The 72,089-nt window shown below is 30.0% G+C and overlaps 2 protein-coding genes across 2 annotated transcripts in view; both read left to right on the top strand.

Moving 5' to 3' along the window:
- LOC123302990 (hyaluronidase-like) overlaps positions 1–26,555 on the top strand; it is a 26,571-nt gene extending 16 nt beyond the window's left edge. Inside the window, exons 1-8 of the mRNA XM_044886085.1 lie at positions 1–163; positions 16,325–16,345; positions 16,538–16,701; positions 21,293–21,439; positions 21,508–21,647; positions 24,192–24,364; positions 24,422–24,626; positions 26,353–26,555. The exon at positions 1–163 is cut by the window's left edge and continues 16 nt beyond it. Coding sequence (XP_044742020.1) covers positions 1–163; positions 16,325–16,345; positions 16,538–16,701; positions 21,293–21,439; positions 21,508–21,647; positions 24,192–24,364; positions 24,422–24,626; positions 26,353–26,517 — 1,178 coding nt within the window. The 3' untranslated portion in view covers positions 26,518–26,555. The remainder of the gene's footprint in view (positions 164–16,324; positions 16,346–16,537; positions 16,702–21,292; positions 21,440–21,507; positions 21,648–24,191; positions 24,365–24,421; positions 24,627–26,352) is intronic.
- A 2,451-nt stretch (positions 26,556–29,006) lies between these two features.
- On the top strand, positions 29,007–69,826 carry LOC123302573 (SUMO-activating enzyme subunit 2). Its single transcript, XM_044885548.1, has 9 exons — positions 29,007–29,059; positions 49,906–50,292; positions 51,402–51,556; positions 52,411–52,698; positions 53,440–53,531; positions 63,110–63,229; positions 64,593–64,988; positions 65,941–66,321; positions 68,578–69,826. Exons 1-9 carry the CDS (start codon positions 29,054–29,056, stop codon positions 69,297–69,299), a joined length of 2,547 nt encoding a protein of 848 aa, XP_044741483.1. The 5' UTR covers positions 29,007–29,053; the 3' UTR covers positions 69,300–69,826.
- Positions 69,827–72,089: the final 2,263 nt, after the last annotated feature.

The following is a 72,089-nucleotide window of genomic DNA, read 5'->3' as shown; positions in this document are numbered from 1 at the left end:
TACCCGATGATGTAGATAATACTTCATTTACCTGTGAAGAGAATATTAAATATGAAAAAAATTTAAATTCAGAATTAGTACTAATTAAAGAAGGAATATTTGAAGAAAATGATTCAAAGGAGCATGAAATGATTCATATAATTGAACAGACTTACGCGAACAAGTGATATGTCGTATTCATCGCAGATATCGCTCACGATTTTGAAAATTTTCCTGAATCTCCAGCATTTCTTCGTTTAGTTCGATAGCTTTGCCAAGATGCTGGTTTTCTGTTTGAAGTACTCGATTCAAAGATTAAGTCAAAGAATGTACCGAGCTCAAAATATGCATGGATATCTGACTAGTCAATGAAAATGCGTTTCATAAATGACTGCATTTACACGACTATATTGTTCATTCACAGGACCTCGCACAAATTATATGTATTCTGCATTTCGGTCATACTTTTTCAAATTTTGGGTAATGATAGTTTAAGTCATTCTGAATAAAAGTTCCCGTGGTTACAAGTCATGAAAATGAGAGGATTTCAAGTTATCGCTAAATTAAAATTGGAAAATGTACTCATTTATATAAAAAAAATTATTGTAATTCAATTGTCAAAAATAATGTACGTATATATGTAGTTGAAAATATTGATCTTAACAATTTATATTATTGATCCACTGATCATTTAACACTGCTTCTTCTTTCAATTTCGTAACATATTCTTCAAAGAAACAAGAATTAAAAAACAACACCCTTACATTAAAAAATACACGTATGCATGTAGTCATACATGTCTGTATATGTATTTGCCTATATACACATAAGCATACATTATACAAATAAGTACATTTTCCAAGTTTAATTTAGCTATAACATGAAATTCTGCCATTTTTATAACTTGTGACCATGGGAACTTTAATTTAGAATGATTTAAGCTATCATTTGCCAAAATTTGAAAAAGTTTGACCGAAATGCAGATTTATGTGAGGTACTTTGTGAGGAGAAATTCTCAATAAGAGAGGTTTCTCCAAACCCCTCCCATATGCATGGGCCTGCTAATTTGCCTGGACTATTAATTATTACCTGCAGTTTAATAAATGTAGGTAATCTAGTGTATGGTACTCGAGGTAAATAAAATGTTTATAGATGGCATTGGCAAAATTCCAAAATAATTTTTCTGTGTGATTAAAAAATAACTGACTGATAAATTGTTGTAAAAATTAATCGTACACGAATTAAGGCCATTACTAATAAATAACATATGATTAAAAATGATAAAAATTTATTAATATGTGTTGAAAAGAAACGAGAAGCGAGACACCTTTATTATTATGTTTAACAACTTCCTTATGGTTGGTATTAACTTGATAGAAAGTTCGCGATTTTACTCCAAAAATTGAAATTCAAAATTTTATGATATCTTTACGTTTTAAGATATCCACAATGCTAACACTGTAAATGGTTTCACCATTCTACGACAGCTTTCATACTCGTTTTGCCTTCATTTTCTTAGAAAAATATATTTTTTTTATCTTAGCTGAAAGTTTGGGGACAAAATTTTAGCTTTTAAGGAAGTACGAGCGCCAGGACAATTTTGGATAAAAAGCTTGATTATTTTTTATGAAATTGGACTTATTTTAAATGAATTCTGAAAATTTTAGGAAAAGGGGCCTTTTTTTCAAAACTAGCCGGTGGAAATTAAAAAAAAAACTATTTAAATTAAAGTTAAACCTTAATAACTTATAGAAAACAAAACAACCCGTTGTGTCCGACTAAGTAAGTGATAAATGAGCACGGTAGTTGGGACAAAAATTTAAAAAAATTAATATATTTTCAATTAAGATAGTGAGTTATGTTATCTTGACAATATGAGACGAAAAGTAAGAATAAACTTTTTTGCGAATTCGGGGGTCTCACGCTAAGGAGCGTAAAATATCTTGCATGCCTTGAACGCTAAGCACTTAGGCTATGCTTCACTTCCACTTAAAAATCCAAAACTCGATTTCGTCAGGTTAAATCGTAAAAATAAGTAGGTATTTTACGAACTTTTTAATGTTAATTTCTAATGTTTAATTATAGTCGATATATTTAGACGAGCATCTATACCACATTTCTACACTTCTAGCGGCTAGATTTTAATTTTTCTATATAGGTATACATTTATTTTGCGAGTTTACGTAGCCGAGATTGTACTCTTTTAATCGATTTTAATATGATATCGATAATAAGTATTTCGAGTATACAGGCGAACTATTTAAATTTTATTAACTCAGTCATGATCCAATCTACTGTAGTTGTTTGATTTATTTTAAAATATATATGTGGCTACTGTTATTGAAAGCAAGAAACAGGAGCTTCTGGAACAGTAATTTTATAAACTTTTATTAAATAATTCGTTAGAATCGTGTTTTAAAAACTTAGAAATTGTCTTGCGCATTAACTTGTCTCTCATGAACTGCAGTGGCGAACGTTTTTTTTCAATATTAAAACGTATTAAAAATGAATAAAGGAACACGATGGGCCAAAAACGTCTTAATAATCTCAATTTGTTGAATATAGAGCATGATTTGCATAAAGAAGTCGATATTGAAAGTGTTATCTTTAAATTTGATCATATTAAATCCAGAAAAGTTTATTTGTAACAGTTTTGTTTTATTTAATACCCTAAACTTGAGAACCTAAAGCAAACCAAGGGCCCCTTGACAAAATTTGTTGCAGGCCTCGCGTTGGCTTAGTCCGGCACTGATTGTTTGTAAATAGGTACATTCTAAATTTTAAAATATAAAGTTTCACATATTTTGGTTAATATAAGTAAAATTAAAATAATTATTATAAAATAAGTTGTATAAAATCAGTTTTACTATAATTTATCACTAAATTACTAAATACAATAAATTATTTAATCAGAAAGTTATTGAATTGTTCTTAAAGGCCAAATCCATCACGGCTTATTTTAACCAAATATATCAAAAAGTGGTTATATGAGTATTTTTGCAAATTTTAACACGTTTTTATTATAATTTAGTATATTTTTGTCAAATTTCTGGGTCATCTTAAATTTTTATTTTTGTGTACTTTCAATAATATGAACTAATTTAAAAGTAATTATAAAGGAATGCAAAAATTGTATTATAGTTTAATTACTTTCAAATATACATGCTCATAAAAAAATCACGTTTTGCAGAAAAATTCAAATATTTGTGAAATTCAAAAGGCTGTAAAAGGAATATAAGTTATCTTATCATTTTCTAAGAACTGTGAAAACTATACGGGGTGCAAAAAAAAAAACGTATTCGAAGATGTATACACGTTTCTATAGAATTTGTTTTCACGCATTCTCGTACGAGCTTTTTTGACCAAATTACGCATTGCTCAATTATTGACACACGAATTTAATTCGAATTTAACCTATTTTTAAAGCATTTTAATAAAAGTTTATTGTTTTCTTTAAAATAACCTACAGTTGCCACAGTTCAGAATGCGCTTTTATGGGTGGATTCTGTCGGCCCCGGATCTAGTGGAGATGAGGTCAAATCAGGGCACTTGTCCTGAAAATCATAACATGGGGGTCGCTAGGGGGGCTCAGGTAGGGACAACTGCCCGTCCCTACAGATTCCCAAAATTGGTTCAAGGCATCCATATCTTTAAAAAAAAATTAAAATTCTACCAAAGTTTAGTATGAAATTAGAAAAAAAGCTACCCACAATTTTCCAACTCAATCTCTTTTTTATATATTTGAGAAAAAAGAACTAATTTTTAATCAAAAGAGGACTAATTTGCTCTAATCATCACGGGAATACAAATATTACGAAAAAATGTTTTCAACAAAATGTATAAGAATATAATATATTCATATATATTTTTTTTATAGTGTAAATAAAAGATTATTATTGCATAAAGATTGTTAGATTTTTACAATTTGCTAATATTTCTTTCAAGTGAAATGAAAAATTTTATAATGAATGATAAAATTGCCATCGATCGAATTCACATGTGGCCATCGAAAAGGTTAAATTAAAATATTAGTGTCCTACAGAAGAGGTAACATCAGGTCGTATGACAAAATAGATACTTTATAAGAGTATTACATACAACTTGGAAACCATATCGTCAGCCATTTATAATATTACAAGTAAGAAGAGTTTTTATGGACGTTCTTATGTATAAAACAAAGAGGGGATGTGTACTGTGTGTGATGCACGTGTAAAAATATCATTTGATCTGTAGTTGTTTTGTATCTCATCACTTGTATATCACTTGAAGTTGAACATATATGATACAGCGTGCATCACACAGAGTACACATCCCCTCTTTGTTTTATACATAAGAAAGCCCATAAAAACTGTTCTTACTTCATATACATATTACAAATAGCTAACGAGATGGTTTCCAAGTGGCATAATTAATTATACAGGGAATAAAAACAAAAATATTGTTTTTTAATTTTATTAATTTATTTAATTTGATAAAAATACTATTTAATTAAAATATGTTTTTGATTTCAATTTGTCATTATTTGTCACTTTAACTACACGGTCTTACATGTAAAAAAATATTTTAAAATTTAAATTCATTTTTAAATGTTTATAATAATTTCATTAATTCAACCAGTGGCGGTTAAGATTTTCGACCAAAGTTTTAGCCATGCATTGTAAAAAGCTTGAAAATCAATTTAGTTTTTCAAAGTGCGTAATAAGCTGAAGTGATGTCCAAACGTATTTGCTACTGTTAGTAAACACTGGCATTGCTGGGAGTGAATACTATACTTTTATAGTCCAAAAACGCGATAAAATTCCATAAATACAACAATACTAAGGAATATGCAACTAATCTACCACATAAATTTATAGTCAAGTCAACAAATTCAAATTGGTGAAATATAGAAATACTGGTCTTAAAAATACGTGTGATATAGCGTTGGATTCGGAATAATGTCTAGAAAAATATATAAAAAGAGCTCCACAAAGCCAAAATATTTTAAGCAAATTATTTAAATATTTCTGGCACATTTTCTAGACATTATTCCGAATCCAACGATATATCACACGTATTTTTAAAGATCAGTATTTCTATATCTTACCAATTTGAACTTGTTGACTTGACTATAAATTTATCTGGTATGGCGTATGCCTATAGTATTGTTGTATTTATTAAATTTTATCACCCTTTAGACTATAAATACTGAAATATAGAGTGACTGGAACACTCTCTGGCCTGCTGGCAGCGAGGAGACAGAGAAACAAAATGACGGGTATACATGTCTTTCTCGTACAACAATCTTGTTTGCAATTGACTGACTATAAAGTTGTATGATTGTTTGGATATGTGACAGACGAGCATAAGCAGAAGAGTTAGAAAGAAACACGTATTCCCGCCCGAATCATGCTGCATCGTCCTCGCTTACCTCTCGTTGGGTGCTATAAGCAGTGAGCGTTCCAGTCTTTCTATATTTCAGTGACTATAAAAGTAGGGTACTCCTAGCAATGCCATTGTTTACTAACAGTACCAAACACGTTTGGGTAACACTTCAGCTTATATCGTACTTATGCTTTTTTTATTAATGTTAGGTTCATTTTTTCTAAACGTTTAGTGCACTATTTAGGACACTATTACAAAATATTATTTCCGGACCTATTTTTTCGATATATTTTTTCCTAAATCCGTTTTCAAAACGGAACTGTTATTGTGTACAGAACTTGTAGTCACACTCAGTGCAAGTAATTTAAAAGTCTTATAATAGTATAATAGCCATAGGCATATAAGAATAGATTGAAGAAGTGGGCGAGATCTGTCCAGACTCGATAAAAAGAGTACATTGCTCTGACGTACGTTTTGTTTCTTTTTAGTTGCGTTTGCGCATTAACAGCCTTGGACAAGTGCTAATTGTAAGTGTACAAACAGAAAGTGACGCACAAAAAGGAGACAAAACGTTTGTCAGAGAATCGTACTCTTTTTACCGAGTTTGGAATCCCACTTATACGATCGTCCGTTACTAGCGTGGTCTATATTTATATATCTATGGTAATATCAAAATCTTTTTCTAGTTATGAAAACTGGAAAACTTTACATAATGGAAATTTGTGCTGAAAATTGATTAAAAAAGGAAAATTCACCTAATTTTATGCGAAGCAATGTCAACCAGTAACTTATTAGATTTGATACATGGTCATAAGAGACGCCACTGGAAGTATGCTAATTTGTACAAGGTAACTAGTACTTTTTTTTTGTTTTATACTTGTAAACATCTGCTAATATAATAATAATTTTCATGTATACTGATAATAAATATATAACAAATAAAAATGTATCAATTATTAAAATATAAAATTAATTAACACAAAATTATATACAAAAAAATTTTTTTAAAGGAAGCTTCCGATTATACTTGTTTTAATAATTGTACTTTTAAAATAATATTGTTAAAGTTGACCATAAATAGAAAGATTACTCTTGCAAATTAATTATTTTTTCTAATGCCATTATAGCTGGTGTCACCTCGTGTGGGGGACACTTACACTTTAATTTAACTTTTACGGTGTGTACAATAGTATTATAATACGTTTTACACTTTTGCATTTTGTTTAATTATAACATTTATTATCAAATTTTTGATTTCAACTCAAAAAAATATTAACAAATAGTAAAAACTGTATACAACTCGTTATAGAATTATTATACCATGCATACATGAAATATATCAAAGTTTACTAAGTTTAGTCCCAAGTTTGTAACGCTTAAAAATATTGATGCTACGAAAAAAAATTTGGTATAGGTGTTCATAGAATCACCTAATTAGTTCATTTCCGGTTGACTGCCCGTCTGTCTGTCAACACGATAACTCAAAAATGAAAAGAGATATCAAGATGAAATTTTGATAGCGTACTCAGAACGTAAAAAGTGAGGTCGAGTTCGTAAATGAGCAATATAGGTCAATTGGGTCTTGGATCCGTAGGACCCATCTTGTGGGACTAAACTTAATATACTATGTATATTTCAAATATACATGGTATAAAAATATGAGTAAAGTATATATTAGTGAAATTTGGGGTATTTTGCAATTTATGATACAAAAAAAATGATGATTTTCAAAAACATTCGCAAAAGATTCGTATCGATTTTTGCGAATGCAAATGCGAATACTCGTCCCTTCACTAATATGTACGTATGCATGTATGTGTGTATGTGTGTAAGTTTATGTGTCTGTAAACTCTCTAACAGTCAAAATTACATCATCAGTACAAAATCAATAACGCCATTTCCTTCGGTAATTCGCTAATAATTACATATCCCATTGTACATCCTTAATTATGGCTAAAATCAAATCAAGTTCAATTACAAAATGAATTTATTAAATCGACAGTTTACTATGAATAATTACGAACCATTTTAAACTTTACCTATATATATTACATCGTCTAATAAATAAAATACATCGAAATAGTATAAAAATTGAATACTTCGTTAGAATTAATGAAAAAATCTCTAGATATTATAAATGCGAAAGAAAGCATGTTTGTTTGTTTGTTACGCTTTCACGCTAAAACTAGCCAATGGTTTTTAATGAAATTGTATAGCAATATACCTAGCTTATACTCCAGAATAACACATGGGATATAATTTATACAGATATATTAATTTAAAAAAAATTCAAAAATTTGAATTTAATTTGACATTATCATAAATTACAGATTTCTGTAAAAGTAGTCATTTGACATCACCATAAATTACAGATTTCTGTAAAAATAGTCAATATAAAATATTTCACGGGGGCCTTTTCTGATTTACTCAATGAATAATTACGACTATTATACATTTTAAAAAATAGAAAACCATTCATATATTTTACCTGTGTAAAACAATCCTTACCATTATTTCGAGTGTTATAGAAAGGGGATAAGCGAGAGCAATATTTACTTTTAAACTCAGCGAAGCGGGTGGGTATCACTCTAGTCTTATATAAAAAAACATTGAAATCGAAAAACAAATTAATGCGTTTATGTTTATATATATATTATTTAATAAAGGTTAATTCACACCAGAAATATAAGGTACAATTAAAACCTTGAGGTAATAATAATTGAAAAGTATAGGTATGGATTGAAAGTAAGTAATTCATTTTATTCTCATTTTTAATTAATTTATTAGATAACCGCTATTGTCAAAATGTAAAACAAAGAAGTTTCTTTTTCTATACATTTTTTTTTACATAATGAATATTATTGTTGGAAGCTGTTAAAATTATATGTTGCATACTTATTACCTGCGGTAAAATCGTTGAATGTACAATATATGTAAGTACATAAGTTACTGAATGTATGAGAATAATTATGCTAAAATTGCAGGAATTGTTAGTTGTTACAGATTGGATCCCAGTACCCATAATAGGGTCCCTGGGGAAAGTGAAAATGCCGCCCATTATTTAAATTTCCTATAAAATGAAGTTTCGATGTACAATTTTTAAATAAATAGAATGAATCAATCATAAAAGAAAATTTATTGTAAATAATCTAATTACATAAAAAAATTTGTTTGCAAGGATTATGATTAGGTAGGGGAGACCGGGTACGTAAGTAAAACTTTGTACTTTCACCTTGGTTGCTGGTTAGGTCTTAGTATTTTAATGAAATTATTATATCCATATGTAAATTCCGTGCATGCTCTTTACATTAGTATCTTCATTTTCCTTATAATTGTATATTTTTTATGATGAATCACATAGACTTAAAAAAAATTGGTAAGTTGTTACTTTTGACCACGTCAGCGGGTCGAAAGTAACATGAAAGTAACAGGGCAAAGGGGTTTGAAATAAGTATGTAGAAAAGTTTATATGAACAAATAGACCTTTTTCATGAAAAACAGAAATGCTTTTTGATAATTTTTTATAAAAATATAGGTCGAGTAGAGCCTGTAACTCAAAAATTACGCATTTTTAACAATAAAAACATAATGAAAAAAATTGTAAAAAATTCACAATATTTGAAATAATTTAAAACGATTTTTTTTGGCTCCACCGTACACGTGATCTGTGACGTCAAGTCGACAAGCAATGACAATAAAATGGTGTCAACAGCCGTATTAATATATCATTATTATCAAGTTTAAATGACGTCAAACCAACCTTCGTGTAACATCGTGTGTTTCCGGATCGTTTTCGCCAATTTGAATTTTAATGATTTTCATTGTCTGTTTTCTCGGTCATATGGCTCCAAAAAAATCGGAGAAAAAAATTAGCCCATTTATCAAGACATTTACTTTCATTAAAAAAAAAAAAAAAAAAGAAAAAAAAATGTGAAAAAGGTCTATTATTTTGCATTCAAAAATTATATATTTTATGAAAAAAAGTAATCTTAGTTTAAGTAATGAAATCTATTAATATATGATAATCATATAGAAAAACAGAACTAAATTTTAGACTCTCTCGGGAAAACAAAGTCATTTACGAAAAAATATTTCAGACAAAAGTTGTCTACTTTTTTATAAGAATCAGTTTTACATTTAAACTTTTGTTATTCCTCTTGTGGTTTACAAGACACAATGTTGTCAATTTACGAACTCAAACTCACTTTTTGGGTCTGATCACGATATAAAAAAATTCAAAATCACCCTATTCTCTTTTTCTAAAAATACAGCTTGGCAATAATAATGGCTTCTTTTTTTAACATCGTTAATTTATCCCTATTTTGATTTTTGAGTGAAGTAATATAAGTACTTAGCACAAATTTTTTGAATTGTCCATCTGTCTTACCCTATGTAATGCATGTCAAATTAACATAGGAAAAATAAGCAATTGGAATATGAAACAATAAAGTTTGAGAACCACTGAACTAAAGAACTCGCGCTCTTGGCGTAATAAACGAATATTGAACTTCCCAGCCCAACATGTTGTGTCGAAAAATCATTAATTTTCGTGGTTTTTTCACGTTCCCATAGCCTGTTCAAATTAAGTTGGAGGACTGGAAATCTCTATGTTAGCTAAACTAGTGTCATGAACCGATTTTAATTTTTTTTTTTTTTTTGCTTGAAAATAGTTTGTTCCAGAGTGTTCTTATTTATGCTTCCAGAAAATCTGTTCAGCCGTTTGATCATCACCTCTTTTCCGCGTGAAAGAACTAGAAAACAAAGGGTGATCTTCAAACGTCTGAGCAGATTTTCTTGAAGCATAGCTAGGGACACTATCGATCAAAATAAATTTTCAAATAAACAAAAACCAATTAAAATCGGCTCAGCGGCTTAGAAGCTACGATGCCACAAGCAGGCACATAGACTCGTTAAACTATTAATAATACCCCCCCCCCTCTTTATTGGTTGGGGGTTTAAAAATAAAAATGTACTGAGCAAAAAATTTTGTGTTCCTAAAATGAAAATATCTCGGTATATATTCATAGAAAGTAAAAATTAGTATTAATCGATCCAACATTAGTAAAACATGTCATCCAAATAGAGCTATTCTAGGAAACTTTTGGTGAAATTTTGAACTATCGATAATAAAAAATTAACATGGCGTTTGAAACATTCCTTGGACATTTAGACGTTTCGATTTTCCTGATTTCCATATTATGAAACAATTTAGGATAAAAATAGAAAATAATAAAATATTTAAATATGTACGAGCGCCAAGGCAATTTTAGAGTTAGGGTTGAAATTATTTGTACCTTATTTTCAACTTTGATGATGAATTTTGTTAACTTTTGTTAACATTAACTTCATTAATGTAGAAGAAAAATAAGAATAAAAATTTTCTATGTCTGCCTTGGTTTTCGAAATACCGAAAATATCTGGAGTAGCTATTTTTCAAAATAGCTACTCCAGATATCGAAAAATTGTATTCTTACTTTTCGTCTTATATTGTCAAGTTATAACATAATTTACCATCAAAATTGAAAATGTTTATATTATTTTTAATTTGTTTCCCCACTACCGTGCTCATACATCCTTAATTAGTGGCGCACAGCGGATTTTTTTTGTTTTCAAAAATTTAATAATGTTTTAACTTTATTTTAAATAGTTAATTGTTTTTAAAATTTTTCAAATGTCAAACTGTCAAAAAATTACAAAAAAATAAATAATAAAAACAGTTTTGTCATAAAAATTATGTGCGTAAAAATTTTGTCATAAAAACATATGCGATCTTTTCATTTTGTAAAAAAAAATTTTATTCAACAACTCAATTTTATTTTTTGATAAATCAAAGGTGTTTGCAACCTTGTACCAGTGTTGGAAGGTTTGATGTAGGTATACGAACATCAGGCGCATCATTGTAGCAAAAAAATTGTCTTTAAGTTGTGAAACGATAAATACTAAAAAGATTCGAGAAACAAAATTTTTTGTTTTCCAAACGGTTTTCTCTCTTTTACCAGGAAACTAGTAGAAAATTAAAGTTTTTCACACATATTTGTAGAAAATTTGAACTTATTTTTCCTTTACGCTTTTTCAGACAATTTTCAACATTGTCTATGATTTATCAATGATGTATATTGTATTTATTTGGGTTTCCCGTAAATTTGTACAATTCGGAAATAACTTATTTACTGCATAATGTGAAATTTTAAATATTCGTTAACATCATAAAAAACGTCTTAAAATATCTAACACCACAAAAACAAATAGCATACACATTCAAATGAATCATGTTCTTTCTACAAATTAAATGGATACAAAACAAGTGAAAACAAACAATTGACTGAGTTAATTGTTGAAATACCATGAATATACAGTGTTGATAACTCTGTCACATTTCACATACATACATATCTGACATATTTAACTGATATTCTCATATAATGCGCAAGTATTGATGCGCAATCGTTTGTTTTTTTGACGTCACGTAAATAACAAAAGATATTCACTTTGATATTCCTATATTAATACATACTATAAAATTTGCACCTAATTAACGCCCTCGTGGGTAAACAGTGATGTTTACAAAAAAATGTTACAAACAAAAGTTTTTTATTTTTTTTAAGCAACATTTTTTACATTTAAACTTTTGTTCTATCTCTAACGGTTTAGAAGATGGTTCCTACGGACCCAAGACCCAATTGACCTATGATGCTGATTTACGAACTTGACCTGACTTTTTACGTCCTGAGTACGCTGTAAAAATTTCAGATCGATATCTTTTTTCGTTTTTGAGTTATCGTGTCCACAGACGGACGGACGGACGGACGGAAAATTTTGTTCGTAGCATCAATATTTTTAAGCGTTACAAACTTGGGACGAAATTTAATATACTATGTATATTTCATATATACATGGTATAAAAATATAGAGCCTTTGCAATTACTAACTTTAGGAACTCTCAAGATATTATCGAAAACCATCACTTTGCAAGCTGCTGGTCAATTTTTTAAATATGATTTAAGTAAAACTCTTCAATGCATAGGTACTACATTTTTTTGAGATTAGTCTTTTCTGGCCAATTACCACAGCAACGGCTGAAAGGTCATTTTCCTCACTCAGACGTCTGAAAATCTATCTAAGGAGTAAAATGGTATATAATAGGCTAACAGGATTGGCTTTGATGGCCATTGAAAAACAAAAGACAACTGTGATGATGTAAGATGTTGGACTCGATATGTTGGTCGAAAGATTTGCTGTGCGTGTTACAAGAATTGGTATACATTAAGATAGACAGATTTTTAAAGAAAATACTGTTTTTTTTATAATTTTTGTTACAATTTTAAGAAGAGGTTGATGTTTTTATATTTTTATTAATTATTATGATTTTTAAGGATGGCAGATTTTTAAAAAAAAGTTTTATTATTGTTATTTTTATTATAATTTTAAAAAAACGGCTTTTTTTTTATTGTTGTCGTTAAACTTTTTTTGTTTGATATCCATAGATAAATACTTAAAATTTAAAACGTGTTTATTTAACTACAACTTGTTTTTCACTTAACTATCCATTTTTTCTACTATTGGTGTCCCCGAATAATTTGATCCTGCGGACGCCTATGGCCCTTATAAGTTTGGGGAATTCCAAAAAATACTTAATTATACATACATACATGTTTTATTAACTTCGACTTAAATTGTCTGTTTTTTGAAATTCAAGTCATTGAGTACAAATATACACTATAAATACTTCTTAAGGAAGTGCTGGCGAATCTTTATGAATCAACAACGTGCCATTTTTTATAAAAAAAAAAAGTTAAATGAGGCCATAGACGTGCTTGTTTTTTTTTTTTTTTGGTTACGCACCCTACTGTACGGACCTAGTCATAAAAATTTATATTAGCCCTTCTGTTTTTTACTCTTCGTAAATCGATTTTATGCTTTGTAATATTGCGACAATAAAATTACTAAATACCATCAACTCAGAACTCGTTCATAATATTATACTTCATAGCGACACTATTGTATCTTTTTATTATTGAATTAAACCCCAGATAGGAAATCCAACTTCTCAAGATTGTTTCAGTAGATACTAATGGCCTCATGCCATAAGGGAGTATCTGATAAATCGTAAATTTTGAATACATCCGATTAAAGTTTTAATTATTGCATTAATACGCACCGCTTATTTCGACGCCTCCTTACATTCCTTTTGCTACGAAAAATTTATTTCGTATTACTAATATGCCGCAAAATTAACATTCTATATCTTAGTAAATATTTTAGCTACACTCATATCAAGTCAATCGACAAAATTTTCAAAACCTACGTCAAAACAGGAAATCCTTGTAGCTATAATTTATATAATTACAAGCTTTTATTTATTTTCGTCTATTTCAGTGGCTGTAATAAAATCTAAATTTGACCCAAAGTTAAATTTGACCCACTTCTCAGTTTCCGATTAAAATGAAATTTTGCAAACAAATTATCCTTGATATTTTAATTTAGCTCCTCCAGCTTTAACAAATGATCGTGTATGATATTTTTTTTATATTTTAACTAATACAAGCCAGTAAGCATGAGCTCTGGTGGTGCATAAAACCTCAAAAATTGCAAAAAACATTTTGTTTCGATTTTAAAAGTTAGTCTATCCCAATTTGGAGGGATTGTAGAGATGAGCCTTGCCTTAAAATGACGAAAAATACGGTTAATGCCTAGAAATATTTTCAAATTGAAAAGACTTTCTTGATACAGAAAACTTTCCATCAAGTTAAGGATACTCTTGATCAAGTTACCTTTAAAAATTATTAATCAATCAAAATCGGTTCATCCGCTTAAGAGCTACGATACCGCAGACATGCATGTACTTACAAAATTAATTTAAAATCGGTTCATCCGGTTAGAAGTTACGAAGACACACACAGACACATTGATGCACAGATACACACGTTGAACTTTTACTCTTTTTGCGTCGGGGAATAAAAATGGCACAATTTAGTCCTTAGTCAATGAAATGCACTGGTAAAAATCTCAAGTGTCCCGCTCACATTTTGATCGAGGTCATATTTGCTCATATTGCTCATTTTGTAGATCTTCTCTCAATGGGTACGATAATCAAACGTTTCTGTTATGAGCATTCTCTATGCGATCTTCTCTAATCTATGCGCAAAGGTGTATTTTCATGCTTGACGCTGAGTTTGAGCGTCAAATTAAGTCATGTGTTCATTTAGGCCCTGCTGCCATCTGAAAAAAAAAACTAAAAAAGCTAAATTTAGCTTTTTATTCTCAGTATTGAATTTGATAGTACTGACAAATTTATATTCAACTCTTGAATAGGTATAACAATTTAAAATATTGCATTTTTGGCACTGATAAACCCACAATTGATTAATTATCATATTTATCAGTCATTATGGGTATAGTTGTTTATTTACCATTACCATGTGTTTCATTAAAAATGAAGGAGATATCGACTTTCGATTTTAATAAACTTTTTTGTCGCTCATTTTTATAATTTGATGAAGACACTGCGCTTGAGCTAGGTGGACCTTAATTTGACGCTCAAAGCCAGATTCAAGCGTCATCATGAGGTTACATCTTAAAAGTACAGTGGATTCTGATTAAGTGAGACATCAAGAGACCTGCAAATTAGTTTCACTTATAGAGGTATTCCACTAACTCAGTGTCTCAGATATTCAGGTATAAATAAAAATCTGTCTCATTTACAGAGGGTTCCATTAATAGAGGTCAGGAAACAGGTAATTTCAGTTATAGAGGTGAAATTATTAAATAAAATAACGTTTTATCAATATATCATTGGGCTACAAAAATTATGAATACCGAGCCTTCGCGCAAAATCTTGTGTCTTTTTTTTTTATTATCATTCAACTTACCGAAACGTTTTTGTTACGAAGTTGCTTAACCCATGTTAGCATTGTGATTGAATTTTTTCTTTATTCTGAATTATTTTACAAAGAGTAGATTTTTTACTGATAACGATTTGAGCCGTCGTTTCGGCATTTTTCAAATAAACATCTGTATGATAGTAAAGCAAAACTAAAACTGAAGGTAATTTAGACTCAAAATTAGCGAAATTTGCGGGTAGAATAAGAATAAGTAAGTAAACAAACAAAACGATGATATCTCAGTTCTCAATTACAGAGGTTCACTCGCTGTCTCAGTTATAGAGGTCACTATGACGATAAAATCGAAAGAACGAATCCCAGATATACAGGTTTGCTTCGTCTCACTAACAGAGGTAATTCAGTACCTACCAAAGTATTAGGACCTCAGCATGAGTTCCAGTTATGGAAATTTCTCACTTATCCAGGTTCCACTTAGCCAAGTTCCACTTTATATCAAAAAAAAAAAAAATTGTTAACATTTCATCATCAAGTCAGGAATGTTTTCAAGTGAATCATCATGCCATTGACACTTTTGATCAAGATGCTCAGATCTACCAAATCTCCCAGCATGAGTAAAGACCCAGACAGAGTGGGTCTCATAAGATTAGTGCTAGGCTCTTCCCATAAGATTTATGCTATGCTCTTCAGAAATACACCCTTCAGATTGCTCGAAATTTTTGACTAGCTGAATACTAAATATTGTTAAAAACTAAGTCACAATCTATGATTCCTGAAAATTGGGAATTGTTGTTCGGAGACATTCTGTATATTGATATTAATTACACGAGGTGAGTCTTTTTTTTTTAAATTCTGTTTAGAAAAAAATAAATAAATAAAATTAAAGCATATAAACATAAATATATTAAATGGAAAGCGGAATTTTAGTTATATTTTATGACAACCAGTGAAACTGTTCTGTGTAAATTATACAATTTGTAGTTATATGTATATATATGTTGACAAATTTATTTTTTTTATTTAGTCTCGGTCGACTGATTGTTCTGAGTTAATTAAATTAAATTTTTTAAAAACAAAATTAATTCATTAAAATAAAACATGTCACTTTTGAATTATTATTTTATTTATATTTTAATTTTCAGTTTTTATTCACATATTCTATGGTATGTAATAAATTCAAAAATCAAATAATATAACGAAATTTCGCGCCTTTTTTCGAAATGTGAGTAGAGATCTTTCAAATAATATTTTGGGATTGTTTTACTATAGAAAAAACGCACGATCAAATTTTTTCTTAAAAACTTTTCATTAATTTAATATATTAATAATTTTTTTTTGTTTTTTTATTTTTTTAGTATTGGTAAAATTGTCGAAACAAAATTTTATGCATATTGGAATGCTCCAACAATGCAATGTCGATCACATAAAATTAATTTTCCACTATCGGAAAATTATAAGATTATACAAAATACCAATGATAATTTTCGTGGGGATCGAATATCAATATTATATGATCCAGGTTTGTTCAAAAATTAGGGAAGAAAATAAAAGTTAAAAGTAGTTATTTATTAAGGGATTTTTTGGCGGGTTATTTTTAGTGCCATGCCGGCTGTAGTGAATAATATATTTAAAAGAAATCGATTAGTGTGTTGATTTTTAAGTTGGCTACCGTGAAATATTGGGTTATTCGAATTTCTGGGCAATTGTTTATTGCAGATATTTAAAAAAAAATTTTTAATAAAAGTGATTTAAATTTTGATCAATGTTTGTGCAAATGTGGCGAAGTGGGTGAAAGTTTTAGCACATTACACCGAAATTTGTTTTACTCACCCTAAATGTTTTATTTTTGTCTCAGTGTGATTAGAAAAGGATAGTGGTATTACAGTGCTGTAAGGTTATCTTTTTCTACTTACACTCATTGTAAATAGTGTGATACAAAACTAACTTGATTAATTTCAATTTTGAAAATATTTATTACAAAGCATCGTAGTAAGTTTCAATATTTAAAATAGCATTGTTGGATTAGAATTCAAGTGATGATAATTACATAATTACAAATTTATCTTAAGGTAGTACGTGCGTCAAGGCAAGTTTAGACTTGTGGTTGAAATTATTTCTACCTTATTTTCAGTTTTCATCATGAATTTTGTTATAACTTCATGAATGTAGACGAAAAATTAGAATAAAATTTTTCGATATCTGCTTTGGTTTTCGAATTTTCGATATTTTGAAAATTACTCCAGATATCGAAAAATTATATTCTTACTTTTCGTTTTATATTTTCAAGTTATAACATAATTCACTATCAAAATTAAAAGTTTTCTTAAATTTGTGTCCCCACTACCTTGCTCATACATCCTTAATTAGTCGGGCACAACGGTTTTTTTTCTTGCCAATAGGTAATTTTTACCTTATTTTAAATAGTTTTTTTTTTTAATTTCCACCGGCTGGTTTTGGAGAAATCTATGAAAACATATCATCCATCTACCGTTTTCCCATAAGACCAATATTAAGTATGAATATCTTTGAAGGCATTTTTTTATTTAAATAATCGGGCAACCCCCCTTTAAATTACCAGCATGATTAACACTTAGTTCAACTTCATATAAAAACAAAATCAAGTCTTTTATTCAAAATTGCTCTGGGGCTCGTACATCCTTAAAACTAGCAAATTTATCAACACAAAGAAAATCGTAATTTGTTTTGAGTCTGTGCTCGCATCTAAAAAAAAAAAATTGAAGATATAGAGATGCATTAAAAAAAAATGAAATTTGCTTTGAAAACAAAAATGAATCAATTGAAAATAAACAATTGGATGAGTTAATTGTTGAAGCACCTTATGTAGACAGTGTTGTTAAAAAACAAAAAAGGTTTAAAATAGCGGTCATTTTTTACCTCGAAAAGATTTTTTTTCGTTTTTTGCAATCTACATGTATTGAAACGAGAACTCATTTGGACTTTCACGGGAAGACAAAGATATTTAAGAAAAAATATTTCGTTTCAAAGATAAGTTGTTTAGTTTTAGACAAGAAACATTTTTTGTATTTAAATTTAAGTTCTATCTCCAACGGTTTACAAGATGAGTCTCACGTACTCAAGACCCAATTCACCAATGTTGCTCATCTAAGAAATCACACTAACTTTTTACGTCTAGAGCACGCTATAAAAATTTTACCTCGATGTCTCTTTTCGTTTTTGAGTTATCGTGCTCTAGAAGAAACGAACAGACGGGTGGACATACGAAAATGAACTAATTAGGTGATTTTATATGAAAATCTAGACCAAAATTTTGTTTGTAGCATCAATATTTCTAAACGTTACAAACTTGATGTTTCATTTATACAGGGTTTAAAAAGGAATAATTAATACAATTTTTTGTTAGTATTATAAAAAAATTTATCAACAAACAATTTGAAAATAATAATTTTTACTATAATTCATCGCCTTGATGTTTTACGATTTTAACATGCATGTATTAATTTCAATGCGATTTTTTATACAACTGAATTTTAATTATTTGTAAGAGTTTAACGATCAACATAATCGTTATTTAATGGTATAGTATGGTCACAGGAAATTACTCTTATCAGAAAAAGTGAAAATGAATATATTTATCATTTCTGAAACAAAGTATGCAATATACACAACATATATGTAAACTTTGTATATAAGTCTCTGTTGTTGCTTTGAGAATGAGATAAAGTTTTATTCCCTGCATATAATTTATGTCATCATTTATATACAGCGGAACTTGGTCAAGTGAACCTGGATAAGTGAGAAACCTCCATAACTGGAACTCATGTTGAGGGGTCCCCACTTTGGCACTGAATTACCTCTGTTAGTGGGACGAAGCAAACCTCTATATCTGGGATTCGTTCTTTCGATTTTATCGTCATAGTTACCTCAACGTGTGAATTTTATATGCATTAACCTCTGTAGCTGAGAACTGAGATAACATCGTTTTGTTTTTTTCTTACTTATTCTTATTTTACCCGCAAATCCCACACTTAACTAATTTTGAGTCTCAATGACCTTCAGTTTTAGTTTTGTTTTACTATCATACGGATGTTTATTTGAAAAATGCCGAAATAAAGGCTCAAATCGTTATCAATACGTGAAAAACTGAAGTTAATATCCGTTTATGAAAGTGGGAAGACACGCAACGAAATATGTGTCGAATTTACTGTGCCAAAGTCTAATCTTTGTAGAATAATTCAGAATAAAAATGAAATTATATCGCAATGTTCTGAACGACAAGGATAACTAAAACGTGTACGTTTATCAGAATATCCTGAACTTGAACAGTGTTTGCTAACATGGATCAAGCAACTTTGTAACAAAAACGTCGCTGTAAGTGGACCGAAAATTAAAGAAAAGGCGCGAAGGCTCAGTATTCATAATTTTTGTATGATTCTCATATTTAATTTGATAATCGTTATTTAATTTATTAATCGCGTCTCTATAACTGAAATAACCTGTATCCTGACCTCTATTAATGGAACCCTCTGTAAATGAGACAGATTTTTATTTATACCTGGATATCTGAGACACTGCGTTAGTCACTGAGTCCCTTCATGTCTCACTTAGCGAGTTTTCACTGTATAAACAATATTTTATTCCTTAGTTACCAAATATATAATTAGCTACCGAAAAGTATTGTAACAAATTAAAGTAATTTGTGTTAGTTTTCGTCGGTTGGTTGGTTTATTTTTTGATCTATTGACTTTTAATAATATTATAACACATTTTCATAGGCGTAGAATAAATTTTAAGGTCAGTTTTTATGACGATATTCAAATATATCGTTACAGGTAAAATGATCCCCTTCATTTAAGTTAAAATGATCCCTATTTTGTGTAAAATTATAATAGGTAAAATATTCCCCCATCATGAGACGGGTCTTGAATGTGTTGATTTAGATGATTACACCAAAGATTTTTGCTTTCGTAATAATTGTTGATGCAATGTAAAAGAGCAATTAATATTTTATGTAAACAGTTTGGTAAAAAATGCAATAGGATCATTTTACCCACCTTATTCTTACAAGGTCAGTAAAACGAAGTCTTTCAGATCAAAAGATCAAGTCAACAGGTCAAAAGAAATTGGTATGCCAATATTGCAACACTTGAATAAAGAAACCAAAAATATTTCGACGTTGTACATATCTCGAATAGTTTAGCTATAAATTTCAATTTAACGTAGGTGGATCATTATGGGGCACTTTCCCCTATATCTAATTCTGATTTTGTATCTTTCAGGTTACTCCCATCTAGATCATTTGCAAGCGATGCCACTGGTCGTTTTCCAAAAAATTATTTTTCTTCTACAACCCTGTAAAATTTTACACTATTATAGACCCGAGGAGGAATTAAAATACATTTTTCTTAACGCCCCTATAATAATAATAATTGTTGCAAATAGTCTCAAAATATAACTAATTAAGGATGTATAAGCACGGTAGTGGGGGTAAAAAAAATTAAAAAATATATATTTTCAATTTTGATGATAAATTATATTATAACTTAACGATATAAGACGAAAAGTAAGAATAAAATTTTTCGATATCTGGCCTAATTTTCAAAATATCGAAAATTGAAAATTTTGTTTAATTATTCAGCTTTCGATATTTCGAAAACCAAAGCTGATCGAAAAATTGTATTCTTATTTTTTGTCTACATTAATGAAGTTAAAACAAAATTCATCATCAAAGTCGAAAATAAGATAAAAATAATTTAAATCCTAAATTTAACCTGCTCTTACTTCCCCTATATGGACGGAGACATTTGGTTTTTTCTTTTCTATGCCATTGCTTGTATGTTTACTTTTGTTTGCATTTGTTTTCATTCTATCCAAGTGAAAATTATCAAAAACTTCATCAAAAATATATTGTTTTTTGGTGATTCATGCATAAGAATCGATGTATTTTTTATCGATTTTCAATGACTTTTTTCTTAAAAATATGCACGAATACCTACGCAGAAATTTTAACCACATAACTTTTAAGTAAAAATTTGCCAGTAAAAAAATTTTTAGCCTTTAAATCAAGCATTGTTGTCATGTTCACACATCCTTAAAATATTGGAACTGATGCAAGAAATTTTTTTTTTTAGGATTTTTTCCAGCACTCTTAAAAAATGGTTCAAATAAAAATTTTTACTACCGAAACGGTGGTATTCCACAGAATGGAAATTTAAGCGAACATTTATCAATTTTCTATGATCAACTTCAAGAGTTAATCCCAGATGAAGAATATAACGGTTGCTATTCACGAAATATTAATTTTGACTAGATTCAAATTGTTTTACTTCTTTAATATTTTTTTTAGGTTTGGCTATTATTGATTTCGAAAGTTGGCGGCCCATATATCGACAAAATTTCGGAACCTTACAACCATATCGTGACATATCATTTGAGGCAGAACGTCGTCGACATCCATTTTGGGCAAACGATTCAGTATTGGCACTGGTATGTCTTACACGATATTTCTTATAGTGTAGGGTTCAGGATAGATGCTTTTATTTTTATATGGTGCTTTTGAAAATTGACTGTGATCACTTGATTTTTGTGGATTCGATATCGTAAAGTTTGAATTTTTGCACGATATCATCATTATTTTGAAATATAATTTGTTAACTTTTCTTTAGGTTCTAAAAAAAGGTTTTATATTTTTATATATATAAAATATACATAGTATATTAAGTTTAGTCCCAAGTTTGTATTATACCATGTATATATAAAATATACATAGTATATTAAGTTTAGTCCCAAGTTTGAAACGCTTAAAAATATTCATGCTACGAACAAAATTTTGGTATAGGTGTTTATAGAATCTAATTAGTCCATTTTTGATTGTTCGTCCGTCCGCCTGTCAACACGATGACTCAAAAACGAAAAAATAAATCAAGTTGAATTTTTACAGCGCACTCAGGGCGTAAAAAGTGAGGTCGATTTCGTAAATGAGCAACATAGGTCTATTGGGTCTTGGGTCCGTAGGACCCATCTTGTAAACCGTTAGAGATAAAACGAAAGTTACTGAGGTAATTGTTGAAATACCATGTATAGCCATTGTTGATTACTCTATCACATTACACATATATAACTGATATTCCCATATAATACATACTAGACAATTGGCGCCCAAACAGGTAAACAGTGACTTTAACGAAAAAATGTTTCAAACAAAAGTTTTTTATTTTTTATAAGGAACATTTATTACATTTAAATTTTCTCTAACGGTTTACAAGACCCAATTGACCTATATTGCTCATTTACGAACTCGCCCTCACTTTTTACGTCCTAAGTACGGTCTAAAAATTTCAGCTTGATATCTTTTTTCGTTTTTGAGTTATCGAGTTGACAGACGGGCGGACGGACGGACGGATGGACGGACGGACGGATGGACGGACGGACAACCGAAAATGGACCAATTAGAAGACTCTGCGAACACCTATCTCAAAATTTTGTTCGTAGCATCAATATTTTTAGGCGTTACAAACTTGGGACTAAACTTAATAAAAAAAAAAAAAACTTTTGTTTGAAACATTTTTTTGTAAACATCACTGTTTACTCACGAGGGCACACATTAGATGCAAATTTTAGTATGTAATTATATGGGATTATCAGTTATGTACGTGTGACATGTATGTGTAATGTGATAAAGTAATCAACACTGTCTATACATGGTATTTCAACAATTAACTCAGTCAATTGTTTGTTTTCACTTGTTTTATATTCATTTGGTATATAGGCCGATCAATTAAGAATTTTTCACGGTAACTTTGGGGGGGGGAGGTAATATGAAAACTAAAAAAGGAAGGTTTCGGTATCTAGCTTAAAACCGTAATAAGGCGTATGCTCAGGATGAGTGGAGGGAGCGAGTTATAATGGTATGTTTATACATGAAAAATAGGTTTTTGGCCGATATTTCGAAAACTGTTATATTTAGAGAAAAATGTTTCAAATAAAAGTTGTAGGAAATTTTTTTCTTAGAGAAAGCAAGAGAGCATAATTTCCTGAGGTTTTTGTAGGAAAAAAGATTTTTTTGAAACTTTTATTTGAAATATTCTTCCGTAAATACAACAGTTTTCGAGATATCGGCCAAAAACATATTTTTAGTGTATATATATATCATTATAACTCGCTTCTTCCTCCTCTTCCTGAGCATGTGCTTTGTTACGATTTTAAGCTAGATTCGGAAACCCTCCTATTTTTGGTTCTTAGCCTTTTAGGACACTTATAGGTCAACTCGTTTTCTCTACTCGTGAGAGATATAAGATTACTTTAAATTAAAAATATTTTTTTTTATAAAAAAAAAAAACTAATATTTTTTGTTTGAAACATTTTTTTTTTAATTTAAATAATTTCGGAAAAAATTGAATTTAAAAATCAAATTTTGAAACTCTGTTTAATAATGAGATAAATTTTTTAAATTTTTGCAATCAATTTCTATCTAACGTAGGTATTCATATTTCAGAAAAATGTTTCAAATTAAAAATATTCGTGTTTTACAAGGAAAAACTTTCCAATTTAAAGTGGTCTTCTGTCTCTGAGTTGATCTGAACTATAAAAATAACTGACCATGATGGTCAATGTCTAATCCATGGTATCAATGAAAGGCTTCCTTTTAACATAAAAAACTTTTGTTAGAATTATTTTTCTGTATCCAAGGGCGTACCGAGGGGAAGAGCAGCTTTCCCTCTGGACGTGCATTTACCACAGATTTTGTTGATTAAGTATGTGTTTATGCCAAAATACTGTTGGATTTATGAAGTTTTTAATCCAAAAGTTTCTTGGTTGCCTCCCTCTAAACTAGATAATCCTGTTTGTTCCCTCCTTGTTATTTTGTTAATAAAACCGATAAATTCCAAATTTTATGTTTCTTCTTGAAAATAGATTAGCTCGAGATAAATTTTTTGGGTTTTCGGCGCTGTAACATCTAATTGTGTACCTTCTAATTTCTTGCGTACAAAATTTCCCATAAAATTATTATGTTATTTTTCCAATTTTTAGGCTCAATTTCAATTTGAACGCTCTGCACGAGCATTTATGGACAGTACAATTAATTTAGCAAAAAAAATGCGACCAAAAGCGTCATGGGGATATTATGCTTATCCGTATTGTTTTAATATGAACGGAAAGTTAGAGGAAAATTGCCCAAATCCGGTTCCAAAAGAAAATGATAAGTAAGATATTGTTGATATTTTCTCAAATATTTGTAATGAAAAAATACTTATTTTCAGGACAATCTGGTTATTCGAGAGTTCAGATACATTTTATCCTTCGTTATATTTCAACGAAAAAAAATTAACTCCCAATGGACGTCAGCAACTAATTAGAGGTCGTATAACTGAGGCCCAAAGAATTGCTGATAATATTGCAACACCAAAATTTATTATTCCATATTTTTGGTACAAATATCAGGATACTGGTGCATTTCTTACTCAAGTATGTTCTTTATTACAAACTCTTAATGGTTACAGGATTGTATTTTTTCCCGATTCAAATTTTACCCTCGTGTAAAACCATACATAAACCTGAAACTTCTACTTTGAATAGAGTATTAAAATAAAATTTTTTTAACACAAAATTGTACTGTATGAATTTCAGACAGCTGTATCTCTGCGAAAAATCATCGAATTTGGAACAAGTACAGCTCGTTTGAAAACTTGTACTTTCTAATTTTGGCATCTATTACTCAAAAATTTTTATCAAGCCTTGCCACTTTTTACGGAAGGTGAAAAGGATGAGAAATATCAACAATTTATTTAGACCACTCGAAAGTTAGTTTATTTTTCTTGAAAAGGAACTATAAAAAGTTCCCGTTAAAGCTTTTTGGACCAAGATATTCGCAGTCCAAGCAAATTTTATAGCAATAAGTTTTTATTGAAAATTTTAATCAACTTTATCAATTGTAGAATTGTGTTTACTTACTTACTTAAAATATAAAAAAATTCTGTTTTTTTAGTGCGATGATTATTTCAGGATTTTAAATCCAGAAGTGTCAATTTTGCTTGTAAAGCGAATATCTTGATCCAAAAACATCGTACGGGAACTTTTTTCAGCTCATTTTCAAGGAAAATAAACAAGCTTTCAAGTGGCCTTTTTAAAAAAATTTGTTGTAAAATAATTTTTAAAATTTTGGCACGCTGTACGCTTTTAAACTTTATATAAAATGTAGTGATAATATTTCCCAGCCTTTCCACCCTCTGTGCAAAGCGGCAAGAGTTGATATAAATTTTTGATCAATAGATTCCAATGCTAGAAAATACAAGTTTTCAAACGAGCTTTAATTTTTCCAAATTCGATGATTTTCCGTAAAGATACAGCTGTTTGAAATTTTGGTAAAATTTTGTGTTAAAAAATTTTCCATTAATAATTTGGTTCAGTATATTTCCAATTTTTAACAGAGGTCATTCGATTTCTACTCCGTCGACTTTTCCAGACCAGTTAGAAAGTTGATCAATATGTCAGAGGGCCTTTTTTTAATGCTGAGAATCAATAGCAGATGATTTATAATGTCTCTTCCTTATTTTCTGGCTGTTTTCTATGAACACTTCTGTAGTTATTAGTGATCTATCCAAAAAGTCTCCTTTGATTTTCACCTTTTTCGAGTTATTAACAGTTTAATGCCTTTTTGAAGTTTTAAGAACATTAAACTGTTAATAATTCGAATACGGTGAGCTTTACGCAAAAATCACGAAAGATCTTTCGGTGACCCTAAAAATCTCATATAACTGTATCTGGTTAAAAAAAATGACATTTGCCAGGTGTCAAAATCATTTAAAGAAAATGGGATCAGATTTTCAACTGACAAACTGCTCCCGCTCATTCCATGAGAAGATTAACTTACTTGGCTCAGCCATTTTTTAACAAACACTTTAATTTGAAGTCCGCTGACGTCAAAACACTCTTGCTGTTCTTAAATAACTCCAAATGGTTCATAGTAAAATGAGGTAGCCACTGCGAATGAGCCAGCTTTATTTATTAGGTATCACAATGGAACTTATGGTCTAAGTGTGTCTCAATCTAATAAAACCACTATAACCTAACCTAACCTAACCTAACCTAGATCAGATAAACAAATGCCCACTTATAAAGATCAGCAACTTTTGAGATTGTGAAATTTCTTTCTCAATTTGAAATTGATTAACTCTTTATGGAATTATTTTAGGAAGACATTTATTTGTCACTGACACAACTAAAGAAGTCTGGTGTAAATGGAGTAATATTTTGGGGTTCTTCCAATGATGTAAACACAAAAGCAAAATGTCAGGAATTACATGATTATGTGGAACAAACTTTAGGACCAATTATAAACGAAATTATGGATTCATAACTTAAAAATTGATACTTAATTTTTATTTATTTATGTGTTAAAATTGTACAAAAAAACTTATTTAATAAATATAACTTATAGCAAAAAATTTGAATCTTACTTATATTATACTAGCAGTAACCCTCATTCTAAAATTTTTGGTTTGTAAACGTAGAAACATTAGTTGTGGAAAACTGCCAGCCCAGATGGTAAAATTTTATATTTAAATTTAATGGTTAATTTTTGTTAACATAGAATTAATTTTTTTATGTTTCATAGGATGTTATTAATAACGAAAATTTTATCGCGGAAGACTTGGAGGAAACCGCCACATCGAATAAAAAACTTTTCTTAAAAATTCAAAATGAAATTTGAGTGTTAAAGGATCGCATAATTATTATGTCGTTTTTCAGAGAAATAAATTCCTGTGAGCAACTTTTATTTGAACTTTTAATTTTTTTTTTATAAAAACAAGTTTTAAAAAAAGATTCAGAATATTGCTGAGAAAAAATTGGGACATTCAAAAAATTTAATTTTTTAGCATTGCTTTTTCGTTTTGAAAATGGTGTTTCTGGAGTTTTACAAACCAAGAACATATAAGGACGTAAAACAAGAATGGAGAGGGGGGCAGGTAAAAAGGCGCAAATATGGACAGGGTCAAAACAATTGGCATTGTTTTCAATCACTTTCAATTGATTGAAAATAAAAGACAGCCAAATACGCAGTTCAAAGTACGCAAAGACCGAAAACTAGACCCACCCAGATAGGGGCCTTAAGCTCAGCCACGGGCGCTTATATCTCGGAATAGGATATTTTTGGAGTTTTTCCAAACATTAAACTGTTAATATCTCGAAAACGAAGAAGTTTACGAAAAAATCACAAAGAGCCTTTTTGACGTTAAATATCCATAGAATCAAGAGTAACTTTTACAATTGATTCAAAAAAATGTCATTTAACTGTTTCTTTAGAAGAGGGTATAGAAAAATTGGACCAATAGGGTTTCTGGCAAGATTCACAATATTAATCTATAAGCTTTTCTGATCAAGAATCAATTGACAAAATGCGGTACTCATATTTTGCACACTCAACCCCATCCAGAGCCTATTCTAATACAGACGTGGTAGTTTTCGGTTTATTGTATAGTACTAAAATATTGTAATTTTTGTTAAATTTTCAAGACTTATTTTCTCCGTGTATGTTAGAATGTTTTGTTTTTTATTTCTGTAAGACAAAAAAAAAACTTTTTCAGGTCAAAGCCGCCATAGGCTCCAGCCTACTCAGCCTGCTGGTAAATCCACCACTGCGATGCTGAACGTATTAACTACAATTAGAATATGTAGAGCATTTTTTGAGTACATATTTGAGGCACATTGAAAATATTAAAGTTGATAACTTGCGCATGTGTGGATGGTGAAATCGACAACCTGACTGGGAGGATGGGGGGCGTTAGTGACCTATGAAATTTTTAGTTTGCAATTTTTCCTATGTAAAAAATGTTCTTGAGGCATTTTGAAACTTACACCATTTTAAAGTCTTATATTTAATTAGACCAGTTATCATCGCCTGGCATGATTTGGTGGGTCTAAAATAGCCTGGCAGATAATTTAAATAGTGCTGATGATTTAAATAGTGCATTTAAATCACCTGCTAGGCTATTTTAGCCTCCAAAAAATCATGCCAGGTGATAATATTTCGTATGATTGAATATTAGACTTTAAAATCGTGTAGGTTTCAAAAAAAATTAAGAACATTTTTAGCATAGGAAAAATTGCAAATTAAAAATTTCATAGGTCACTAACGCCCCCATCCTCCCAGCCAGGTTGTCGATTTCTCCATCCACACATTCGCAAGTTATCGCAGCTTTAATATTTTCAATGTGCCTCAAATATGTACTCAAAAAAGCCACTCAGCTCTCCAGCTATAAGTAAACATTCAATTATTACCTGGAATCCTAAATTTTTTGCTGTATTATTAAATCTTATTTAGCATTCGATTTGCTATCAAAATTAGTACTTATCTTGTAGATAAAGGTGTTTGATAAATGAATAAATTAATTATGAATATAGTTTATTGTAACGATTGTCAATGTCAATATATAGGATCCTTAAAACTTACTTTATGTTTTTCTTTTTCTATTTATTTTTTCCCGTTTTTCTTTGGAATATTTATGAGAAGGTAGTGATATTATTCGAAAATTCCAATTTTGAAATGATATGTGTGAAATCGCGTTATATGAGTGAATTGTGCAGTGTATTTCAGAGTGATTTTAGCATATATGTACCTAATACTCCTATATAGTCAGTTTCTATAAGTGAAGGTGTCCCGACAAAGTGAGACAGATAGTTCACGAGCTTTCTATCCTCCAAGTGACTAAACCTGTTCTGCGAATATGCTACTGTTATTTAAGAGAATTGTCAAGTTGACAAGCATGCGCATCGTTATCAAAGTCTCTTGGAAAATAGACAGAATAATATTATATTGTTAACATCGTAATGTTGGAACATTCTGTCCCATGCCAACTGGCCATATAGGAATGTTATATATATAGATATAAGCTATGTTGGTATGTCTGAAAAGTTATATTTTTTAATAATTGAAAGTTATGTAGTAGGGGTCTTTTTGATTTATGTAGATTATAAATTTGCATTATCTTTTATTACTTTACCGTGGACGTACCGAGGAGTGAAAAGGTGAGGAACGGCCCACCTTGAATGAGTGAAAATTTGAAATTTTAAGGTGAAAATTAACAATTTTTTTTTTGTCAAATATTTGCCATTCCCCCTTTGGGTTAAGAGTTGGGTACGCTCATATATCTTACTTTTTTTGCTACTGTCTCATTTACTAAAATTAAATGAATAAGAGTGCGATGGAAAGGTTAATTTTTTATGGAAAAGGACGTGGTTTCTTAAATTTTGAGGAATATAATGAACCTAGCTTACAGCTTTATAAAATACTACAAAAACTCCCCCAAACAAAAAGTAATGAGCTTTGATGTCAAACCATGGAGCTTAACCTGAAAATTTTCGGTTTTTTTTTATAAAAAAACTTTCATATTCTGGATTTATTCAAGTCATTTATTTATAATTTTTATAACTTTTTTGTGTCTTGTGGAATAATTTTAAAAGTTCGTTGTTATAAAATATTGAAAAATTAACTATTTTAATCAGTTTTCAGAAATACGGACACCTGAAATAAAAACGATATTCTCAAAGGTCCACTCTACCTGTCTATGTGTCTATTGGATCCGATTTTCTCTGACTTTATTGAATGAAAATTTTAATTTGCCACATATACAGAATTAAGTAACTAACCCAATCACGAACGTTTAGCGTAAATTCTGATTTTGGAGGGAAGCTAAAAATTAACATAAATATACTCCAGCGTTCAGAGCAAATTTTTGTTCTATCTCTTACGATTTACAAGATCGGTCCTTCTGACCCAAGATCCAATTGACGGACAGACGAACAATCGGAAATAGACTAACGAAGTGATATTATAAACAAATATACGAAAATTTTGTATATAGCATCAATTTTTCTAACGTTACTTGGAACTTATCTTGATATATATTTCATAAGAAGAAGTTGACACCCCGACAAGGTATTTCTTTAACACACTAACTCACATACAGATTGGCTCAATTTGAAAAGAGAGTGGGGATGTGCAAAGCTTATAAAAACGCGAAAATCCACGATATTACGACATAAAAAGATAAAGGAGGACTTAGAATTAGAATTCTCCCTAAAATCCATTTTCTTAATTCTAACCCAATTTTTATTTCGATTTCCAACCCTCTAGCTCGGTTTCTTCCCTGAAATACCCTCCAAATTTGGTATTTTAAAACTTTATTAGCAAAAAGGACTTAGTAATAGTGATATTCAATTTTGTGCATCCATACTATTTAAACAAATAAACTTGTTTAATTGTATTATTTTTTTGTATAGACAACTTATTGAACAGCTTGTAATGCAAATGGCCTATATTGCAATATACTATTACAATTAGTTTGAAATCTTTCGAAGTTTTATTATAGTTAAGTACATGAAGGTTATAGAACAGGAGAAAGATCGCTATGTACTAAAGCATTAGCGTATCTGTCCCTAAAAATTTGTAGAATTTATAGTTAATTTTTAAGCCACCAGCCGCGCTGTCATCAAGAAGTAGTATCTGTGAAATTAGCTGTTGTTGTTAGCATAATGTACAAATTGATATATCATTTGAAATTAGCGCACAACAGCCCGCTTTTATTGATACTACGTATTGATCGCAGCGCCTCACTTATTTTATCCATATTTCGGGGACAATATTTTCTATAGCGATCGTTCTCCTGCCTATATGCTTCATGGTTAAGTAAATCTTCACATATCTTTTATGAATTCTTTTGATTTTGAATATAGAAAGCATAGTATAATTGAGTTTTAAAAAATTTATTCGATTTTTATAGGATTGTCAACTCTCCGATTTTCGAAGCGTTTCCCTGGTCTCCTATTTTCGAAGCATAATTTCCAATTTTGACAATTTTTATAATAAAAAAATACCTAATAAAAATTTGCTTTATTTTATATACAAAAAAATTAATATTTATAATCACCATCACGATAGCGTAGATTTGGTCGGAAGAATCTCCAGTTTTGATCGGGAGACTTCTGAAACCGTATAGTCCCTCCCGACTCCCGATATCAACATAAATTCTCCAAAGTTCAGTAAAAATAGACATTTTTCATTATTTGTTTCATATTCAGACAAATTCTACAATTCTGAGCAGCTTTCATTTTAAAATTCTTGAAGAATATATCCTATCTTCTCTGATGTTCAACTATATTTTATCTATGAGTATGTTTTTAAAATTTTTGTACTTTATTGTACATTGAACTCTTTAATTTGAATAACCTTGAATTTTTGCTTTGATGAGTTTGTCTAGCCTAGACTAATTAGACAAGACAAACTATGGAGTGTAGAGTAAAAGGAGAATCAGCTCTTATGGTTGTTTGACCAAAAAAGTGTCCACAAAAGCTGTTAGATTATAGTTCCAAAACCAACTAAAAAGGCGCTGATGACCACTGATGACTGATGGTTCATATTCATATATATATATATATACATATATATATATATATATTCATTCAAATGCCGTCATCAGCTTACGGCAGCGCCACCACAATTTCACATGACTATGGACATTTTTTATATACAGAGATGATTCTCCTTTTACTCTACACTCCATAAGACCATAAGACAAACACAAGATTTCACAGACTTGATAAAATAAACATATAGACCAGTAAAATATATAGCTCTATACATGTAAGTAACATCGTTCGCCATTTTTAACTTTTGTGAAATAGGCCATTAAGGTTATAAGAAGGAGAACGATCGCTATAGAAAATATTGTCCCCGAAATATGGATAAAATAAGTGAGGCGCTGCGACCGCTAAGTAGTATCAACAAAAGCGGGCTGTTGTGCGCTTATTTGAAATGATATATCAATTTGTACATTATGCAACTAACTTCATCTACTTGAACTCATAAACAGCTAACTTCGCAGATACTACTTCTTGATGACAGCGCGACTTGTGGCTGAAAATTGGACTATAAATTCTACAAATTTTCAAATTTTCGTTTCCTGACAGACGCGCTAATGCTTTAACACGTAGCGATCGTTCTCCTTCTTTATAACCTTCATGAAATGGACCAACAATGTTCTCAAATATTATTTTTAAGTAAAGGTAAGTTATTTAACTAAGGGGTTTTTTCAGTTTTTTTAGGCAACTCTATTATTATTTATGGCAAAATAAAATATTACAAAATATCATGCAAGTATTAAAGGGTTGTATATAATTTGTGCCTAATTTGCGCTCTAACGGGTAAACACGATTTACAAGATGGGTCCTAGGACTCAGGACCCAAGTGACCTATGTTGCTCATATACGAATTCGAACTCATTTTTGTATGTCCTGAGCACGCTCTGAAAATTTCAGCTTGATATCTTTGTTCGTTTTTGAGTAATCGTGTTGACAGACAGACGGGCAGACGGACAGACAACCGAAAACGGACTAATTAGGTAATTTTATGAACACCTATACGTTACAAACTTGGGACTAAACTTCGTATACCTTGATATATTTTATATATACATGGTATAATAATTTAAGAAATTTTGCAGCGATATTTTTGCGAAGTAAGAAAAAATGCCAAAGAACTGCTTTTTTACTGTATCTATCGGTTCATGAACGAAAGAAGAATTTTATAGATAAAATTGATGCAGAATATACACTACATTCAGAATCATTCAGAATTCAACTCTAGAGACTCTGTATTTTTTATAATTTTCCAGGCCTATACCAAAATTCCCTATCATTTTTAAGTATTACAGGTCGGTCGCTAATTCATCACCCTGATTAACCACTTATTATTGGTTGCGTTTAAAACAAAAATTTTTTTCTACCCTAACCTAACCTAAAACTCAAATGCTTTTAAAATTTATAAAACTTTTAGATTCACAATTAGCAATTCGGTAATCATGACTGCCAATTTACAGATTAACACCATAACATTATATTTATTAAAATTTTCTAAATTACATTTATTTTTATCATTTTTATGAATAAAAATTTGGATTAGGATCCTAATTGTTAAACTTATTTGGGGTTAGCAGCTGTAACTAGCTATTTGAAATTTTGAATTGAGATCGAATTAGAGCGTCTCACGACAGGATCTATGTGATCTTAGGCTGTCGACTATGACACTTAATATATTATGTATGTTATATTATCGCTATTAGCTATTAGCTATTTGATTTGTTATTTAAGGGATTACTCAGTTCGGACCCAGCAGAAGTTTCAAAATTTTTTTAAATAATATATTTTTATTTTAAATTTATTATCATATATAACTCTTGTTATAATTACGAGTTGATGAGTATATAGAATCGATTATAGAATAGTTGGTCACTTAAAAAAAACGGAAATATTCACCCGACATTTTCTTATTGCAAAGATATTATATATATTGTCAATTGAGTAATGTGCGGTAAAATTATATAATATTAAATTTAAATCTAGTTTAAACATTTGATAATATCACAGTTGGTATCGGCAGTATAAAGCCTAATTCATCTGGTAGCCAGACACTCGTGATCGAATTGGTAAACATCTATTTAAGCCTCTAAGATAAACGTATGCACTATGTTGAGCTAGTTTATTCTATTGCTTAATTTCTCGTTTTTTAATGTTGCCTCTCTATACTTTCTATCGATAGTTCACTTTTACTTGTGGCTGATTTTGAATGAAATTTCTATCTATTAAGATAAAAACCCTTCGTCAAAATATTTGTTTTTTTTTTTAAATCTAACTTAATCTACGAAAAACGATTTATAAAAATAATAGTTTTTGGTTTTTTTTTATCTATCGAAGGTTTAGCGAGATTATTTAACATATATGTTTTCACCTAAGCTTTACTATAGATTACTTTTTAAATTAAGGGTGTGCTCCGTAATATTCACCAGTATACTGGCCAGTTCTCATGACGTCAGAAATTGACACCATATTGTACTGGTAAAAAGGCATGACAGTAAACATGTGTTCACCGGGTGTTTGTGCAAGAAATTTATTTATTTATTGTTCATTAAGAAGGAATAATGGCGTCTAAAAAAAAGATTTCCTCGTAATTGAAGAATACAATAAGAATACATATTTAAGAACATGCACTGGTTAGTATATTTTGGAACGATTCACCAGTATGGAGTCGGTTTATGACGTAATCAGCGCTGGCCAGTATACTGGTGAATATTACGGAACACACCCTAAGATGCGCTTTTTAATAATTAATTACACAAAAAACCTTCGTCAGATTTTCTTCAAAACATTTTTTTATACGTATGATTTAGCAATTATAACATATCAAAAATTCAGTTTTTTATTCATACATTCCCGTTCGATTAACCTTAAATATGTCAAATAAATTTTGATATTTTGCAATGAGGAGGAAATTATGAGCTCCGTATAGTTAGCAGGTAAAATTGTTATTTTTCACTCAAACTATTTCCATTCATTTGGGAATCGTTTGGGAGGATTTGGGAATATAATTTTAGAATTTGGGAATTATTAGTTTTCCTGTAATTAATGATTCTTTTTTCAGCGTATAGTTAGCAGGTAGGAAATTAAATCCACTTAATTTTTATGTTATTCGAAAGGAAATCATTTGGGAATTACGATAAACACGGTTTCAGAGTTTGGGAATGTATAATTAATTAATTACACCTATTTTTTAGTTAATTGATAGGTTATGTTAATTAACCGTACATTAATTGTTATATAGCAGTATGGCGCCAATATTCAAATATTACTGAATAATTTATTTTATAATTTATGTAAATGTTAAGTTTTATTTTGCCTTAAAACTGTTCTTATTCAATTGGAAATCATTTGGGAAGATTTAGGAATATAATTTTATTATTTAGGACTGATTAGTTTTCATTAAATTAATTAGTTCTTCAAAGCGTATACTTAGAAGGTAAAAAAATAAATTTTCACCATTTTTACGTTATTTGATAATAATTTACATGGAGACTAATCTAATTAATTTGGGAATCATATTAATCACGGTTTCATCATTTGGGAAAGTATAATTAATTTATTAATTACATTTATTTTTTAGTTGATTTTTTGTGGTTATATTAATGGCGGCAATATTCAAATGTTACTTCATTGACAATAATTTTGTTTTTTTAATTTATGTAAATGTTAAGTTGTATTTTTCATTAAAACTATTCTTATTCAATTGGGAATCGTTTGGGAAGATTTAGGAATATAATTTTATTATTTAGGACTGATTAGTTTTCATGTAATTAATTAGTTTTTCAAAGCGTATACTTAGAAGGTAAAAAAATAAATTTTCACCATTTTTACGTTATTTGATAATAATTTACATGGAGACTAATCTAATTAATTTGGGAATCATATTAATCACGGTTTCATCATTTGGGAAAGTATAATTAATTTATTAATTACATTTATTTTTTAGTTGATTTTTTGTGGTTATATTAATGGCGGCAATATTCAAATGTTACTTCATTGACAATAATTTTGTTTTTTTAATTTATGTAAATGTTAAGTTGTATTTTTCATTAAAACTATTCTTATTCAATTGGGAATCGTTTGGGAAGATTTAGGAATATAATTTTATTATTTAGGACTGATTAGTTTTCATGTAATTAATTAGTTTTTCAAAGCGTATACTTAGAAGGTAAAAAAATAAATTTTCACCATTTTTACGTTATTTGATAATAATTTACATGGAGACTAATCTAATTAATTTGGGAATCATATTAATCACGGTTTCATCATTTGGGAAAGTATAATTAATTTATTAATTACATTTATTTTTTAGTTGATTTTTTGTGGTTATATTAATGGCGGCAATATTCAAATGTTACTTCATTGACAATAATTTTGTTTTTTTAATTTATGTAAATGTTAAGTTGTATTTTTCATTAAAACTATTCTTATTCAATTGGGAATCGTTTGGGAAGATTTAGGAATATAATTTTATTATTTAGGACTGATTAGTTTTCATGTAATTAATTAGTTTTTCAAAGCGTATACTTAGAAGGTAAAAAAATAAATTTTCACCATTTTTACGTTATTTGATAATAATTTACATGGAGACTAATCTAATTAATTTGGGAATCATATTAATCACGGTTTCATCATTTGGGAAAGTATAATTAATTTATTAATTACATTTATTTTTTAGTTGATTTTTTGTGGTTATATTAATGGCGGCAATATTCAAATGTTACTTCATTGACAATAATTTTGTTTTTTTAATTTATGTAAATGTTAAGTTGTATTTTTCATTAAAACTATTCTTATTCAATTGGGAATCGTTTGGGAAGATTTAGGAATATAATTTTATTATTTAGGACTGATTAGTTTTCATGTAATTAATTAGTTTTTCAAAGCGTATACTTAGAAGGTAAAAAAATAAATTTTCACCATTTTTACGTTATTTGATAATAATTTACATGGAGACTAATCTAATTAATTTGGGAATCATATTAATCACGGTTTCATCATTTGGGAAAGTATAATTAATTTATTAATTACATTTATTTTTTAGTTGATTTTTTATGGTTATATGAATGGCGGCAATATTCAAATGTTACTTCATTGACAATAATTTTGTTTTTTTTAATTTATGTAAATGTTTATTATTTGACATTAAAACTATTTTTATTTAATCGGGAAATTTTCGAAGATCAGAAATCGTTTGTGAAGGTTTGTTTGAAGTGTTTTGGGAGTGATTAATGTCGCGTGAATTTTATTATTTGGGACATGTCAAAATATTCAATTTGTATCATTTTTTATGTAGGTGCAGATTAATGCTTTATGCGAAACTACTTTCAAATTTTTCTATTGAAATAAATTCTTATTTTCATTTTCAAGATTAATAATTCGTTCAATAAAATAAGCGTTAATTAGGAAGTGTGCAGTGTGGATAGGAAGGAAAATTATTGATAGTCTAACTGTTTATTCTAATAAAGATAAATAAATTGATCATGAAATAAAAACTGCATTTGTATTGATAAAATTGTAAATAAAATATTTATTCTCTTATAGTAAGTACAGGTACAAGCTAGCGTAGGAGGTATTTGAAATGTATTTAATTTGGTTTTCTTTTTGTACTATATAATATCACAAATTTGGTTGAGTTGGTTTGAGCATTTTACAGAGTTTTTAACTTGATATATACGTAAAACTCGAAAAATTCAGTCTGATCCATAACTTGCAAACATTAGCCGATCACTTTTTTTTTTTTTGTAAATAACCGAATAGTTAAGACAGAGTTTTAATTTTTTTGCGTGTTTCTTCATTCCAATTTAAACAAAAAATGGTTTTTATGGAAAAATAAACCACTTTCATTGGATTTATTGGAAAATATTTTTCGAAGAGTGTCTTGATGCCGTAGAAACAATTATAATTATTTTGGATTATAATTATTTTGGGTAAAGCTTTTCAGTCCGTTTTTTCGTTAATTATACTGTTTTCGGCAAATGTTTCGAACAAAAATGTTACATTTTTAACCATAAAAACTTTCTAATTGAAAGTGTTTCTCGATCTGTTACCAATTACGGAGTAGATTGAGCTTTTCATTGAACTTGAAATCTTCGGTCAAATTTATAAATATCCGCGTAAGATGTGCGCATATTCACCCAAAATGTTTTGTTTGAAGCTTTTTTATCGATAAAAGTTATTTATCGAGTTTCAAGTATATGCTATAAACTCTTTATATGAAGCAGGGATCAGGCGTACTTGAGTTTGCGAAATTATATCAATTAAAAACGGGAATGCATTAAACACCATATATTATCTAAGCCAATATAATGATAAAAAATTTAGAGATCCTGTATTTTTCAGTACCCCATTAAGAGATCATCCATATGCGAAATTAAATAACTAACGATAAATTGAATACTGTACACACATATTTCTCGGAATTCAAAGAAATGCATTTGAAATGTTATGATAAGTTAGGTAATAAGAAAAAAATGCATAATAAAAAAGGCTGTGCTAAGAGAAAATAATTTTTTTTTTGCCAAACTGGATTCAGTCTTCAGTTTTTAAGTGTGACGGGGTAAATAGCATGTGCATATTGACAGTATTATTCATATTTTGTAAAATGCAACCATAGATAATTATAATTATATTTATCGAAGATTGAGGAATCAGGAAATCAAATGTTTCAATTTCTTGAGCACTTTATTCAAATAGTAGCAACTAATTCCCTGCTACTGCAGAAATGTTGAGAGAATTGTATTCGCTTACATCATTTGAAACAGGAAAACATTAGCACCATATCGGTTAGACGGCATGGATGAGTGACAAGCGTGTGGGAAAATCGATCGGACTACGTGGAATTCGAATGTGTTAATGCAGTAAAATAACTTGTAAAAAAAGAAAACAAGGCATCGTCTCTAGTCGTGAATCAGGGTTCTAGTCATTAGGAAATGCTCTTGAACTTCACCGTTCTTGGAAATGTAGAAATTGTAACGGAGTGGTGAACGAAAGTTCTTGCCTTAAACGATTTATTGTTTATTGAGCTGGATATTAGATATTAATCATAAAGTTGGTCTACAATGCAATTTGAACGATATTCCACTGGCAACAATCCTACCCAGATGTTTTATGTCCCTACCCTACCACAGAAACAATCATATATCAGTTTTTTTTTAACCAAGTAAATCTTTTTTGAGTTATGTACCATAGTACGTCGAAAATTTCCCTTATGTTTTTTTCGTTACATTAACCGTTGTCGAGATATTAGCAACAGTTCGGAAAAACTTAAAAAAATTCCTTTTCAACACAGAAAAATGAAGCTCAAAAATTAAATTTTTTAACTTCGTTTTGCAGTTTTGAAAATAATTATAATTAATCTATAAGCTCCTCATATTCTGCAAACTCAAATACGCCCAGCCCCTGGTCTATATTAAAATTTTATACCATATACAATGCTGCCATTGGTGTTATGGTTCTATTTGATGAGCATCTTGTTGAGCCCATGGTCATATCATCACTTTCTAGCCAGTAATTGGCCATTCTATGACAATACGCCACAAAGTGTTCCGCTGTCTCTCTGAAATCGATGACTCCAATTAACCTGCCACAAAGATATTGTATATTATTGAGAGCATTTTTAACATTTTTAAATATTGATAATTTTTTATTAAATTAAGCCTAAGACTGTATCAAAATTTCATAAATAATTGTAATAAATTTTAAACAATCGTATAAAGTGAGACATTTACGTTGTACAATCTAGTTAAAATTTTGATATAATATAGAGTGAGAGTATCCTGCCATCGGTATCGTGCCTCTAATCAATTGCCTGCCAGTCCGAACATTGGCTCAAAATATATACAACATATATATTAACATGATGTTGGCTGTGTATCACGGTGGAAAAAATATTTGAAGAAAGAATAGGTCTTAATATGTCTTAGAAACTCTGAAAAAGTCTTAGGAACTTGGAATAATTCTGAATTTCTCAACGTTTTTGAACTATCTAATTCAAAGTTATCCAGATTTATTAAATCCGAACTAAGCAGTCCAGTCCAAAACGTTGAGAAATTCAGAGTTTTTAAGACTTTTCGAAGTTTCTAAGACTTTTTCTTTCTTCAAATATTTTTTGCTTTTACTCCATTTTAATTTTTTTTTTTAAATCAAGGGAAAAATTTTAAATATGGTTAGCCGATATTTAAAAAACTGGAAGAAAAAGAGATTTAAGAATTCTTTAAAAAAATTTTATTTTAAAAATTTATTTACCGATATTTTTTCTCTATATCCAATTCCAATGGAATATCGTTTAAATTGCACTTTAGACCAACTTTATAGTCAATACTCGGTCTGATGTCTAACTCAATAAACAATAAATCACTTAATTCTAGAACTTCGTTTACCATTCCATTACATCTTGTACATTTCCAAGAACGACGGTGAAGGTCAAGAGCACTCCCTAATGATTGGAATCCTTCTGCTGCAATCATTGTATGATTTACGACTAGATATGACACTCTGTTTTCTTTTTTTTCTTGACAAGTAGTGTTATTGCATTTACTCGTTCGAATACAGCTTGGTTCCATCAATAATTTTTCCCATATGCTGGTCACTCCATCTTTGGCGTCCAACCGATATGGAGTTAATGCATTCCCGCTTTTTAAAGATGTAAGTGGATACAACTCTTTTAGCAGTTTGCATCTCTGCAGCAGCACGGAATTAGTTGCTCCTGCTTGAATAAAATTTGCAAGAAATTGTAACATATGATTTCTTGATTGTTTTACCTTTAATAAATAACTATTATCATCTATTGCTGCAAATTGTAAAATGTGAATAATGCTGTCAAATCCACATGTATTTATTACTTTGATATTCACCCCATCACATTTAACAATTGCACATTGAATTCCATTTGGCAAAAAAAATTCTTTTCTCCGAGCAGAGCCTTTTTCATTAAGTATTTTTATTTGTGGATACGGATCGAAATAAGTTCCCCTTTTTTTTTTTAGTTTCATGTTATCTAACTTTTCATCACATTTCGCAAAATGTGTGGATATAGTATTCGATTTTTCATTGGTTTCTAATTTTGCAGTATATGTATGATCTCCTAATGGAGTACTGGAAGTTAAAGGAGAAGGGTGAAAATTATCTTCATCCTGCCAACAAATTTTATTTTCTTTATTCACAATTCCGCGCCACTCCATCCGTGATAAAAAATCAGAATCATGAATATCTATTTTCTGTCTTTTTTCCTCGCTTTCGTGTTTTTTCTGGTCATCATCAGCTTGATGAGCTCCACATTCAGCGTAATTAAATTTTTTTAATTTAGCTGCTACTAGACAGTTGCCACTAAAAATATCCTCTAAATGTTTTTTTAGGAATGTGGAACAAGCACATGGCAGAGTAATGTGCTCGAAAACTCGATGTTTTATTTCTTTGAAATAGCTTTCCTGATAAGCAGTACTAGCGTGCTCTGCCCCATTTGGAACTGCAGCTCCAGTCCATAGTATAAATTCTTTCCCAACTCTTTCCAGGTCCTTAACTAACGGAGGGAGATAGAAAGCATTTTCTATCGTCCCTGGAACTTTTTCAGGATCTACAGGTGTGACTAAATTGATTAAATTTAGAATCCACCGACGTGTTGTCGTCATTTTTTCGTCCGGATGACATTCTTCCGGAAGTGGATCAAAATTATAACGAAAATTTTTGTTCTTCTCGTTTGCACTATCATTTTCCAGTTGTTCAATAATAGGCCCACGTTTAGAAATGTAGTTTTCTAATTCATTTCTAGCTTCTTCTGCAGTCTTTTGAAATTTCGGAGTTATAACCACATAATCATTAACTGGTGTCAATGCAACGAGGCACGTAAGAATAAAAATGTGCTGGAATTCCGCAACTGATTGGCAATCAATCATTAAAGCAATGACTCTTACATAAAATCGTTTTGTTCGAAATTTGTGTTTGTCATTTAAACAATTCCATCTTGCTGCAGCAGCTACGAAATGAGCAACGTCCAATCTTATAGCTGTAGTTGCAGGAAATTTTTCTGTCAATTTTCTATTATCGTCTACAGCCCACAGAAATATTTTATCAACATATTGCTTGATTGTCATACCATTAAAGGCCATACATTGTGCTAACATTAATGCTCTTTCTTCATCAGTAACAGCTTCTGCCGGTGGAGGTACCCTAAACTTTCTTATCCAGGTTTTTAACCAGAAAATAAGAAAATCTGCATCTTGCCTTTCTGTTAACATCTGATAAACTGCAATCGTAGTTTTTTCAAAATTTATTGTTATGGTGTATAAAAATATATGGCCTGTTTTAATTGTAGGACACTTTTCAAATTTCTTAATTAATTTCCCAGTAGCATCTGCACAAGTCTTTGGCTTTTCTACAATACGACAGTATTCTTTATAGACATGAACTTGCTCTAACGAACAATAAATTACATGAAAAGGACTCAGTCCAATGTCAATGAGACTTTGAGTGTACTTGGGATCACTCGCTAAATCTCTGATAATAGTTATTTGATCTCGTTTATCACCAGGCTGAATTCCCATTTGTTTTTTCACGGCTTCCATTTTTACTTGGCGATAAATATAACTGTTCTGCAAGTCTGGCGGAACATCTTCGCCAAATTTCATACCATCGCGAATCAATTGGCGGCGTAAGTTAGCGGGTCTTTGAGTTTCTAATTTTTTAGCGATCTCTTGTCGTTCGTTACCATTGAGTGGTCTTTTAACATCTTCGTGATACATAGAACGTGTGTCACGAGTTTTGATTGTAAATTTTAATAATCCATTTTCTAGAGGGGTATCAGCCATGCCAATAATGTCGTTAAGACATTTCTCACTTCTACATTTACCTCGAAACTTTATAAAAAACGGACCATCTTTGCAAATGTTTGCATAAGACCAAACACCCTTAAAAGCACATGGCATTTTGTATCTCAGAAAGAAAGCTTTAAATAAAACGTTCGCCCAAACTCTTGCCTTTAATCTTTTTTCCGTGTTTCCTGATGTTTCGTCAGGTTTAATCTTTTCCCAATCTATTGCAGTTAAGTTTAAAGGAAATTCATCAAAATCTGTATTGGTATCAAAATCGGCGTCAAACTTAACAGTTAAATCATCGTCTGTGATTGAAATATTTGAATCTTCAACCACATCTGTATCGTGATCGTATGCATTTCGCTTCTTGGGAGGTGATAAAAATATTCCACACATTTCTCGTGCCATTGAAAGATTCTCATTTTTGTTTTCAGAGATATGCGTATAGACAGAATGAGGTAGCCATCGACCATCTAAATCGTGGCTCATTTGCTTCCATACATCTGATGATGTTGAAGGCAAATTATTACTACTGAAGTACCTAATGTATTTCTTAATTAATGCTATAATTTCCTCTTTTGTAACTTTGGGAGGGCGACCCATAATCTAAAAAAGTTAATTTAATTTTTTAAACTATAGCTAAAATAGTAATCATTCATTTTTGAAAAAAACTAGAAAATTTATTGGTTTTATAATATCGAAAAATTAGCATATTTCTTAAATATGCATGGATGGATGATTAAAATTATTTTCTTATTCGGTATCATTATTCAGACGGTAGTCATCAATATTGAGACGCGGTCATATACTATAAATATAATTTATGTGTATAGCTTTGATCGCCGTAGCTCGAAAACTACTCGTTAAAATATTTTGTGGTCGTGAAAGCATTTGATCAGGACGGTCTGAAAAACATTTTGAGAGCGGTTTGAAAAAATTTCACAGAAAGCCATTTTCGTATCTTATCATGCGCAGTACCTTCAGGTAGAAATAAAAAGAGAATAAGTAAGTTAAAAATTATGAACTCTTGCTGTCAAAAGAGCATGTGTGTGAACGTGGTGTGAAGTGTTATCATAACCCTGTTAAATATTATGGAGTCAAGAAAATGCATGGTTTATTTTCTTAAAGAAAAAAATATAAACGTAAAAGAGAATAAGGAAATTAAGTTAAAATGTGTGAATAAGTTTTTGTAAAAAATGTCGTTCAATACACATAAAAAATCAGAGAAAATACGTGACGTAGTAACAGCTAGAGATTACCCAGCTTAAGAAAAACCATTTCAAATTATTCAAACATTTTTTATAATTTTAAATTGTCATTTGTATTTGTTTGTTTTAAAAAATTAGTCGTAATTTTAATAATAAAAAAAAAATTTCTTTTTAAAAACAAACGATCTAAAACCATTCAAAATTTTTAATGCTTTTGAATCGTTTTTCTTAATTTGGATGACGGTAATATGGATACAGATAATTTAGTTGAAGGTTATATGTATATAGTAAAAGTAAACGGGGCAAGTAAACCATACCGAAACCACCCACGACGAGATGGACAAAAATACGGAAGATAATACCACTATACAAGATCTACAAACAGAGCAATCATATGATACAGAAAATTTACAAGGTACCACGAAATACCCAAGTGAAAATACAAAAAAGAAATTGAAGAAATTACTAATAAAATATCTGAAGAAACTTGTTGCGGTGAAGCATCTCAATAAACGTATATACAATTTTATTCGGAGTTTAAAAAATCGAAGTGCCTATTGTATATTCATACACTAATCTACGAGTTACCATGACTTTAATGGAGTCGGGTTGACACGAATCTGTGAGTTTTTTGCTTAAACTTGTGATTGCGTTCATTCACAAATCTCCGGGGATTAGCAGCACCGGTTAATTTCGAGTTACCCGGATCTCTAATCGCATCAGTCCGTGGATGGTGTCTGTAGTAGCATGATTAAAAAATAATAGCTTCGTATTCAAAACTAAAAAATAGGATTCGAAGGAATTTTAGATAATCTCGATTTTACTGGGAGATGTCGCAAATTTCTTGATGGCAGATCTACTAAATCTTTTTGGATTCAATATTAGGTATTAGACCCATTTACACTTTAATATCTAAAAAATCTCGTCTGAATTGGACTTGTTTTTTTCCAGATATCCATGTTATAGTGGATTTTTCTCCTCATTTTCAATTACTACTTTTTTTTGAAAATTAAGTAAATATGTCACGATTATTATGCCAGTAAAATCTTACTTAAAAAAAACAGCTAAAATCACATTACGGGATGTAAAGCTACTTTTTTGATATGTTATTTGGACCCCTTAGCGGAATGTGAAACCACCTTTTGCAAGCAAAAAAAGTTGTGCTTCCTGCATAAAACGTAAAAAACTTTTCGGACTTTTTTCAGTTTTTGCAGTTCATTTCAAAAACTATGAGCTTTTGACATAATATATTAGTATCATTTTGAAATATACTAAATTTGAAACAATTGAAGCCGACCTACAATTCCGTATGTCTATAATAGTTTTTGAGATATGATGCTTGCAAAATTTCAGAAATGCTAAAATTTTGAGTTTTGCTTACGTTAAACCGTTAGAGATAGAATAAAAGTTCAAATATAAAAAATGTTCCTTATACCAAAATAGACAACTTTTGTTTGAAAATTTTATTCGTAAGCATCATTGTTTTTTCGAGCAAAGGCAACTTTAGTGTCTATTTTCTTCAAAAGTATAAAAGATAGAGTGATGAAAATATGTAGGTAGTTAAACATGCTAGCCTTACAAAAAATTTATCAAAAAAATAAATAAAAAAATTTCTCGAAAATTTTCGACAACTAGTATAAATGGCGACCGGAAGGTGATACAAAGATGCTTTTTTGAAATGTTATTTGGACACTTTAGGGAAGTGTGAAACTACGTTTTGCAAGCAAAAAAACTTGTGCTACCTGCGTAATACGTGAAAAACTGTTCGTTTTTTTTTTTAATTCAATTTAAAAACAATCGAATTTTTTTCGCAGATTAATACAAAAAGTAAGGGATTTTGACATTAGTTGAATCATATCATTTTGAAAGTATAAGAAACTTGAAACAATTGAAGCCAACCCCCCAGCTCCGTATATCTAATAGTTTTTGTGTTATGGCGCTTGAAAAATTCACCTGAAAAGTAATTACTTGTCATTTAAGCACAATCAGGGTCTGTAAACCATAATTCTCAAAAATGTTTTAAAAAAAATGACATGAAATTGGGGGCATTATGTGAAAAACAAAGTTGACTCATGGAGTGACACAGGTCGTTGGAAACTCGTTTGGGAATTGCGAAGCTTATCGTCAGAAGAACACATCGACAAACGTATAACTTTTGAAGAAAGCTTGTCATCTAAAGAAGAGTTGTTTCAAAAGATGGTTAACTGAGACCCTCAAAAAAGGGAAAATTTTCGAAGTATTTTCTAGAAAACTTTTTTTGATTTTTTTTCATAAATTGAGGTTTTTATGTTGAATCTACCTACAAATTTCCATCTCTCTATCTTTAATATTTTTGAGAAAATAGACCCAAAACCTCAACAGCACCATAACTCAAAAATTATCAGACATACGAAACTGTAGGTCGGCTTCAATTGTTTCAAATTTAGTATACTTTCAAAATGATACTAATATATTATGTCAAAAGCTCATAGTTTTTTAACTGAAGAATTAAATGACCCTAAGGGGTCCAAATAACATACCAAAAAAGTAGCTTTACATCGCGCTTTGCGATTTTAATGTAGGATTTAACTGGCGTATATAATAAGTTGATTATTGTTACAACAATTAAAAAAATTTACAAAAATTAAAATTAAAGTAATACAATAAAATTTATTTAATGTAGGATTTAACTGGCGTATATCATAAGTTGATTATTGTTACAACAATTAAAAAAATTTACAAAAATTAAAATTAAAGTAATAAAATAAAATTTATTTAATGTAGGATTTATATTATTGTATATTATATTATCTATATTATTGTTGCAACAATTAAAAAAATTTACAAAAATTAATATTAAAGTAATACAATAAAATTTATACAAAACATTACATTTTCATAAAAAAATTAATTACTCACTTTGATCAATTTTAAAACCAAATAGTTGAAAATAGCGGCTTATTATTGTTAAAAATTTTATCAAATTTAATTAATTTGGTATATATTTTAAATATTTGAAAATATATAAAAATTGATAATTAACTCTATAACTACCGACACTGTTTCTCTAGGAAGCTACTAGTGGTACTTCTTTGTACCGACGATTTTAATTCTCTGAAAAACTTATTAACAATGTTCATTTCTTGATGTTTTTGGTGGTACCTACTTTAAAGTTTCATATATTTGTATAAGGGTTGTGATTCAAAACTGGAAAAAGCCTGCAATAACAACATGTTTATTCTAATTGAAACTCATATTTCTGTTAAAAGTGTTAAAAGTGATAATTGCGTATTTTATATACAGTAAATTATAGAACATATTATTTATTTCGATTTTTTTTTTTTTTTTTTTATATATATATATAAGAAGAATTATTAATTTATTTTTGAAATTGAAAAATTTGAGTTTTATTGTTGCATAAATTCCTTAAGTACCCAAAAAATTTCCATTATTCCAATTGAATAAGAATAGTTTTAATGGAAAATAAAACTTAAAATTTACATAAATTTAAAAAAAAAAAAATTATAAATAAAGGAATATTTTAAATGAAGTAATATTTGAATATTGCCGCCACAATTTATCAAGTTGTTCCGCCATTCACACAATCGCGAAAAACCATCTAAAAATAAATATAATTAATTATACTGTACTGTAAATAATTTTATTGGCCCAAATGATAAAACCGTGTTTAATGTAATTTTCAAATAAATTAGATTAGTCTCCATGTAAATTATTATCAAATAACGTAAAAATGGTGAAAATTTATTTTTTTACCTTCTAAGTATACGCTTTGAAAAACTAATTAATAACATGAAAACTAATCAGTCCTAAATAATAAAATTATATTCCTAAATCTTCCCAAACGATTCCCAATTGAATAAGAATAGTTTTAATGAAAAATACAACTTAACATTTACATAAATTAAAAAAACAAAATTATTGTCAATGAAGTAACATTTGAATATTGCCGCCATTAATATAACCACAAAAAATCAACTAAAAAATAAATGTAATTAATAAATTAATTATACTTTCCCAAATGATGAAACCGTGATTAATATGATTCCCAAATTAATTAGATTAGTCTCCATGTAAATTATTATCAAATAACGTAAAAATGGTGAAAATTTATTTTTTTACCTTCTAAGTATACGCTTTGAAAAACTAATTAATTACATGAAAACTAATCAGTCCTAAATAATAAAATTATATTCCTAAATCTTCCCAAACGATTCCCAATTGAATAAGAATAGTTTTAATGAAAAATACAACTTAACATTTACATAAATTAAAAAAACAAAATTATTGTCAATGAAGTAACATTTGAATATTGCCGCCATTAATATAACCACAAAAAATCAACTAAAAAATAAATGTAATTAATAAATTAATTATACTTTCCCAAATGATGAAACCGTGATTAATATGATTCCCAAATTAATTAGATTAGTCTCCATGTAAATTATTATCAAATAACGTAAAAATGGTGAAAATTTATTTTTTTACCTTCTAAGTATACGCTTTGAAAAACTAATTAATTACATGAAAACTAATCAGTCCTAAATAATAAAATTATATTCCTAAATCTTCCCAAACGATTCCCAATTGAATAAGAATAGTTTTAATGAAAAATACAACTTAACATTTACATAAATTAAAAAAACAAAATTATTGTCAATGAAGTAACATTTGAATATTGCCGCCATTAATATAACCACAAAAAATCAACTAAAAAATAAATGTAATTAATAAATTAATTATACTTTCCCAAATGATGAAACCGTGATTAATATGATTCCCAAATTAATTAGATTAGTCTCCATGTAAATTATTATCAAATAACGTAAAAATGGTGAAAATTTATTTTTTTACCTTCTAAGTATACGCTTTGAAAAACTAATTAATTACATGAAAACTAATCAGTCCTAAATAATAAAATTATATTCCTAAATCTTCCCAAACGATTCCCAATTGAATAAGAATAGTTTTAATGAAAAATACAACTTAACATTTACATAAATTAAAAAAACAAAATTATTGTCAATGAAGTAACATTTGAATATTGCCGCCATTAATATAACCACAAAAAATCAACTAAAAAATAAATGTAATTAATTAATTAATTATACTTTCCCAAATTAATTAGATTAGTCTCCATGTAAATTATTATCAAATAACGTAAAAATGGTGAAAATTTATTTTTTTACCTTCTAAGTATACGCTTTGAAAAACTAATTAATTACATGAAAACTAATCAGTCCTAAATAATAAAATTATATTCCTAAATCTTCCCAAACGATTCCCAATTGAATAAGAATAGTTTTAATGAAAAATACAACTTAACATTTACATAAATTAAAAAAACAAAATTATTGTCAATGAAGTAACATTTGAATATTGCCGCCATTAATATAACCACAAAAAATCAACTAAAAAATAAATGTAATTAATAAATTAATTATACTTTCCCAAATGATGAAACCGTGATTAATATGATTCCCAAATTAATTAGATTAGTCTCCATGTAAATTATTATCAAATAACGTAAAAATGGTGAAAATTTATTTTTTTACCTTCTAAGTATACGCTTTGAAGAACTAATTAATTTAATGAAAACTAATCAGTCCTAAATAATAAAATTATATTCCTAAATCTTCCCAAATGATTTCCAATTGAATAAGAACAGTTTTAAGGCAAAATAAAACTTAACATTTACATAAATTATAAAATAAATTATTCAGTAATATTTGAATATTGGCGCCATACTGCTATATAACAATTAATGTACGGTTAATTAACATAACCTATCAATTAACTAAAAAATAGGTGTAATTAATTAATTATACATTCCCAAACTCTGAAACCGTGTTTATCGCACGGACGTATATGTTTATCGTAATTCCCAAATGATTTCCTTTCGAATAACATAAAAATTAAGTGGATTTAATTTCCTACCTGCTAACTATACGCTGAAAAAAGAATCATTAATTACAGGAAAACTAATAATTCCCAAATTCTAAAATTATATTCCCAAATCCTCCCAAACGATTCCCAAATGAATGGAAATAGTTTGAGTGAAAAATAACAATTTTACCTGCTAACTATACGGAGCTGAAATTATGTTGTATGAACGTAGCCATTGATACTAGGTGGCAAGGGAGACCTATCGATATTTTGCTACACATTCTGTACCGAGTTGAGAACAAACGAAGCTTCATACATGACGCATGTGCATGTTTTTCGTGAAATCAACAACTGCAATTGTTTTTTTCCAATAAAGATACCGAATTATAAGTATATACATTTTGTATAAACAATATTTATTAAATTAAATTTAAGAAAATGGGAGACAGTGGGTCGAGTGATCAAATAATGGATGAGGAATTCAGTGCCGAAAAATTATTGGATGAACAAATCCCCGGCGAAGAAGGACTTGGTGATGTGATCGATGAAAAAATTTTGGATGAATCGTTACTTGATGAAGATGATTTCAATTTTGAGGATTGTACCGAGCCAATTGTAGATTATTTCTTTTCTGAGGATCAATCAACCGCTGAAGATGAATTGGAACCTGAAGACTCTGAATTATTTGATCGTTTGGTTAAACAGGAAGATGAACTGAAAGAAGAAATTGTTAAACATAAAATTTTAGTAGTGGGTGCTGGTGGTATTGGATGTGAAGTATTAAAGGATATGGTACTGACAGGATTTACAGATATTGAAGTGGTATGTTCATAACCCTAAAATTTGTGAAACTTTATTATCGATCCTTTTTTGAAAATAGTATAATTATATTACCGGAAAAAATTTAAACTTAACGATAATAATTTAAGTGGGCATATTCTAATTTCTGGGAAAACTTATCGATTTGTTTATTATTTTTCCATAATTATAGTATTAGTACAGTTCCTTAATTGGACATACGGCTTCATTGCAGGAAAATCGGTGAAACGTAGTATGTCCACTTTTACTTTAATTTTTTTGGATGTATGTATGAAAACGTGCTATCATTAATGTTTTCGTCAAAATCCACTCTTTTTTACAAGGTAAAAATTGGTACTTGTGCCATGTCAATTTAATACATATGTCTCATCAGCCGGTTTTTCATATACTATAAAATTCATAGAAATAGTATAATGACATTAAATATCTACAAGAAAAAAAGTGTTTCATCTTTGAAATTTTCCATAGTTGTTGCTAGAACATTAGGGAAAAAAACCAATTTAAACCATTTTTTACGTAGATTACGAATCCGTTGGTGGGGATAGCGAAAAACAGTTTTTCTTTAATTAAGGAAAATATGCTCAATTTTCTTGGTCAATATTTTCAAGCCCAATAATGAATGAACGTATTAAGTTAATTAAAAATACGTCGTTATTTACCTTATTTAATAATAAGTATATGACGTATATGATAGAATTGGCGCGACTATACAATTGATGGATAGTGCGAAAGCCTAAAAAACTATTAATCCATGATAACTCGATTCCGATAAAAGCATGATAATCATCAAATCACACAGTGAGCTTAAGGGCCAAAAAAAACCTACAGACCCGTCATAGCTCGACCCCATTAAAGGCATGGCCAAACCATAGATCACAGGGTGAACGTAAGGGCCAAAAATCCCGCGGACCCGTGCTAACTAGACCCCATTACAAACATGACCAACCTGTCGCCGTAACGAATATCTAAAGAGTGAAAACGTTTTTAGACCTTCTAAAGGTCTGCCGATATTCGACTGTTTGTATTCAATGTATCATTCGATCTATAAATTTGTAATGGATTTGACATTTTACCATTTCAATTACTAATAAATTTCTTCTCTTTTGTTTTAGATTGATTTAGACACCATAGATGTCAGCAACTTAAATCGTCAATTTTTATTCCGACGTCAACACGTCTCCCAACCCAAAGCAACTGTTGCACGAGAAAGTGCGCTTGAATTTAATCCGAACGTAAAAATTAAGGCATATCATGATTCAATTTTCAGGTAAGGTTTTATTAATTGAATTAATTTAAGGAATTTTAATTAATATTAGGGGCGAAATTCAGTTTTCAAATTTATAAAGGTTTGCTGAAGGTTATCCGAATAATTATGTACCTTGAACATCTGTCGGTCCTTTCGAATGATTCTGGAATTCAGTATGTAGAACTTAATATTTTGAAACGGATTCCTAAGAGAGAAAACCAATTTTTCACGGATTTTTAATGTTTGTGTATTTCTACAACTCCTCCAAACATATTTTCGCGGTTTTAAAATTTTTGTCCAATTCTATAGACTAAATTGAGAAAATTTGGAAGACATTTGAAGTCAGAATTTAATAGTAAAACTCCAGGTGCAAATTGTTCGTATAAGGCAGGGGTAGCCATTCTATTATCTTTCCGTACGTGTTTTTAAAACGTCTTAAATTAATGACAACAAATATGAAAGACCAGGAGTCGATGAAAGACCATGTTTTTCGTATTTCATGAATTTTTCCATTAATAAAAAAAAAATATTGACCACGTTCGAGTTACTGCAGATAAAGTTTTTTATTTTGCAACTTTGTAAGTCTGCCATTTCCTTGCGCCACGATTAAATCTTCAGATACGCGCGTGTCGATATGTTAAAGGCTAATATTTGGCGAAGGTACTTAGGAAGGTCTAAGAAACAGCTCATTTGTTAATCTGGCGCACGTGAGTTACTCCCTAAATCTCCTCTTGGGTTCCCTATTGTGTCTATGTGCGTATACGAAACTTTCGCATGTTTTTCTAGATATTATGTCGTATCAATTAAGTACCTCGATTTGGGAAGTTCGAGACCAGAATTTTCTCTAATTAATTGTTAATATTTTTCATTTGCAGTGAACAATTCGGTGTTGGATATTTTGAACAATTCAAATTTGTTTTGAATGCATTGGATAATCGTGCAGCTCGTAATCATGTAAATCGATTATGTTTAGCAGCGAATATTCCATTAATAGAAACAGGAACATCTGGATATCATGGTCAAGTGGAAGTGATTATTAAAGGATTATCACAATGTTACGAATGTGAACCAAAACCTACACAAAAAACTTATCCTGGTTGTACAATTCGTAATACACCTTCAGAACCAGTCCATTGTATTGTTTGGGCCAAACATTTATTCAAGTAAATTTCAATTAAAAGTAAGGTTTCGTCACACAGAAAACAATATGTCTCCCCAATTACAGCATAAAGTGTCGTAAGCTGCCAAAAAACTACTATTTTTGGTTTGCTACGGAGTTTTTTTTTATATTTAGTTTAACTTTTGTTTTTTGATTTTGAACACGAATAACTTTTTTTCTAGCAATCGTAGCTTGTACTTTGACATATAAAGTTTTGAAGATAAAACGTAGGCCAGTACAACGACATCAAATTTCAAATTTGAATGAGTAGAACGCAAAATATAGGCCAAAACGTAAAAAAAGAAATTATCTAAGATGGCGGCGAAAGGGTTAATATCCCGAGTACGCAAAATCAGATTTAAGGTCTCCAAACAACCCCCTATCGAATGAATAAATAAAAAAATCTAGTGTCAAAACTTTTGTGTCACACCTCTACGATTTAAGTTAGTGCACTGTACTATGTAAGGAAAGAGATAATTTAATGGAGAGTGTTCTTAGATACGTTTCAAGTGCGAGTTTAGGGTACCCGAAAAATTTCTCGGGAGTTTTTTAAATTTTGTAAATGTCACTTGTTTAAGATTAAATCGATGGCTTAATAACAGTAAGTGAATTGATGGCCGTACAAACATAAGTCGTTTTGTGTTGCGTGGCCATATTATCGATTGTTTTTTGTGTGCAGAAATCTTAAAATAGTGTCAAACGTTCAAATGTATAATTATAAATCAAATTTTTTTCTTAATATTAGTCAATTGTTCGGAGAAGAAGATGCTGATAATGAGGTATCTCCAGATTCATCTGATCCAGAATTATACAAACCAGAAACACCACCAGACACAGGTTAGGATAATTTTATTCCATATTTTAATAATAATAATTAATTTATACTATATGATTTGAGATCTGTCGAGTTTGAGACATTTGCAGACTTGACCGATTTCTATAAAATAAATAAATTTTACTTGTCTTAATAGACATAGGCCTTAATAGATCGATTTTAAACAACAAAAAAACTTTTTTTTTAGTAAAATTTTATCGAAAAATTCGTGGTGCAAGAGCTGCATAAACTAAGCGAATTTTATCGTAAAAATGTTATACAAGCTAATCACGTTTTATCGAAAGTACACAAGATGCTGCACGAAAACTTGTTGTTTTGTGTTTGCTCCTAGGCATGGGGGGGGGGGGGGCTCAGATGAACGTGGGAGTCATCCTATTCAAAAAAGCTGTTTATTATGTGAAAACAGATACTTTCATACATTGGCCGAGAGAAAAACGCGCGTTTGCGTGGAGGCCTATTTTTCTATAATCTCCATTTCGATAGTTTCACATTCGTTTCAAGTCTACCCGTTTAGCTGTTGTTTTAGAACGACTATCGAATTTTCCTGGCTGATTACTTAAAGGGAAAGTGGAAAATTGCAAATTTACGTCGTAGGAGAAGTAATAGGGATTTTTTTATACCACCCAAAAACATTGAAGAGGTGCGGTTGGCAGTTATCTTTCGGCGCAAATTCTTCATGAGTGATCTCAGCTGTCAACTCTACTCGAACTGTGGTAATAGTTTCGAGAGTATACATTAATGATTCTTAATCCATTCACGACTTTTTATTGTATTTTCAAGTGCCTATTTTCGTATTTAAAAAAATTTGCTGGAATGAGACGACAAATTTCTAAATCCGGGTACTGATATATGCCATATTTTCGTTTAAGTTGACCTTTCAAATCAGCAAGTTTTCGTGCCGAATCTTGTACATAAAATTAACTGAATCTTAGTGATGGCCATTTTTGAAATCTATTAAATATACATTGTTGTGAAATGTCATCAATACAATAGCTGTAGCTTTCGTTAAAGAAGAAATTCGTTAAGTGTAAGAAACTAAAAAATTCGTTAATCTAAGAAACGAAAAAGTTCGATTTTGTCATTATTTATCAATTGTTATCTCGGAAACTGGATAGTTCATTGAAATGTTACATTTTTTTGGGATTAGCTATCTTAATTCATAGTTTTCAAAAAATTTCAACCGAAACCAAAAATCAATATCTCATGTAGGCATAGCCTTTGAAGGGCCGTAGCTCGGAAGGGAAGGGTTTTGAGGATTGAGTCCATAAAAACTTTTTATCAGCATGATCAACTATCTTAATCCATAGTTTAAAAAAAATTTTAACCAAAATTAATAATCAATGTGTTGTTTGCGGGCCTTTTTTATCTATTTTTTTAACAACTGTGTTATTTTTGTTTTTAAGACTAAAAGTTACAGAACCAAAGTTGTAGAGAATTTAATTTGTAACAAAGATTTTTTTAATTCTCTGTACGTCAAATAGTTTGCCTGATGTATGGGGATATGGGGACAAGGGTTGCGACCACACAAACATTGATTTAACTTAACACTAGGCTCCTCTTGGCAACCAAAAATTTTAAATTGGATCCTCTGACTTTGACAAGTTAAACCCAAAAAAGTGTAACATTTCTATGAGCTATATGTACTTTTTATTAAATACTTTTGTAAATGAAAAAAAGTACTAACCCTTTGTGTGCAAGGTCGATTTGCACTTGATTGATTTTTTTATTATTTGTCGTTTTAGCGACATTAGTAAAACACAAAACTGTCAAAATTTCATCTCTAACTATAGTCTTGTCAAAAAGTTCAAATTGGTGAAATATAGAAATATAGAGTTATAGAAATACGTGTTATAGATCGTTGGATTCGGAATGATGCCTAGAAAAATTTACCGGAAGCATTTTTTAGCACATAAGAAATTGCAAAAGTTATAAATACACAATTGAAAACAAACAATTGACTGAGTTAATTGTTGAAATACCATTTATAGATTGTGTTGATTACACATGTCACATGCATAACTGATATTCCCATATAATACATACTATATAATTTGCGCTCTCACGGGTAAACATTGATGTTTACGAAAAAATGTTTCAAACAAAAGTTGTTTATTTTTTTATAAGGAACATTTTTTATACTTAAGATCTTGTTCTATCTCTAACGGTTTACAAGATGGGTCCTAGGGATCCAAGACCCAATTGACCTATGTTGCTCATTTACGAACTCGACTTCACTTTTGATATCTTCTTTATTCGTTTTTGAGTTATCGTGTCGACAGAAAGACGGACGGACGGGCAGACAACCGGGATTGGACTAATTAGTATATGATTTTATGAACATCTTTACCAAAATTATGTTCGTAGCATCAATTACAAACTTGGGACTAAACTTAGTATACCTTGATATATTTCATATATACGTGGTGTATTAATGGAGATAGACTTCCGGAAGTGGGAATTTTGTATTGAAAATTTCCTCTTCTTTAAGAATTTTTTTTGAAATTTCTTAAATGTCAATAACTTATAAAATATTAGCGAAAAACGAAATACCTTTTTTTTCACCTTTGATTGTTTATAACTTTTGCAATTTTTATGTGCTAAAAACGTTTCTGATATATTTTCTAGACACCGTTCCGAGTCTAACGAGCTATTACACGTATTTTTACGAACATTATCTCTATATTTCACCAATTTGAACTTGTTAGCTAGACTACTAAATCGATCTATAACATTTATCAATATTACATCAAAATACAGAAACCTTGTCGTTTGAAAATACGGGATAGTCTGCATCAAATCCGGTAGTTCCGTTTTTGCAGGCTTCTTTATAATGTTGGTCTAATGAATAATCCAAGTTTGTGACCTCGAGCGCTGAACGCAACTTTGACAAAAATTGAAAAATCCGTGAAAATTTTGGATTTTAGCGATTATAATCCTAAATAACTAGTTTTTTTATGAATACTTTTCAGAACGTTTTTAAAGTAGACTAAATTTGCTACAATATGAGAACAGAATGAACTCTGTAGACCCAATACTTTTCAAGATAAATCTTTTCAAAATTTATCGGAGTAACTTTATACATCAGAGCTAACGTCAAATCCGGTAGTTCTGATTTTAAGCAGATTTGTTTATGATGTTGTCCCAATAAATAATCCAAGTTTGTGACCTCGAGCGTTGAACTCAACTTTGTCAAAAATCGAAAAAACCCGTGAAAATTTCGGTTTTTTTTCTGATACTGGCGATTATAACCCTAAACTGGTAGTTTTTTAAGTACCTTATCAAGATGTTTTTAAAGTAGATGAAATTTGATACAATACAGGACTAAAATTGTCTCTGGAGACCCAATAGTTTCCGAGATAAATCCTTTTAAAGTTTTTCATTTTTTCTAACTTCGTAATGAACAACACTAGCACACTCCTTCGAAGGTAAGTGGAACTACCTCCGGTTAGAGTAGTTCGAGTACCGTCTGAAATATTGCAAAAAATTACGAAGTTAGAAAAAATGATGTTTCTTAGTTAGAAAAACTATTGTTTCTCCAATGACGATTCTAGTCTGATATTGTAGCAAATTTAGTCTTCTTTAAAAACATCTTGAAAAAATACCTCAAAAACTACCCCTTTAGGGTTATAATCGCCAAAATCTGAAAAAAATCTGAAATTTTCTCGGGTTTTTTCGATTTTTGACAAAGTTGCGTTCGTCGCTTGAAATCACAAACTTGGATTATTCATTGGGATATCATAAACAAGTCTGTTAAAAATCAGAACTACCGGATTTGACATTAGCTCTGACGTATAAAGTTGCGTCGACAACTTTTTAAGGGATTTATCTCCAAAAGTATTGGGTCTACATAGTCCATTCTCGTCTCCTATTGTAGCGAATTCTACTTTAAAAACGTTCTGAAAAGGTTTTACAAAAAACTAGTCCTTTAGGATTATAACCGCCAAACTTGGATTATTCATTGGAATAACATCATGAACAAGTCTACGAAATCAGAACTACCGGATTTGATGCAGACTATAATGTATAAAGTTACTGTAATATCATTTATGGTACAGGAGCTCGCAACGTCGGCAAAACAAGAATTTTATTATGACTGATTTTATGATATGTTGTTCTTCTTGCTCTTTCAGTTAAAGCTTGGGCCATCTGGCTGACGGTAGTGGTTGCGTTTAGTATTGCGCAATCTAACTAAATGTACAGGTAATAATCCTAAATTTTAAAAGTATTTTAGTATGTAATTTTAGTATTATGTTATTTAAGTATACAAAAACCTAAAATTTAATAAATTAAAAAAAATTCAATAGAATTACATAAGATAATAATTTAAAAAAAAAAATGCTGACTGCTGCTGGATTCGAATTCGAAACTAGTAATCACTAAAATAATAAACCGCGGTTATCTAACACACATGAAAAAATATAACATAATAGATATATAATACTAATTTCATTAGCATTGCAATATTTTTCATAACTTTTTCGCTTTTATTCAAGGTTTAGCAACCGAATTAACGTCTGGCAAATTAATTTTAGGTTTTTGTGTACTTAAATAACATAATACTAAAATTCTTTTAAAATTTAAGATTATTACCTGTACATTTAAGGCTGCGCAGTACTAAACGCAACCACTACCGCCAGCCAGTTGGCCCAAGCTTTAACTGAAAGAGCAAGAAGAACAACATATCATAAAATCAGCCATAATAAAATTCTCTCTCGAAAACGTTGCGAGCTCCTATACTATTATGGCTCTAAAAATTATTGTAATACACCAACTACCTTAATTAAAAGTTTGTTTGAATTATTTTGTTTTAACTGTTTTAAGATGATGACTCAGATAATTATTGTGATCATGATCATGATCATCCTAAATACGAATATTTTATTGAATTTGCCTGTGTTGATCCAACTTACGGTAGATTAATTGTTATCAATAACTGAGTGTATTATTTTTGTCAATAAATGTTTTAAATACATACAAAAATATCGAGGGGCTAATGTCGGATGGGTGAATCCGTCAATTTACTGATTTTCAGATATTTTGTCGAGTCCATTCCATTTGTTAAGGAATACATTGTATCAAATTTTTATCGTCCAGCGAGTGATTATTCAAATGATAAAGCCCTGAAGCATGAGAAGATAGGAAAAAGCAAAAAAAAATGGGAAAAGTCGAAAAAACGATTTTTCGCATTTATAAAAAAAGCAAATCAATCTACAAAGTTAATTGAGAAACTTGTAGAGAATAAAAAACCTATCGAATGATATTCGTAGAGAGCACACTGTATGGTCGATCAACTGAGTCGATCATAGCGCTCGATACGGACAAAATTTAGTTAAATCATGCTCACATTCAGAATTAATATAAATTTTCAACCGGCTGTCTTGAAAAGTTATCTTTTGGCATGTACGCTCTTCTGGAATAAGGCCCTCGATGTATTTGTACACAGACACTAATTCAATATTAATACAATTCTTTTATTGAATTAGCTGTATGTTTTTTTATCTTGTATGTATAAGATTTCTCATAAGGATAGTATTCTTTCTATGTAGAAAATTTCTTATACTCCACTCTAAGGAATAAAATATCGCTGATTTTCATAAGTGAAAAAAAACAAAAATATCAATCCTGCCAAATTATAATTTTTAGCTTGTAAAAAAAAAATTTCATATTCGTAGAAAAATAAAATGGTAATTTCGGAAAAAATCTATATTTATGTACCACTAACAGTTAAGATGCGTTTACGAATGTCTAACAAATGATTCGCGTTATGGCAGTTTTACCTGTGACAACCGACGAATGAATGCTCCTTTTCATCTTTGCGTCGTCTCAAAGCATATCTTAACTCTACATTGCTCGAACATCGACGAAACAGTCTCTTGCTGTTTTGACATAATAAAATGTTCTCTGACTTGAAAAATAACTTGACTTAAACTACAAGATGATGAACAAAAGTTCCTTCGATTCCTGTTCACGGGTCTGAGATAGTGTAGCACTGAATAACAAATGGCTGCTCATCAGTCTTCCATTTCGAGACTTTGGACTGACTATTAAGAGACTGGCAATTTTACATCAAAAATATGCATACGCGTCTCCAGGAAGTCTTGGAATGACGAGACGGTAATACTCATTAAGTGTAAATATGAACTGCCTTTTTGCAACTTTTCTTTTTTTCCGTTGAATTCAATTAAACGATAAGCTACTTTGATAAGTAGTAAGTAAGGTCTTGAATTTTCTTTTAAATTATAGAAAAATGTTCATATTTTACGAAATTTTTTTTCCAAGTATACAAATGTTTGGAGAAAGAGCCCATAGAGCCTAGAGAGAGATTGTGATACCATATATGTGTTTTAACACCTTTCCGCTGATAATTTCATTAATCAGCTCCTCAATTTCAGAGGCTGAGTGTACCTCCTTCCTTCATGCATATACAATGCACTTACACCAGTCGATCACAACTATTAATTAAATTAATTTTGTTGCGACGGCGGGAATCGAACCCACTACCCTATGCATACTGCGGACGGAATTGGTTATGCATTAACCAACTGAGCTAATAAGGCGACTGACGTTGAGTTAGATAAAAAATTTTTTCCGATAATTTTCGCGTCGATTGTTTTTTTACTTTTTATTCGAAAAACGAATTCTAGATTTCTTCTTGAGACCGAAATTACCTTTGAAACTGTATGCATGTATATGTTAAGTGTATACCTTTTATGTTGATTGTATCCCCACTTTTATATCGTGTGTTTCATACCACCCGTACAACCAAGTCCAAAATATTTCGTTGAATGTGAACCTTAAAATCTATTAGTAAATTGACGATGTCGAATTTTTTCAGCTTTATTTTCCCACCTCCATTGTTTTTGTTTTTTACCTTGGTCTCCGATGCCATTTTTTCGAAAATTCGACAGAAATCGAATACCAAAACATATTGTCGTAAAATTTCGAGTAGATTTTTACGTTAAAAATTTTTAGTTTCAATTTTAAATCATTCTCTCCCTGCTTGTTATCAACTATAAACTCATCTGAAAAAAATATTTTGGTAAGAAACAAAAGCTGAAAACGTTCGAAAAAGATCGGATATGGTCAATTTACTAACCATAAACAATGTTATTGTTTGATGTTATCGCTTTCAAACGGGAGAAGGGCAGGGATATTTATCGTTACTATTGTTTGATGTTATCTATTTAAAGAAAATTGAAAATTTTGTTTAATTATTCAGCTTTCGATATTTCGAAATCCAAGGCAGATATCGAACAATTTGAATCTTATTTTTCGTCTAGATTTATGAAGTTGTAACAAAATTCATCATCAAAGTTGAAAATAATATAGAAATAATTTCAACACTAAATCTACCCTGCTCTTACATCCCTTATATGGATGGAGACACGGTTTTTTCTTTTCATTGCTTTTATGTTTCCTTTTTTTTTTTTTAATTTATTTTCATTCATTTCAATAAAAATTATCAAAAACTTTCAAAATATGCCGTTTTTTGAGATTTCTCCATAAGAGCCAATTTATTTTATATTGATTTTCTATGACTTTTACACGGATACCTATGCTGAAATTTTAACCACATATTCTTTGAGTAAAAGTCTGCCAATAAAAAAATTTTGAGCCTTTAAATCAAACATTGTTGTCATGCTCATACATCCTTAAATTGTAACTTTTGATATTTTTATTATCTGTAAAATCACTAATCATGAACATAGATGTTGCCATCAAACACATAATCTATATGTTTTATGTACGGAAGCCTGAATGGCTCACTGTCAATTTATGAGAAAGTGGCGCTACACTACCTTATTTTTTAAATTTGTACTACCCATAAGTATAAAATCAACTTCACTAGTTCACTTTCAACAAGTGCACTTATGACTTGTGGCATTATGGAAACGAATCTTTTTGTAGATGTCAATCGATGATGACTATCCTTTAATTATACACTACCGAAACTGTCTGAAACTATTAATAATTATATGCCCGGATTTAATAATAATATGATAATGTTTATAATTTGTTTTATGTAGTTAGTTAAAAATTTTCTTTAGTATTACTTATAAAATATGATGCTTTAATTGTTGATGGTTTTTTTTTTTTTGCATCTGCACATTTCTAATTTCTAACCTTTAAAAGTATTATTAAGTGTTTATTATGACGTTCAATTAGAAATCTGCACATGACAAAATACCGGCATCTTCAAAAAGGTTCGTTTCCATAATGCCACAAGTCACAAGTGCACTTGTTGAAAGGGAACTAGTGACTTTTTTAAAAGTGACAGTAAGCCATTTAGGCTTCCATAGTTATGTACTACACTTTGCAAAAAAAAAAAAAAAAGCGACACTCCATTGAAAATACACAATATTTGCAGTTATGAACTTTTTTATACTTGGTCCTATTGGACTAGATCAGTATTCATCTTATTTCTCTAGCCTGTTTTTTCCTATCTATACGATATTTTCTTTATTCCTTTATCAAATTACATGATTTATCCCTAATTTTCAAGCCAATTGTGCCAGCTACTGGCATAAAATAGGCTCACAGTCTAAAAATTTACCGCTTAGGAAAACCGGTTTAAATAATTTTGTCAATTAGTTTTGTTAATTATATAATTTGTATATCATATACAGTGTGGCGCATTTAAGATGAAGACACCCTCATATTTTTTAATGTGATAGGTCACATTTTTTAAGATACTAAACCGAAATCAGAACTTTAAACTCAGCCTACTACAAATTGACTAGTAGGGCCGATTCTTAATATTTGACCTTGCGTCAGAGACGGTTAGAGATAAAAAAAAAATTACTTGGAATATTTTTTTATAACCATATCGATTTTCACAACAAAATTCGCATTTTTAATTTCTCGACTATCGCTCGTGAGAGCTTTTTTATCAAAACGATCTGAAAAACATTTTAGGAGCGGTTAGAAAAAGCACAAAAAGAAATTTTCCTAGTCATATACTATAACTATAATATATGCGTAGTTTTAATCGCCCGTGGCTTGAAAATTGCTCGTTAAAAAATTTTGTGGCCGTGAGAGCTTTTGATCAGAACGATACGAAGAACATTTTTGGTGCGGTTTGAAAAAGTTTCACGGAAAGAAATTTTCCTATCTAATCGTGCGAGATCCTTTAATTGGCTTTGTTCACAAGGGAGTTCCTCGACTCTTTGAGGACCTTCGAACTTGGCTCCACGTCACAGAAAATAACATTACATGAATTGTAAGAAAACTTAAAAGAATACATAAAAAAATTAATTAAACTAAAGAACGTAATTTAGGGGAGTTTTTCAAATTTTCCGAGGATTAACAATAAAAAAATTGAAGTTAATAACTTCGAATACTTTTTACCATCTTTTCTAGCATCGAGTCTTAGATTATCTTCGAGTAGCGCATCTTGGAGCTGACTTCTTTCTTTACCTTTAAAATAAGCTTCGGTAGAGGCCGATCTTCAAAAGAACCAAGCATAACAAAGCAAATATTGTTTATTTAACGAAAAGAAAATGCTGCTTTTTTTGCGAAGTGTATTTTTGTCTTATTTCTGAGGTGAAAACATAAAAATAATGAATGGGTATTTTTTTAGTACCAGGCCCAGGAAGTTCAAGTGAACCAGCACCAAAACGAATGCGAATTCAAACATTTAAATTGAACACAGTAGAATGTAGTCCTAGTACAAACGAAGTAATAGAAAGATTATCTAAAGGTATGTATATTAATTTAAGTTTTCAAATTACATTTTTAGCTTTAGGTTAATCGCAAAACAACCAATTCTGATTTTGATATCGACAAAAATCCTAAATGTTACTTTTTAGGCGTAGACTACTGAAATACGTCGAAAGTTAATAACGAACGATCTAATAACACAGTAAGTTGTGTACTGTGGTCCGGGATCAGATCGCGAAATTACTTGTCTCATAAGAGGGACCATCTCTTAAGTATGGCAATACAAACAATAAAAAGAATCATTAATTTTATTTCAAAATCGGTGCAAAAATCACTCAACAAACATACAAGAAAAAGCCCTCGTTTTTATGGGACCACCTCTGAGATACAACCTATCAAATAAAAAAAAAAATCTCCACAAAAAAGTAATAATTGGCGGCATAACAAAGATGTACTTACTCCCTTCTTTTTTGAAGTTGGTTAATTAAATTATATAAGACCACCTCTGAAGTACGATCTTAGTCCATGGGAAAGTTACATTTGGGGGTGTAAAAGTCAGATGACGCTATTTTATTCTTTGTTTGTCAAGAGGCGGTGTTAGTGTATAGTTAAATTCATGTTTTTGGGGTCACAAATCTTGTCCTGCGACCGTCATATTGTAAGAAAAGGTTTGAATGGTTTCTACGACAGTACTATGTCGGGTAAACTATTCGTCGCTTACAAAATTTTGAAAAAAAATTTTTTGTTGCAAGTTAAATTCTCTACAACGTTTCTCTACAATCCGCTTTTTTTTTCAAATGCTTATATCTCAAAAACGACGAGGCTAGGTAAAAAAATATCAGGGTTCAAAAAATACTGAAAATTGTCAAAAATATAAAATCCAATTGTATTTTTAAAGGTTAAATAAAAAGATTGTGGTGTCCGGAAGTAGGGTACTTCCGCCCCACTTTATGACGGTAATTCGAAAAATCACAATTTCACATGAAGATGATTTTGTTGAGTATACTTAGACAAACATTTGCTCTCACAACTCCCATAAAAATCCATTTTCGAGGAGTTTTTCCTGGGTCAGACTTTTTTCGGTAAAGTGATTTTAAGGATATACTACCTTAAACGTTTGAGACACAGTAGGGCCACGATAATCCCAACGCCTCTGTAATCCGAACGAGCCCATTGCTCGCAAATGCTTCAGTCTCATAGAGTATCACAGTTCACCGCCATTTTGTGCATTTATCTAACCATTTTTAATTCACTTTCAATTATAAAAAAGCTGTTTAATTTCAATGAACAGGGTGAAAATTTTGAGAGTTTGAATTATCAAGATCCTACTGTAATAACAAAAACATGGAAAATACACAAAAAATTTTTTTTACATATTTTTATGAATATTCTTAAATTTACAGATCCAGATTGTAAACCTGCAGATCTTTTACGTATTGTACGCGATGCTGAAGCATGGAGACTTCCTAATGTTCCTCCCGTTGTATTTCAATCACCAGAATCTCCCGACGAAGACTCAAAAGCATCAAAGGAAAATATACCACCACGTGAATACAGAGAAGAAGCTAATAGAAGCGATAGCAAAACAAATGAGAATAGTGAAAATATTCAACCAGATGGAAATGTTAAACGAACTTCAACTCGTGAATGGGCTCGTGAAGGTGGATTTTCACCAGAGTTATTACATAAAAAATTCTTTGTTGATGATATTGAATATTTGTTATCAATGAAAACCTTATGGAAAACACGTCGGCCACCAACACCTAGTCAAATTAATATTTCGGAATTACCCGACGATGGTAAGTATTATTAACATATTTTTATTTTTATTAACACGCCAGCACTCTCGTTTATGAGCATTTTGCTCCCGCTCGATTTAAAACATAAAAAAATAAAAAATTTTTATTTTATCTGTTTTGGAATTATGATTTTTCCAGATTTTTTCAACCTATCTACAGGTTTTAAAAATACTTTTTTGTTTTCAAGCCCTTCAGAAATTGTGAGAATTTCTCTCTTCACGAGATGTAAGCAAAAAATACTATCTTTGAAAATTTTCGGACATTATTCAAATTCGTACTCAGTAAATTAAATAATATTTAACGCGCGAAATATTTGACGCATGTACAGAACGCCCGAGCCAATCTCTCATCACGGGACTAAATATTACCGAATGGATTACGAGAGTGCTTACGGGTTGACAAACTCCGAATACCAATTAATACTTTGAATACTACAATTAACTTACGCAATCGATTAAAAACAGCTTAGTAAGCATTTAACCCTTCGAGAGTCCTGCAACTTTTAATTTTTTGATATTGAACGCATTTCAAAGCTGTAATATACAATAATGGGTAAAAGTTCGACAACCATCAAATTACTTTCAAACATTTCTAGATAAAGGGCTGATATGAGTTCAAGAGGACTATAATACACAGCTTGCTTAAAGGAGACAGTTTAAAAAGAAAAGAGGGGGTCGAAAAATGGTTAGAGTTTTTCAAATCAAATACAATGAATTTTTCGCGAGATCATTTAAAATTAGATTTAAAAATATTTCTTTTAGTTTGATAAATATTGAATAATGCTCTTTTCCTAGGAACTTTTTCAAACAATTTCAAACGAATTTTATTTCCTAAAGATATCTTTCCGCAGTTTTTTCTTCGCAAATATTTTTCCCTGGAATCTTTAATATCAACACCATTAATATTCGATCAACTAGCGTTTAATTAACCAAAAAATTTAATTATTTTTCAGTAAATGCAGGATATGAAGGTCTCGATCGTACAATGAAAGTATGGACATGGCCCATGTGTACAAAAGTATTCGCTGACAGTCTAAAAATATTAGCTGAACGTTATACAAAATTAGAAGCTGGTGATTATTTAACATGGGATAAGGACGATGATGTTGCACTAGATTTTGTTACAGCATGTGCAAATATACGATCGTATATCTTTGGTATACCATCAAAGAGTCGTTTTGATGTAAAAGCAATCGCTGGTAATATTATACCAGCAATTGCAACAACTAATGCAATTGTATCTGGTATTGCTATTTTCAATTCATTGAATATTCTGAAAAACAACTTAACGAAAATTACAACGGTACATCTTCGTAAATATCCAAATCCAAATGGTTAGTACAATAAAATTATTTATCTTAATACAAAGTCGAAATTATGAGAAGCCGAAAAAGGTGTACAGTAGAAACGCGGTAACCGACCCGTGTCTAATCCAGCGCCCCTTGTAATCCAACATACTTATAACAATAATTACAATGCAGTTTTTATTATAAATACAAAAATATTTGGCACCTAGCGTTAGAAAATGGTTTAAATCTTATAACTTGGATAAGATGTAATTTGTCGGATTACAAGACTACGGGAGGTCAGTGACAGTACTATTGACCGACAAATTTGATAGTTCTACACTGGCTTGCAAAATGTTTGTCGGATTACCACGGTTCCACTGTATTTTGATAGCATTTTCGTTTTTAAGATAGTACGAGCGCCAAGGCATTTTTTAGTGTCCGACCGAAGCTTCGGCTTCGGTCAAACATTCGGCTTCGGCCTGAATTCAGTTCTAAATGTTATTATTTTGAAATAAATTTCAAGGTAATTTTTTTAATCATCTTTAGATTGACTTCTAGATCAACTTCTAGAGATCAACTTTAATATTAAAGTTTTAAAATCATGTTTTTAAACCTTCGGCTTCGGCCGAAGGTTGTGGTGATACCCGATTAATCAGCTTCGGCCAAAAATCGACCTTCGGTCGGACACTAGCATTTTTAGACTTTGGGTTGATTTTATTTGTACCTTATTTTCAACTTTGATAATGAATTTTGTTAACTTCATGAATGTAGACGAAAAATAAGAATAAAAATTTTTGATATCTGCCTTGGTTTTCGAAATATCGAAAGCTTAGTAATTAAACAAAATTTTCAATTTTCGATATTTTGAAAATAAATCCAGATTTCGAAAAATTTTATTCTCACTTTTCGACTTATATTGTCAAGCTATAACATAATCCACCATTAAAAATGAAAATATTTATTTTTTTAAATTTTTGTTCCCACTACCGTGCTCATACATCCTTAATTAGTCGAGCACAACGGTTTTTTTTTTTTTTATTTCAATAATTTATTAAGGTTTTAACTTTAATTTAAAAAGTTTTTTTTTTAATTTCCACCGACTAGTTTTCTCATAAGACCAGTCTAAAATATGCTTACTTGTGAAATCATTTACTTATTTAAATAATCGGGCAACCTCGCCTAAAATTTTCATAATTGATTTAGACTTAGTCCAACTTCATGTTAAAAAAAAAAAGTCAATCCTTTTATTAATTTATTAATAATTTCCCTGGCGTTTGTACATCCTTAAAAATAAACTGAATTTTGCCATTTAGTAAAGAATGGTAAAATCTATTTTTCTTAATATTCACAATTGACAAAGTTTAAAATTACATAAATTTATTGATTCATTTCTCACTATTGCGCATGGAAAGACCACATTTTTTCAAAGTTGCAAATTAATGGATCTTCCTATTGCTCAGAAAGTTGATTTCATTTCCCTTACACACAGATAGAACATTCATGCTGCGCATGAATGAACCTCCTTATTCTCGATTCTTTTGTAAATTTGATGCTAATCAGCGTATAATAAAATAATCAAATATTTTTAGGATGTATAGAAATAAAAATAATAGTTTTGTAGGTGTTTTCCTCTATTTTCGGGGTGGAGAAAGCTGATTTTATTTACCATGCACACAGATAGAACTTATTGTCCATAGCTGCTCATGAATGAACCTCATTATTCTCGATTTTTCTGTAAATGTAAAGTTAATCAGCGTAGAATTAAATAATAAAATATTTTTAGGATGTATAGAAATAAAAATAATAGTTTTTTAGGTGTTTTTCTCTATTTTCCGGGTGGAGTTTCATTTGTTGCGATGAGGAAATTTAAGTTTAATGAATTTTCCCTTAAATTTAGAGGTGTGCAAATTTAAAAAAATAGGATTGGAAGTTGACAATTCCAAAAGGCACTTCTTCAACACAAATTGAATTTCATACAAATTTCCAACGCTCAATCTGGAGGGGCTATAAAAGAACAAAGCTCTAAGAATTTCGATAAAAGTGGCTCCAAACTGAATAGATCTTCTTAAATCATAACTACGAACACTGTCGACCAAGTTTACCCTTCAAGTAAACAAAATTAAATCAAAATCGATTCATTCGTTTGGAAGCTACGATGCTACAGACTCGTCTCGCTTCTTTAGTCGTTATTAATTAAATTTCGTTACTATTTGATTGTTTCAACATTTGTTTTTCTCGAAAAATCTCAACTTTGTACAAATAAGTCAACCGTTGTCTAAAACAATTATTTTTATATTTTAGGTGAATTATTTTTACCAGAAAAAAATATTATACCACCGAATCCAGAATGTTATGTATGTGCTTCACAAAACGAGGTAATTGTAGATGTAGATGTGAATCGTATGACTGTCGAAGAATTCGAAAAATCGGTATTAAAAGAAGCTTTAAAATTGGGAGCACCTGATGTGGCAATCCCATCAAAACAATTAATCTTAATATCATCCGAAGAAGGTGAAACTGAAGCAAACAACAAGAAAACTTTAATTGAAATGGGTGTAACAAATGGATCAATTTTACATGCGGATGATTTTGATTCCGATAATAAATTTAGTATTATAATTCGGCATTCAGCACGAATGAACTTGGATGAACCATTATTTACAATTAAGAATTTGGTGCAAGCGAAAGTTCCGGAAGTTAAAGCACCGGAACAGAAGAGTGATAATGAACCAAAAGAGAGTGATAATGAACCAAAACCGGGATGTAGTAAAGATGTGGATTCAGGAGCAGTTGCAGTTGCACAAGATGACGATGACGATGCTATTATGTGTATTGATGATGTAGAAGTAGAAGAGAAAGAAGTGCCCAAAACAAATGGAAAAAGTACAGATCCTTCACAAATTAAAAGTAGTACGAAACTCCAGGCAGTTGGAAAACATAAATTAGATGATGATTTACCGACGACTACAAATCCAACAAAAAAACTAAAAGCAGATGATTCAACCAGTAATTCGAAACCATGATTTTTTAGTTTATGCAACATAATATAAAAACATTTAAAAAAAAAAAAAAAACTTCTAAGACCTTAATATTATTTTGTCGCCAAAATAATTGTACCACAATCGAATTGTATTTTTTTAAAAAGTAGATTCATCCAGATTAAGCCTTGAAGAAAGCAAAAACTGCTGGAATTGTAAGCACTCGGAAAATTATCTCAAACTTTATACAGCTTGGCATTGAGTAACCAGTCGAGCAAAAGGGGCGCCAAAGTAAATATTTCGTTTCAAACTTTTGACTGATAGGCACATGTGTAAAAAACTAAAGGCAGCCATATATTTTGATACTGTGGTTATCTGTGAAAGTTCATACAAAATACCTTCCGCACTTACACTCCGCCAATACCTTCAGTTTTAACATCGACAGTCGAGAAATCTACTAAGCAAATTAATTTGAGATCTTTTTCGTGCGTTTTAGCATATCTAGCCTTTTTTTCTTCAAAACTTAATCTGGATTTATAAATATTAACGAAGATAATAAAATTTCGATTTTTGCACCAATTTCCTAGATCAGTTTTTTGTATTTTTAAAATACGTATTTTCGACTACCAAGTAGTCATTCTCAATAAGAATTAGCTAGTGACCACTCTTATTATGAATGTTACTGTTTGCTAATTTGGTGGCGGACTGCACGTGCACGTATTTTAAAAATACAAAAAACTGATCTAGGAAATTGGGGCAAAAATCGAAATTTATTTAATCTGGATTGAATTTTTATTTTTTAATCGTTAAAAATACGACAAAAATTAAACTCAGCGTTTAAATCAAGTGTGGAACCAATCATTTGGCGACTTCAAAAATCTAAATCAATAGTGTTTGGTTTATTAAATTTTTTATACTTTAAATTAAAATTTTTTGAGATGAAATTCTTTTGATTGGAATTTAAAAAAAATTCGATTGCTAAATTTCTTATACTTTGAATTAAAATTTTTTGAGATGAAATCCTTTTACTTGGAATTTAAAAAAAAAGAATTAAGGCTCATTGATAAAGTTTATATCATTTTACGAGACTTACTTGAATTTCGAAACCAAGTTTTACTCATTTTTCCTTCGCAGGAAAACTTTGTTTCGTAAAGTATAATATTTCAAGTAAGCGTCCAGTACTTAAATGGCTTTCGGATAAATCTTCTGAAATCATGGGTTGCGATAATTTTTTACACAAACTTTTAAAAATTCAAATTTTCGAGAAAAGGGGATCCAAGTTTTTCGGGAGCGTATATCTGGAATAATATTCACCTTAAGAGAATTTCAGTGCAAGACTTATTCTATTATAAAGACCTACAAAATTCAGTGAATGAAAACAAAGTTTCTTCTCTCATTTTTACTCACGAGAATAATTTTTTCGCCCTTCTATGTGTTTTCTTCTCAGGGAAATATTACACCAGATATATGCTCGCGAACACTAATCCAGGCTAAACACAATGGTTTCAGAAATTTTGTCCGAAAGACCCATTTGAACTTATTTGATAAATTCATATTTTTTTCTAAAATTATTTAGCCTGCAACGAATCATGCTTACGTGCAGCAAATAATGCCATCCCTACTTATCTCAAGAACTTAAAATTCAGGGTACAAACCTGTTTACTCCAAATTGTATTAAATGTTTGTATAATAAATTATTAAAAAAATAAAGTGTATTAAATGTCGTCAAAAACGATTCTCTATTCTTGAGGTGCAAGAATAGAAAACTTACTCAAACACAATGTCTCATATTAAAAAATTCTAGTTCGATATTAAAGTCAAATTTTACAATGACACGTGCAACAGATTTTGAGTGCTGAGAATAGTATTCAATGTTAATTGAAGATTATGGTATACTTTGAGACGATGAGATAAATTAAGAAAGTTACCTACGCTAAATTTGGTGTTGAGTAAGCATGAGCTCATTTTAATCTGTCAATTGTATCATTGAAAATAAGGCTTTAAATGGCAGCACAAAAAGAAAATTTTCATAATTAAAAACGTATACACACAATTCAACATTTTTTGTATTATATTTAAAAACGTATATCAAAAATACTTGAAAGTGAGATGAATAAGCAGGCCTGGATTTAGAAATTTTCCACCCTTATGTAGTTACGAAAATTTTCGCTCCCTTCCCCCTCAAAACTTCCTCAATGGTGGAATAATCGATCATCAATGTTCAGTAATAATGTCAGAGGTTATGTTTTTCACTGTAGGAGGAAATAAGATAATTTTCGATATAGAAAATTATTCAGAATTAGATCAATATTTAAATTTGTATGAATCGATTCCTTTCTCGATCCAAGAATTTTCCACTTATAATGTTGGTACGTGTGCCAACGAAATAGGCCAAAAATTTGCCGGCCTTCAGTTCTTACTGCCTTAGGCACGTGCCTACTTTGCCTGTATGATAAATATGGGTCTGCGAATAAGTACACATGCTGCAAATTAGGGCTGACTTACATACCGATACAAATTCTAAGGCACTTGTAGACGTGCTAGAAAGAGAACCACCCCAAAATAACGATTATCTGTTCTACAGAAGCTAGAACCCCGGAAAATTTGAAAAACTTCTCTAATATACCCCTTTTCTTCTATATATACTACAGAGAGGCGGTTTTGTGCATTTGGTGGAAAATTTCTTCAAACTAATGAGGTTATTCGATAAAATTTAATTTTTTCAACAACCGGAATATCTAAATATTATTATATCACATTTTTTTAAATTATGGAATTGTGAGTATATTTTTCATATACTGTGGATAAAAATACGAATTATAATATCGATCTTTT

The sequence above is a fragment of the Chrysoperla carnea genome, chromosome X, assembly GCF_905475395.1.
Source record: "Chrysoperla carnea chromosome X, inChrCarn1.1, whole genome shotgun sequence".
Lineage (NCBI taxonomy): Eukaryota > Metazoa > Arthropoda > Insecta > Neuroptera > Chrysopidae > Chrysoperla > Chrysoperla carnea.
The sequence above is the reverse complement of the archived record's forward strand: the minus strand, read 5'-3'. Positions and strand labels throughout refer to the sequence as shown.

What these genes read in the sequence shown, in the direction of transcription:
- LOC123302573 (XM_044885548.1), top strand. An exon ending in GATTTACAGATATTGAAGTG is followed by an intron (nt 50,293 to 51,401) that starts GTATGTTCATAA and finishes CTTTTGTTTTAG; the next exon opens with ATTGATTTAGACACCATAGA. An exon ending in TTCGGAATTACCCGACGATG is followed by an intron (nt 64,989 to 65,940) that starts GTAAGTATTATT and finishes ATTATTTTTCAG; the next exon opens with TAAATGCAGGATATGAAGGT.